Genomic DNA, 72,089 nt, shown 5'->3' with positions numbered 1-72,089 from the left:
ACCAGTTGAAGTCAGCGCTGTGTTGTCGTTCTCTTCCTGTGTCCTTGTTTTGAAGTGCGCTAGTTTGATTTTCAACATGAATTACCAACTAGCCCGTTCTTCCACCCTTGTAGGACAGAAGGTTCGCTCGAACGTCGTGACGGTGGTGCGCCCCGGAGTTCGGCGTAAAGACGATGTCACACCCCTAGAAGTCTTCCACACCCGAATGAGAACGGTCAATAACGAGAGGCAAGGGGTGCTCAAACGTGAAGGATTCCCCTGCGGCATAAATACACCTAAAACCAAAGAGTAATCTAAGATGCGGAAAAGCCATATCTTCACTTTGAAGTCGAATCTAAGCGGATTGCTTTCGCGTAACTCCAGGCTTAACCGCAAGCTAAGCAACAGCTAATTTTGTGGGACCTGATTAGCTTACGGTAGTCCACTCAAAACCCTAAACTTCCGTCTTCTTAACGATAAAAACAGGTGAAGCCCAGGGGCTCGTCGATGGTTGAATGACACCGTCATTTAACATCTCGTCTACCTTAATAGCAATGATTTCGCGTCCTCGCGGTGACTCTCGGTACGGGCAATGTCGGACTCATCGGGTACCGTCGTCGGTTATTATGCGGTGCTTGGTCAGAGGCGTCTGTGGAGGCGGACGAGACCCAGTCTTGAAAGTGGAGAATAGCCCAACGAGACTGTTCTTTTCTGCCGGCAATAGAGCGGGATTTAGATCACGGTTTAATTTGGACGTTTGCGTGGCAGATGTCTCGGTCTGCAGAGCAAAGCAGTCGTGAGTAGGCTACCGCGGTGCCTTTAGCAATGCGTTGACGTTCGTTTCCGAAGTTTGAAATTAGTGCACTATACCTTTGCTGAGATGGACTATAACCGCGTGCAACGTAGACGCCATGATGTAACAGAAGCTCTGTGTTCTATTCGGCAACGCCAGCAGCACAGTACTGGTCGACGCACCTGACTGACGAGAGCAGACGAACGTGGCGGCATGAATACGTCCGCGTCAACGATGCATAAAGGTGCGTGTCGTCATTCGGAGCCCGCGATCGTCGTTGCAGACGTCAGAAACGTAACCGTACGGCGGGAAATATTCATAATGACACTATGCTCGAGTAAAAAGTCCATGCCGAGTAGGAGATCTCAGAAGCAGTGCGGCAGGATAACAAATATGGCAACAAAGGCTGAATTGGCGATGGTTACTCGTGCAGTGCACCATTCGATTGGTGTAATAAGGTGGCCGTCAGCAGTACGAATTTGCGCCCAGCCATTCCGTCTTGAGCTTGGAGAGCTGACCCACGAAATTCTTGCTAACTATTGAGAAGTCTGCTCCTGTGTCTGCTAAAGTGGTCACTGCAGTGAACGCTTTATATGGGTGCCTGTGGACGAGAACGTGAAGGTCGCTGCTAACAACGTGATTGGCATGAGGTGAATTGTATTTCAGGGTTCATGCGGCGGTGGCATCGTAGTCACAGCATCGGGCTGAGTCGTCACAGGAGAGGGGTCATCGGGGCGTCGATTTCGTTCATCTGCCCCCCTGCGGTCACGGCCTTCAGTTTCCGCGTCGTGGGCTTGGCGAGCGGCGCCTCGGTGCATCAGTAAAATCACGGCGGCTGGATGACGAGTCGCGTGGTAAGCACGGAGCCTGGTGTTTTGGTCACCACATCACCCTGCTGCCAGGGTACAGGGCTGCAGCCGACGTCAGCCTAAGTGACGCATTTTCATTTCCTGGATTGGTCCCGAAGTTGCGTTATCTGATAACTTAATTGCCCTCTTCATTTCTGTGATGATAATGCTTCCTTTATGACAGTCAAGAACAGTTAGTGGAGTGTTTCTTGAAGGAATATGTGTGAAAATTAAAAAAAAATTATCTGTTTTTACATACAACCTCCCGATAACTTAATTGCACTGTTCATTGCTCCAACCACAAAACTTCCTTCATGACAGCCAAAAACTGTTAGTGGAGTGTTTCTTGAAGAAATATGTGTGAAAAATAAAAAAGTTGTCGGTAACTGTGCAGGGGCCTTCAAAGGTTCCCAGGCCACATGGTCTTCTTCTGAGCAGTATAGTTAGGCAGCTACGACAGCCCCAAGTCTCAAAATATTTGTGCAAGGTACAAAAAGCATCATTTTGAAACTCCGAGAGCATTGATTACTTTAATGAGATCTCAAGTGTCAGAATATGCCGACCAGAAGCAGAACCTGCGGCTTGGGAACTTTAGACTACCCCTGTACATGCATGTCTATCGAAAAGGTGAAATAGCTGAGCTGCGCTCAATTTTCGCATTAGGAAGTACGTAATCGTCGGCAATTTTTTTTTAGTCCGGACAGTCCGTTCCTAGAAAAATTGTCTTATGCTTGCGCCGTCGCACTGATTGGCTAAGCAGTCCCTTAGTACACAACAACGCGGCCTCGCGCGGGTAATTCAAACCTACTCTAGTATAAAGGCTCCAACGCGCTGGTGTCCCTGACGGGTCATTCAAGTTAGCCAACCAGGAGAGGGAGTGACGCAGCCTATCACTGGCTAATAATTGACCGCTCCCTTTTCTACTGTTTTCACACTAGCAAATCATAGAAGCGAATCCAATCCGGTCGGTTTCGAACCCGTATACACGAGTTAGGTATCCTGTCCCTGGAGTCGACGCAGCGACTGCTGTCGCTCGTGACACCTCCGCTATTAGACGCGGTGGCTCCCAGATGGCGCAACAAGTAGGGCTAAATAACTTTCGGAAATGCGGCTTTGTGCCTAAAATCAGAGGTACAATCGACATTAGAAAAACATCAGAGATCCGTTGGACGATTGTACTACGTGGCCACGGCAAAACCACAAATGAGGCGGTACAGGGAGATATGGGCTGCGCATCTTTCGAATTACGGGAAGCTCAGAGTAAAATATCATATGAGGAACGCCTGAGGAAATTGGACAGTAACAGATGGGCAGCTAAAGTATTTAAATACCTTTAATTAAAAAGCGTTGACTCACAATGGAGGAAGAGAACTAGGAAACTAACTAGTAAGTCTGCTAGTCACAAGGACGGAGAAATAAAGAGCATTAAGCAACAGGAGAAAAACACAGAAGGTAAAAATTGGATAACTTCGATGAAAAAGAAAGAGTGTGGAATTATACCGAAAGTGGAAAATGCAGATCAGGAAGGAAGATTTCTTTGATAACTCAAGAAGCAGTGCCCTACATTTTGAAGCTAGATCAGGGTGCCTTAGAACACGCAGCTACAAAAGGAAATTTAACAATAGAGAGGACGCATGTGCTGCATGTGGTAACTCCAGTAAAACAATTGACCATATTATACTCGAATGTAATGGTATCCATCCGGAAGTTGATGCAGGCGCAGTCACTGTTCCTGAAGCTCTGTGGTTTAGAGATACCAGTGGCAGGGTGAATAAACCGGCGGTGGAAAGTAGCAAAACACGACTAGAAGATTGATGGCTTAAAAGCAGAGAAGTGACACAATGTTAGTAATGTAGAAACAAAAATTTAATATATAGAATGATGGTTTAGTTAATGTATTTCTTGGGTTGTGCCGAAGGTAGCCGCGTGCCTGCGTTCCTGTGCCAAAGACAGGCGCGCGTGCCTGCGCTCCTGTGCTAAGGGCCGCCGCATGACTGCGTTCCTGTCGCTCACGCTTCTCTCACTCTTCAGTAACCCTCTCAGCACGAGAGGTTTAAAATCTCGGCTCTGGGCAATAAGCGTTGTTTTTCACTGCCGACCAGCGCTCGTGTTGCAGCACGTGTTCGCGCTGGCTTTAGTACAGTTAACTAATCTAAATCAATAATTAAGTTATAGTTAAAGAATGAGCATGATAGTTACTGCTACCACCCCGTTTCAAAGGAAACGCTCCTATATTCCATCCATCCAATACGTAGTCTCCGTGATGAAGCACGTCGTTTCGCCGTAGCTGATAGTAGAGGGCACGGTTAAACCTCCGCCTATTTATGCGGTGTAACTAACAGACGGCACCACGTGTACAGCTGAAATTATGTGCACCAGGTCCGTTGCCACAGGAAGTTTGTGCAATCCCGCTTTCACATTAATTTAGAATTGTAGCCAAGTTATCTGTAGATTTAATCTGTTCTAATAACTACCCACATTGAGGAATTACAGCAATGTGCCTGTGTTCCTCATGCGCTAGAAAAAAAGCCTGTGGAAAAGGGTTTGAACCCATTAACGGTGGTACTGGATTTATTGGAGGATAGCGAAAAAGTAAACCTACTTTTTGAGATATATGGGAAGTAATAGAACGGTGATAAGTAAGGTGTCCAGATTGCAATAGAAAGATATACGTAGATAATGAGATAGTGTAATATTATGAAGGAAGTGATGGAAGAATTATATATTGTCATGACTTGGGACGACATATAGGCAAGGCCCTGTCAAAATGGGACGATGTTTTGGGGACTTAACATGGCCACATCCAAATCTTGCCTAAATCATCCGAAATTTGACCTTGTCTGGGACTTGGCTGTAGTTTAAAGGCAGCGGTGGTTCAACGCTACTTAAAGTTGAAGACAAGGGGGTTTGCAATGACCAAAAACGATGTTTGCAGCAGATTTTGCTGCTGTATAAATAACCTGAATGAGACATTACGAAGATTCTTAGTGTCTTGTGTTCGGCGTCAAAGCACATGGCAAGCATTTTTGCAACAGTTCTGTTCAGAAGCTCTATGTGTCCGTTCGTCGGCAAATGGTAGACAGGTGTCCTCCGATGGCCTTTCTGATTGTAGCTTGAAATGACTAACGTGAACACTGCCGTAAAGGCCGTTTTCCTGTCCGTGATAAGCACTTCCGCCATTTCTGTTTCAGTGCCACTAGACAGGAATTTTACTTCGGCGTAGCAGGCCGTATAGTCAGTTAGCTGCCCCTATCATCCACTTGTTCCTCTTCTAGCAAATTTGAAGGGGGCGAGGAGGATAATACCAACAATTTAAAAGGGCCTAGGCGAGGATGGTGCACGGACCAGCAGCCCAGCTTGTGTTATCGGGGGCGTCACTAACACTCCTGGCATGTTTTCATGTGATGTGCAACGTCGGTGTCTAATCGCGGCCATCCAGGTTTATATTGGATTCGTCATAAGGTACGTGCAAACACGATATGCTATGCTGTTGGCTGATCTTTGTAACACACAGATTTTCCATTAAAAAATTTTGGGGCACAGCAAGATATCTGGCCTTCTTGTTTGCGAAGATCGTCTTCACAAGGATGCCGTTCTGTAAGGCGAGAACCAAAAACTCATGCTTGAGCAACGACAGGGACGGTCGGCCTTCAGCCTTCCAGGAAATTGACTTGAGATTCCTACTCACGTCCGAGCGCTGCTGTTGTGCGAAGCCGCTGGCGCTTACCAGTTGCTGTAGTCGTCACAGAAATTAGAACATACCTACTCTGGTGGATTGGCCAATGTATAGCGGCGTACACAAAACATTTCCTTAGGCGATTAATAGAAATAGGTGCCCAGGAGGGTGTCGTCTACGTCATCCTTTGGTAGTTCGTCGACAAACACTCGTGATAAGCAGTCTCCGTCTGTGTCGAAAGTCTATGCATAAGACCGTGAAATCTGAAGACCAGCGTCTCAAAAGATGTCAAATTCTTGAAGCCAGCTTCATCAAGAAAGGCAGCTGGACTAAACTTTCAATCTAGTGAGCTAGCAAAGCAAGGACTGATCACTTACCACCTTCATTGTTCGTACCGTATAAGAATAGACGAAAGTTTGGAGTGGCTCAAATAAAAGCAGGTAAATTCTTATCCGAAGTCGATTAATTGGATTTAATTGTGAGCCAAACATATGAGCAAGCGCGGTAACTTTCCTCGTTCCGGCACTTTTCTGAATTAGCACGGCATTTAGGCCCACATTGCTTAGGTCAGTATGAATTTCAGTCATAGTGTTATCAGTGTCTCGGAACAAGGTGCTAAGTGACGCTTCAATTATTAACTATCGTTATCTCGCAGCGCATAAATGAAAAGGCACATCCACCTTTGTAAGCTTCTTCAGAAGTTTGCCGATGGGTGAAAGGTTACTGATGCATTGTTGGTAACCCACTCACTGTCGAAAAAAATGGGATTTCCACAATTTGGTGAAAAGAAATTGGTGCGATCGGACCTACTTTCTGCGCGTCTGGGTGAAGGCCATCTTCAGGACATGACCCAGGTACAATAGCCCCCTCTTAGGCATTGTGCTATTTTCCTGGTTTCAGCGTTAGCTATAATGACTAGATTGCGTATACGACGTCTGCGAATACTTTTCAGGCGGCCTTCGAAGTTTGAAGAGGAGGTAATCAATTCATTTATGTAACGAGAGAATTCAGCCACTTCAAGTCACCTACTACATTTTAAATTACCCGCTCGAATCTCTATGATGCAGAGCAGAGGCCAAATGGAGTGAGCTTTAGCTGGACGAGGCCGTCCGGTGTGGTGAACACGGTCATCCCGCGGCACCTTTCATCGACCTCATCCTACCCGCTGCAGACATCCTTGGAGGAGAAGTACTTAGTGTAGCAGAGCCGGTCCAGTATGTCGTCGATACGAGATGGCATGATGTAGTCCTCTCCTGTTGTTACGTTTTCACCCTACTGTAAACGACACAGAAGCAAGTGTGCCTTCTTCCTTTTTGCGAGAATGACTTCTGCACCGCAGCAGATTCTGGACGGCTGCACTGGCTGTATGACATCAACGCAAAGAGATTACTCCCCTTAATTGCTGATGGCCTGGCGTTTTCGCTGCGATACGCGGTAGGAGATTCGGAGCAGAGTTCGGATTTCTTTTTCGAAACAACGCGGTGCTTCACAAAGATAGTTTTTCGCACTCTCAATATTGGAAAGAAGCATTTGCTCTAGCTGCAAGAAGAGTGGGCATCTGGTCTTCTTTGCTCCGGGTGGTGCTCGATTGATGTCAAAGGCGGGCTGCTAGCTTTATTGAAATGCATCTTGTGCGAGTTAATAGTGCAAATAAAATATGTCATGCTTGTTAGTTAGCTCGTCGAGGAAGAAAATCATTGGGCCTCTATTGAAATGCGAGTATTCTTCAGTGCAGTTTGTCACTGCCACCTGAGCTTATCCATTATGAAAATGGCTGCTGACTTTTGCGATGCCGTTTCCTCGGTCAAGGAGCCCTGAATGTTTCTCTCGAGGGAGTGCTTGGAGATTTAGACGTCTCTGCTTACGCTGGCGATACCTCACGATCATAGATATGCACTCAATTCATCGCCCAGGATGTTTAGAGCAAAGGCTGTGGCAACAGGTATGGTTCTATTCGCTGAATGTTTGATGAGCTCTGATTAAAGGGCGATGATTGCCCGATGTTCATTCACAAAGCCCGTACTCAAAATCACGCCGCTCGAGCATTGCTGCAGAAGCTCCTAGGAAATATAAGCTGGGGTATAAGAAAGAACTGGTAGGTTAAGTACGTTCATTTGCTGTTATTCTTGCGGTACATTGGCCCGATGGTGTAAAGAGATTAACGCCATCGGTGCGGATCAGTGACCCCTCCCACGTGTGTCATTAATTCCTTGAGCTTGAAAAAACGGCCCACTGATGACTGAGTAGTCAGCCCTGGTGTCCACAAAGTCACTAAAAATGAAACTGTCGACGAGCACTTCAATCTCACTCGTTCCTATCCTTGCATTGGCCGCTGTCCTCGGTGTTCGATCTATGCTTCGTCGCACACTGACGTGGCGGCTTGGATACGCGGCTACGATTTCGCTGTGTTAAAGTGCCAGTATGAAGACTGTAGAGTTGTCGTTGATTGTGCCTTCGTATGGAGCGCGTTCCTTTGGTTGCAGTGTCGTCGTTTGTCATCAGTGGTCGAATATCATTTTCTCGTGAAGCAGCCTCACCTTCAGTGTTTCTGTGTCCAGTTTTCTTTACTACGGCTTGGGAACTGACCTTCCCTGCACAACGGCAGCGTAGGGCAGCCCGGCAACGCAAAGCGTGCACTTAACAGTAATAACAGCGGGATAAATGGCTTGACGACGTGTGCTCTCCTCTGCGCGGCTATACGTCGATAGTCGCCGATTTCTTGTAGATGGCTAGGATTGATTGGGTGGGGGGGGGGGGGGGTTTAAAGTTATTCTCAGAGGCCGATTCTTTCTTGGGACCAGTCTAAGTATGTGGGTGCCCTCCTCACAGTTTAATCCTAGCGGGAGGTTGTAAATCGTTAAAGCGTTGTATTTCCTGGGGCTGGGGCCTCAATGGTAAGCTGGGTTGGGTTGGCAGGAAGATAAATACGGAACTAATGAGAGCTTGGTGTCTCATGTCGAGTGTCCAAGTCACGTAACGCACCGGCTCAGCTAATGAATTTTGCTTGCGCCGCAGTCGTCCGAGTGTCAGCGCCTGCTGGACTTCTTTCTGGACTGTATCCATGAGCGTTGCTACGTGCAGCTGCTAGGACGACGTTAACTGTCTTAACTATTTCGAACGGCCTATTGGATAAGGTCCCACCTGCTATCCTTGCTGCCGATGGTGGATTTAGGAGGATACATACAGCAGTCGACAATACTGATGCATCCTGGTTTCTATGGTCTTTTAAATGATGGAGCAACAGCGCAAGGGACGGGACACAGAGACACGAGACACGAAGAAGCACACACACAAAACCTTGACCATCAACTCAGGTTTAATTCGGAAAGCATAGATTATATAGCGAAGAGAACAGGGTTGGCACATCGATAGCGATAATGCTCTATCATCGGCCGTCGGAAGATAGTCACGCCAGTGAGTTAGAACATCTGCTAATGATTTAAGTTGCGGTTGTTTTTCGGATAATTTTCACCGACGGATTTTTTTCACCGCAACTTCAATCATTAGCAGATGTTTTAATTCACTGACGTGACTATCTTACGACGACCGGTGACAGAGCATTATCGCTATCGATGTTCCACCACTGTTCTCTTCGCTATATAGTCTATGCTATTGGAAACAAACCTCAGTTGATAGTCAGCGCCTTGTGTTTGTGTTTCCTCGTGTCCCTGTGTCCCGTTCCTGGCGCTATTACTTCACCATGCAAAACTAACCAGCCCGCCAACTCGCTCTTATTATTTTCGCCTTTTAAATGACGGACCTTTCTTTGCCGATTTCGGCCGCAGGATTTTGGCGGGTACCTTGTGGGTGGGAGAAGTAACTATATGGCGCCTCACATTAAAATTTCTTCTTTTCTTCTTGGCATATGTCAGAGTTTGCGCGACGAAAGAAGTGCGCCATTTACTGATAATAATTAAGCACAAACTCGATTTGGTGCTGGCTATTAGACTGGAGGAGCAATCCGGCTGTTTCCTCAAAATACTTGTGAACGGCCTTTGTACGACCTATTTAAATTCCTCCCATATTGTTTGGTAAGAATCGTGCCTTTCACACCAGTCACGAGCTGGCCCCTCAAATGCGAAGAAGTCATTTTGTAATTTTGAAGAATTTCCCATTGCTGAAGGCTGCTACTCGTCCACGCCGATTCAGCTGGTGCATCTTTGCCTCGAGCACAGCTGAAATTTGGTGCCAGTCGCAACTGCTAATGCTGTTGGCCGGCTCAACGTGTATGGTGACACTTCTTTCCGGGGTTTTGTAGAGGCGGGTGGTAACTCATGCTCAAGAGGTAGTCCTTGATGTCAGCAACTTGCACGGTGGGCATAGGGTTTTCGATGGGGTCTGTTATGAGCTACATGGTACCTTGTGGAAAGTGTCTGAAACACGAGCAGCAGTACCTCTACCAGATATCTCGTGGCAGTTACAACGCCGTAGGCACCAAACAAGAATATTTGTTTAGAACTCAGCACTTCAGCATCTCCCCCAGATATCTAATTTTGGTTACGCCCTGAGCACCAAACAAGAAGACTGGTTTAGAACTGAAATGAACTCTTCAGTGGGCTGACTTGCGCTCGAAAAGTAACTCGGTGTTGGCAATACCAGCAGAATAAAACCACACAAGGCAATTAAAACAATCTTGAGCAATATCGTATGTGGCTGCCATCTCTCGAGAGAAATTGGGGTGCATCTTGGCCTACAAAGAATGTGATAAAAATGCGTGTATTTGAGACTGAGCGTGAACAAGTAGCACAAAATCTTCTTGACGGTATGTGGATCCTTCTACGTGTCCCAAGCAATGTAATGAGGCTGCGTGCCGGCCGCTGTTGGTAGCAAGAAACTAAAGGCTAGAATTGTTCGCGGTGCCATATAAGCCATGTATTTCATCGAATCTGTTGGGAAACTCCGCTTCAAACAAATTCATTTCCCATTTAAATTCTACTCTAGCTTCATTTCTGTCATAATGTCATACCTTTTCCTTACTGCTAGCTTCCTCCACCTTCTCTGCTGTATGCTTTGTCTGCCTGCTCTCAGCAGTGCCAAATGACAATTTATTCTGGGATGGGCAGCACATTACATTGGACAAAATTAATGTGCTACATGAAACTGCATTACTGCAAGAAAGCCCATAGCATTAGCACTTCAAAATTATATATCATAGGCAAGGGCGCTCAGTGGAAGCGTTTCAGCGTCCTTGACACAGGGCACTGGGTTGTAGCATCATGCACAGTTCGGTCCCTATGCGCCACTACATACAGCAGAGACTCCTTCAAAGGAGCTGTTTTATTGTGGCTTTATTTTGGTTTTATTGCGGCTTTATTGTGCCGTTTTTCCTGACAAGCTTAGTTCACTTTTGTTTTCAATCGATTAAGCGAATTCGACCGATATATCCGGCACATCCGAGTAGCTTGGCTCCGGAGTTGGCGGCGTGGTAGAGACTGGAAACCTACAATAACTACTGCCGTTCTTTCTTGTTCGGCAAATACCTGGAATAATATTGGTGGAGAAACGTCAGTGTATTACGTAAACATCCAAGGGCTTACATAGGAGAAAAGAATTTATAATAATGGAATACATATCACAAAAGCACTTTTGAATAATGTCAGGCAGCGCTGAGGAAAGAACAAGGAAGTGCGGAAAAGATGCTGAGAGAAAGAAGCGCGAGGAAGAGGAAGCTCACCAACGTTCAGTGAACGCATCACCTAAAGTGAACTCATCTCTAAATAAACTAACAATACATTAATTTAAGTATGCCATCTTTCCAACTTCTAGCCACTAACAGAAGTGCATCCTTTATTGAGTACATAGTTGCACCAGGCGTCGATGCAACCAGCATGAATGTATTTTCGTTCGTTATCACATGTTGCTACTGAGCACACGCGTGACTAAAAATAACTTTTCTCGCAATCTGTGCTTTGTTTAGGCCCACAGAACATGGGTTAGTGCACATACATTCCTGCAGTGGAATAATTTAGCGTTGCTCAGATCAACCGTCAATTTTTATTCTTTTCTCACATCCAATAGTAGGTTAGGGCGCAAGTGCCACCCACAATTTAAATCATGACTGTTTTTGTCAGTGAAATAGAAATTACAGCAATGTTGAAGCAACAGAAGGTAATTTTATTCCGCTAATCGATGCGAGATACACGACTAAACGCGTTTGCTGCAGCTAAATGCATAGTGTTACACGTTCATTGAATTTTGTTGTCACCTACGATTTACTGAAATAAATAATCATTCTGGGTCTACTAGGCCTCGCTGCTTTCGAATGAACAACACTTTCCCTCCAGTTAAGTATGGTCATGATGTAAAGTAAGTGATAACGCCTACAAAATGTTCTGTCGCAAGATTACCTTTGCACGGTTTGTCATAAGGCGGCCAGTATATTAAACTTTCAAAGTACTTAACTTTTAATATGATTGGGCAGTACTATGTCTCGCCCCAAGTTTCCTACTAGCTTCTTCCACGCTTCACCCTCGCTTGCGTGCCACCTAAATCTTCTAAATGTTGCACACTTTTGTTCATAATTCTCTTGCATGATTCACAATTCTATTTTTCTTCTATATTTTCTACCTGGTCGTCGAGGCCTACCCAGTGCTCTTTTGGGGCCCTGGGGAGTTTATCACGCTGCCTTTTTCCCACGAGTTGTGCAATGTGTTAATATTTTGCGGAATGTACGCTCATTAGGTCAAATATATGGTTTTTTTTCCCCGCGTTAGGCAAAAAGTCGTTTCCCGAGAAACCACTGTAATCCCCATATATTCTTAGGTAGTTGATTTGTTTTGCCTGCGAGCTCTACATCTCTGCATTCTTCGCATTCCTCTATTGCTTAAAGAAACACCAAAACAGAAATGATATTTTTTCCATCATTCGCAAACAACAGCACAGATAGCCATTCACAGTGGGCATTTTCGAGCGATAGCTTTGCTCCTAGAGTGTGACAAAGTCTCGTCATTCCGCAAATAATAAACAAACGGCGGTCGCCATGGCAACGGCACGCCAGCTGCCATGGAAAGCAGAAGTGGAGAGTTTATGTCAAGGGAACCTCCATATGAACGCCGTTCTTAGGGTGGTGTAAAGGATAGGTGCTGTGCATGTCACACTTCTGGGTGGACTCCTGAAACGTGCTATCAGAGAAGGGAGCAAAAAGGGAGTGAAAGAAAAAAAAATTAAAACCTGCCACAGCGGAGGCCTCTGGAATAATTTCCACCACCTGGGGATTTTTAACCTGTACACTAACATAAAATCATCAGCATCCGCGTTCGCGCTAAGGACGGGTGCCAAGTAAGGTGGGATTGGCACGAATGGGCGTGATATTTGGTGGGCCAGACACATTGTGCATACAATTTACCGAAACCACCATTCACCGAAACCTTACACTATGGCAGCGCTCTCTCTTTTATTTCAATCCCCCCTTCCTCCCTTCCTTTATGACATGGTTCAGGCGTCCACCCTTAAGTGTGATAAATACCGAGCCTTTCCTTGCTTCTATTACAATTTACTGTTTTACAGATGAACATACAAACCACGAGTTTACTGCAGTGCTCTCAAGCCTATGTTCGTAAACGTTACAGCGTGGAAGACAACAATAAAATAAAAAAATGGAACCAGCCTTTTTCCTTAACTATCAGTGCAGCAATCACCTCGCATTCGGAACATCATGCCTTTTCATGCTATGCCTCAGCTTCAGAATGGTCTTAAAATAGTCGGAATATGCTAGCTGAGCAGTCATCCCAGCTGAAAACAACCCATGGCAATGTCTGGAAGTGCATCGCAGTGCGCCGGACAGCGACATAGTCATTGCGGCTACATACAATACCATTACGTCTTGGGGAACATGTTTTGCATTCTCACCAACAATTTGTCAGTTTCCTGTCTCAGTGCAAATTTTGCACCTTCAGGCTACTTTATATACACACTTACAGACTTCAATGAGTCCCTGAGGAGCACAGGCCTGACTGGAAAAGAACAGTTGCTGACCACATCATCCACTTGTTATTTTGTGTCACGGTTGACGCTCGTTCTTAGCTGTGTTGGTACAAGAGGATCCCCAATGTGTAGAACCCCTACAACGCTTGGCCAAACATTATTAAACAGGTGTTTGGTTTTGGTTTTGTGGGGTTTAACGTCTCAAATCGACTCAGGCTATGAGAGACGCCGTAGTGTAGGACTCCAGAAATTTAGACCACTTGGGGTTCTTTAAAGTGCACTAACATCTCGAAGCACACAGGCGCCTTGCTTTTCGCCTCCAACGAAAAGCGGCCGCCGCGGCCGGGATTCGATCCCACATTCTTGAGAACAGTAGTCGAGCGCCGTAACTACTGCGCCACCCATTTGAGATTTAAGCAGATGTAGTGGCCATCGACAGAGCTATGTAGAGTTATCCACAGGACACGCTGTTATCATTGTCGCTTGGGCACTGGTCGCACGCTGTGTTAGCTTACGGGCCAATTCTACTGATCCAGATTAAAGACCGAAGTGGAAGAGCTTGCTTCATCGTGCCAAACTTGACAAATGTTAACAGTCTACCTCAAGCACAATTCTTTCCATTTTCTTCATTGTTGCAGTTTCTAACAGGCACCAACCAAGTTGTATGTTCAATTTAGTCCTTTAGTACTTACGTCTCCACCAGCTGGGCTCTCTTCTATTAATGACATTGACCACATCCGATGCCTCCCGAAGAGACTGCTCACTACAAATGAATGTGGTATACTTTTAAACAGTACAAAGCACCTACTGCTTTTCCCTCCACAAGTGTCAAACAAGTTATTGGGTATCTGCATTCTTCTTATTAACTCGTCGCTTCTGCCTGCTGCGTCTAGGACTGATAGCTGCTTTTGAATCTGCCAAGATTTTTACGTTTGAAGCACCTTCATAATGGCAGACACAAAAAGCAGAAGTTGTCTATCGCCGACCGCCTGCTTCCCCGCATTGAGTCCCGCGCACCAGCAGAGAATCAAAAAGCAGTCATCCATCATGCTGTTAATATTTTGTGTTGTTTGTGTGCCGCGCACATTTCATGCTAGCTGTGTTTGCGAAGTGTCATCTTGACTGCAGTAAATGGCCTTCTTACGCACTATGACTCCCCATGTTACCTCGCCCTAAATTCATCCTCGCTGCATACCCTCCAGAATCACGCCGTACTGTTGTATTTTGCGGATCAGTCGACGACACATCATACTCCACTTGCTGAAAAATGTGAACCCCAGCTTTTTTTCAGCAGAGGTTTTATGCACGATATAAATAGGAAAGTAACGCCTTTCCACACGGCGGCATATCTTGCCACGAACACAGAGGGCGCTACATGCTGCGCCGATTACGATAGAGATTACGATACAAATGTGATGTCAGCCGTCCTCGCTGTAGCCATTTGACTCTTATCCTGCAATTTTGTGTGAACAGAGCATCTAGAGCTATAACTACCTCTCCTCGGTTTGTCCTTGAGGCAATGCTGAATCGTAGTTCTGCAGTGTAGTCTAATCCAAATGTCCCCTTGTTTACCTTCTCATTCAGCGGATGTCAGAAGTTATGATCAGGTCAATACCTGACATATGCAGAGAGATGCGTTTATAGCTGTCTAAATGTAAATGCTAACGTTTGAACAGCCCACCACAAACGGGTCAAAATGAGGTAATGCAGAGTAGGGCATAACCCGGGGTAGACACGCTTGGACAGCGTCACGACGCATTAGACTGTCGTTTGCCGGCATCTCAGTAAAGGTATCCATACATAATTCATAAAGGATATGACGTCACAAAGCCGGAAGGAGAGCCGAAAAAGGGCATGGGAAGAGGTGCGCAATTTGAAAGTACCAAAGACTAAAATGGGTAAACAAGAAGTGAATTAAGCGACCGCATACAGCCAACAGCAGCATCCGTGCTTTCGCATTGCTCCAATGCAGATTTTGTAGTTACTTTTATTTTCTTTCTACGTAGTTTTGCTGACGAGAGAACCGACCACAGTTACTGCGTGCTATTCGACGTCGTCGTCGTCGTCTGCGTTATCTGCTGCCCCCTTGACTGAAACCCTGGACAGCATTTAAGTCAGCAGAAGCTGTTCTCCTGTAACATAGCGCATGGAAATGTCATAGTGTAGCAGACGCAAAAAAAGAAAATTCGCTGGAGTTTTGGCAGCATGTCACCGATCGCCTTCTACGAGATAGATATCAACGGACGACCGTCTGTCTCAACGACATTCCGCCTGTATTGTATAAGTCGCGCATTCGCTCTGGCCGTTATCATGCAGCCGCTTGTAGGCTATATATACCAGCAAGCAATCTCGAATAAACGCTCTTCTTGTTGCTTCCACGCTGCGTGTTCGTTGTTGGACGCCGGAACATAATGTCAGATATGGGATGGCGTTCACGTATGCAGTAACGCGCTGATCGAAGCGGTGTCACTGTGCACTGCACGATGGATTTAGTGAAGCCACCGCAGCCGCTGGTGCTCTTCGGTAGCACTGCGAAGAACTGGAGCCTTTTCAGGCAACGGCTCCAGCTGTTCCTGCAGGCCACGGAGTCGACGAAAGAACCACGGACGGAAGGAGCGAAAACCGCGCTGCTGCTCACCGTAGCCGGGGAAGACGCCATAGAGGTAAACAACTTTTTGTTTTCGGAGAGCGAAAGCAAGGAAGATCATCAAACTGTTAAAAAGAAGTTCAAGAAATAGTGCAAAGAGCAGCAAAACGAAGTGTACGAGCGGTATGTATTTCGTTCAAGAACGCAATTAAGCTGAGGGCGAACCCTTCGAACGCTTTTAACGGGACTTAAATAGACTTGCAAAAAGTTGCAATTTTCGAACCTTGAGTGACTGCATGGTCAGGGACCAGGTTGTCTTTGGCACAAATAAACCGAAACTGCGCGAAAAGATGCTGAAAGTTAAGGACCTTACTTCACGGACCTTACTGTTCAAACTTTAGCGGAGGAAATTTGCAAGGCTGAAGAGATCTGCGCCGAACAAAACAATACAAGGCCTCAAGGGGAGAAGCAAGTAGCACGAATTGAAGCGCGCCAGCAAGGCAACTTTTCAGCCTGTGAACAGTGTGCGGAATGTTCAGAGTAAGACGAGGCTCAACGAGAACAGGAAGTTGCTCGGATAAAAACACGCCGGCAGTTCAAATGCTTTCCGTGCAACTGCTTCCACGAACGCGGCAGATGCCCAGCATTCGGCAAAAGATGCTTCCGGTGCCGTGGCGCTAGCAACTTTTCGGCCTGTTGCAGAAACGTGTCTCACGCAAGCGAAGTACGCGGCGAGCAGGAAGGTTTTGAAATGCTCGACCTCAGCTTAGGCAACAGAGCTGTTTGGGTCATTCACGCAAGAGTGGCTTCCCAAGTAGTGTCTCCGAAAGTAGACATAGGCTCGCAAGCGAATGTATTGCCTTACTCCGTTTTTCAAAGGCTCAAAGCGAAGTCTCGTTTAAGAGCAAGCCCCTCCGTCCTCCGCTCATACACCAGTGACGTTATAAAGCACATCGGCGTGGCTACGCTTCAAGTGGTTGTGAACGACCAAAGAGTGGGTACTTCGACTTCTTCATTGTACAAATGGGCAACCAGTCGATATTGGGACTGTCTGCAAGTCAAGCGTTAGGTCGGTTGTCGGGTTCTGTGGTGGTGGTGGTGATAGAAACATTTTAATGAGATTGTTTAGGAGGTTGTAGCGGCGGTTGGAGTCTTCAGTCCGGACTCCATTGGCGTAGGCTGCAGGCTGCTGTCCGCGCTCTTCCGATGATTTCTTTTTGACCCCTTGCGTCCGAGCTGGTCAGAACTGCCTCCCACCCCTCCTGCGTTGGCTGGTTATTAATAGCGACAGTCTGATTTCGCTGGCATGCACTCACTATATGGTACAGGTCCGCCTTCTTGCCGCAGAATTCGCATTGTGAGTCAAATGACTCTGGATGTATTGCGTGTAGTTTTGTGGGTTGTTAATGTGTTGGTCTGTAGCTTGCGGAGGTGTACCTTCTCCCATTTGTCTAGTGGCTTTGCTGGTGGAGGGTAGACCCAGTGTTATAGTCTTAAATGCTGAACTATTTCAGTGTAGGTTAGCAATGGGGTAGGAGGTTCCACGAGATCCAAACTGGGTGTCCGGGGGAGAAATGCTCGGGATGAGGCGTGTGCACTCTCGTTCCCTGGGATGCCCTGGTGGCCTGGTACGCATACCAAGTGTTTATGCATGGCTTGGTAGACACGGGTGTAACTATCTTGCAAGATTTTAGCTGCTAGCGGTGCAATCCTGCGCATGAGGTAATTGCAATATGCTATCTGTGAATCTGTAAGAATGTATGCTGAGGTACTGTGTGTTGCAGCTAGGGCAATCGCCACTTCGTCCGCAGTCAGTGTGTCTTGGCTGGGCAATATTAGTCCATCCAATGTTTGATTTTGGTGCACTGCCGCAACGGCTGCCATTCCCTGTTCAGGACCCGCAGCATCGACATAGAACACGCCCTCGCGCCCGCCGTAGTGCCTTTATTCCGCTCGTGCTTGTCGTCTTGGCTGGGGAAAATCGGGGTGCATATTCCTCGGCAGTGGAGTTCCCTTGAATTTTCCTCTTCATGAGGCTGGCATGTCGCTTTTAGGGTCTAGCTGTCGGAGGCAATTGATGTTCAAGACTTGTCGGCCAACCAGAATCGAGGAGAGTCGTACCACCTGCGCCGTGAGGTGTGCCTCTATCAGCTCGTCTACCGTGTTGTGGATGCCCAGTCGTAAAAGCCGGTCCGTAGATCTCGTAAGAGGGAGGCCCAGGGCCTTCTTGTGGGCTGTTCTGGTTATGACGTCGAGGTTCTTGATGTCAAATATCTTGAGATGGAGGTAGGATGCTGCATAGACGATGCGGCTCACGAGGGAGGCATGCACCAGTCGGAGAGTATCTTCTTCGCGCATCCCTGATTTCCGCGTCGTTATTCTGGCGATCATCTTGGCGACTTGATCGCTCACGAGGCGGAGTTTCTGAATGGCGAGGTGATTGTTGCCCACTTTATTGATGCACAGACCCAGTATCTTGACGGTCTGAGCTTTCTTTATGAGTGAGTTGTCAACGTGGATGTCAATCGTGGCCTGATTTTTATGCTGGCGGAAGACTAGGAGTTCACAGCTTTCGGGAAAGCAGGTTAGTCCACATGCTCGTGCATAATTTTGAACTGTTTTTGCCGCTGTTTGTAGTGTACTGTGATAGTCAGCACTTCAGCCATCGACATGCACCAGTGCGTTGTGCGACGAAGACAAAGAAGAAGTACGCTGGGCTCGCCGTTGCAAGGTCCTCTCCTCACAGCTCTCCATCTGAGCGTCAATAAACGCCCTATTACAATTGGTGGAGGTGCCGGAAACGCTCCCATCGAAACTGGAACTGCGAAGCCGTACACTGCCCTCTACGACCGCCATGCAAGACGAGTCCACTTCGACGCTGCCGGCCGTTCCACCCACGATCATGTGTTCTGGCGTCGTGCGCCAGCGTGACCCTTGCCTCTTCAGTGGCACGGCCGATCAAGATGTCGACGACTGGCTGTCATCGTATGAAAGAGTAAGCAGCTACAACAAGTGGGATGACTCATACAAGCTCAGTAACGTCATATTCTATCTGACGGACGTGGCGAACCTCTGGTTTCGCAACCATGAGGCTGACCTGTCATCTTGGTCGGAATTTAAAAAGAATTTCGCGGAAGTGTTCGGCCGCCCGGCAGTGCGTAAGCTTCGTGCCGGACAACGTTTACACGATCGTGTTCAGCGCGCTGATGAGACCTTTACCAGCTACATAGAAGACATCGTTGATCTCTGCAAACGAGTCGACCCGGCCATGCCGGAAGCGAACAAAATCCGCTACATCCTCAGCGTTAGTGAAATCGTGAAGCTTTGCCAGAGCTACGACGAGCTCCGCAAGCGGCTCGCTTCTAAGTGCCGCTCCAGTGTGTGCGACGAAGGCGTATCCGCATTAACCCTGGGTGGTTCGCCAACTTCTGAAGGGAGCCCGCTGAATCAACAGTTTAAAAATTTTAGTCGTGAAGAGGTCGCACGTCAGCTCTCACTCCTTCCCCATTTTCAAGACTCGGGCCGCCTTGTTCCTGAACTGGCTCCATCTTTGGCCCCTACTATACGCCGTGTCGTGCAAGAACATGTCGCAGATGTCTTGCCGTCCAACCCCGTGCTGCCGCCTGTGACGGCAGCTCTCACGTATGCCCAAGTAACGGCTAGGCCACCACCTTCGCCCACGTCTGGCTCCTATGTGCAGGTCCCTGCGTACCGTTCACCGCCGCATGCTGAGCCTTCGTTCCAAGCCCCACCCTCAAGGTTCCGCCCAGATCCTATGAAACCTTGGCGTAGTACGAACAACCTTCCGATTTGCTATGCCTGCGGTCGGCCGGGCAATGTTGCACGCCTTTGTTGCCAGCACCTCCAACCTTCACAGCCTGACATTCGACTTTACGCGTACGATACCGACTCACGCTCGCAAATGATTCCGCCTGGTTCTCAATTTGTCTCACAAGATCGCCAAACCTATGCCACTCGTCGACCACATTCTCCTCGGCGCCGATCGCTTTCTCCAATGCTGCGACGTCCTACCAGCACCGTTGAGGGAAACTAACAGTCGCAGTTCCGGGGGCAAGAACTGCGCTTGTTTCGAATTCCTCAAGTCCTCTGTGTCGTCCCGCTAATGTTATCAAAGTTTCTGTAAAAGGCGCCACAGTTCTCGCTCTCGTCGATACCGGTGCAGCAATCTCCGTCCTCAGTTAAGCGCTCTGCCGTCGAATTCGCGAATTGACCACTCCGATTTCCGACTTTTCGCTCCGCACCGCCTCATCACAGAACATTCACCCCTCCGCATCTTGCACAGCTCGTGTGCTCATTCAAGACGTCTTGTACCCCATCGAGTTTATTGTTCTGCCGAACTGCTCGCATGATATCATCCTCGGATACGATTTTCTATTGACTCATCAGGCCGTTATTGGCTGTGCTCGTGCGCAAATTGCCTTCGCCCCCCTCTGTGATACCCCTCCCCGCACTGCAAAACTTCTCGTCGCCCATGACACCGACATTCCTCCGTTTTCTGCTGCCCTCGTACCACTGTCTTGTGAGTGAGTAACTCCTTTGACTGCGATTTTTGCACCTTCCGACGCCGCCTCCCGTCATCCCTGCCTCCTTTTTCCGTTCGCAGTTCTCGAAATTCAAGACGGCGAGAGTGCACTTTACGCCTCGAACCCATTTTCTTGCCCAGCAGTCCTGCTCCGTGGACGTTTTGAAGAGCTTGATCCCGGTCATATCACCACTCTTGCATAGTCAACCCCCTTTTTCGACGTTAGTCTGTGCTCTTGCGATGTTGCGACCGCATCGACGCCCTCCGACATTTTCCAACATGCTATTGATGCTGATCTTCCACTTGCGCAACGTGATCAACTTGTCGCCCTCTTGCAGAACTTCGCTTCTTCATTCGACCTTCCTCAAACTGACTTGGGCCGCACATCTGTCGTAGAGCACACCATCGACACCGGTAAAACCGGACCTTTGCGCCAGCACCCCTATCGCGTGTCGGCTTCGGAGCGCCAAGTAATTGCTGATCATGTGGACGACATGCTCCGTCGTGGTGTCATTCGGCCATCCCACAGTCCCTGGGCGTCTCCAGTTGTGTTGGTACCTAAGAAAGATGGCTCCTTCCCGTTTTGTGTCGACTACGGCCGGCTCAACAAGATCACGCGCAAGGACGTCTATCCTCTGCCACGAATCGATGACGCACTGGACTGCTTGCAGGGCGCCGAGTTTTTCCCCTCGTTGGATTTACGATCTGGCTACTGGCAGGTGCCAATGGATGACGCTGACCGCTCTAAAACTGCCTTCATCACACCTGATGGATTATATGAATTCAACGTCATGCCCTTTGGGCTTTGCAACGCCCCGGGCACATTTGAATGCCTCATGGACACTGTGCTTTGTGGATTCAAGTGGCGAACCTGTCTTTGCTATCTCGATGATAATGTAGTCTTTTCTACCGATTTTCAATCCCACCTGCTCCGACTGAAGGACGTTCTCACTTGTCTCGCTACCGCCGGCCTCCAACTGAATCTGAAGAAGTGCCGCTTTGCTTCTCGCCGACTAACTATTATAGGTCATGTCGTTTCTAAGGATGGAATTCTTCCCGATCCCACCAAATTTCGTGCAGTTGCCGAATTCCCACGCCCAAAATCACGGAAGCAGCTACGAAGTTTCATCGGCCTGTGCTCCTACTTTCGCCGCTGGAATGTACCGCTTTGTCTGCCATTTTGTCCACTCTCGCCAGTCTTGCCAACGCCGAAAAACTCCTCTCAAGTCTCCTGCTTCGTTGCAGCCGTTGCCCTGTCCTGCCCGTCCGTTTGATCGTGTCGGCATAGATCTATACGGTCCCCTTCCTACAACTTCAGCTGGCAACCGCTGGATTATCGTGGCAGTGAATCCTATGACCCGCTACACTGATACATCATCATTGCCATCTGCTTCCGCACGCGACGTGGCTGCCTTTATTCTGAAAAACCTGGTTCTTCGCCATGGTGCCCCTCGCGAACTGCTCAGTGACCGCGGACGCGTTTTCTTATCAGACGCTCTTGAGGCTCTCCTGTAATAATGCCGCATCATACACCGCACCGCTACCTCGTACCACCCTCAGACGAATGGACTGACAGAACGTTTCAACCGCACTCTCGGTGACATGCTGGCTATGTACGTGAACACCGACCATTCCAATTGGGACCAAGTTCTACCGTTTGTTACTTACGCATATAACACCGCGACACAGACCACAACTGGATTCTCTCCATTCTTTCTCCTTTATGGGCGCGAGCCACCCTGTACTATGGACACACTTTTTCCCTACCGCCCTGACGTTTCCGAATCTTCACCGCTATCCGATGCCGTCACGTACGCAGAAGAATGCCGTCAGCTCGCCCGCTCTCTCACAATAAAAAATCAGTGGCAACAAAAATACCTCCGTGATACCGGCGAAGCTTCGTCATATCTCCCGAACTCTCTGGTGTGGCTCTTTGCCCTCCACAATCCCTGGCCTTTCAAAGAAGTTTCTTGCTCGCTACCACGGGCCATATAGGGTCCTCCAGCAAACATCTGCAGTCAACTACGTAGTTGCGCCCGTCACGCCCTCTGCGGACTTGCGCCGCCGTGGTCGTAAAACAGTTCACGTGAACCGATTGAAGCCATTTTATGACCCCGCTGTGCTTTCCGCGCCATAAGTCGCCAGGATGGCTCCTTTTTTTAGCCGGGGGAAAATGTACTGTGATAGTCAGCACTTCAGCCATCGACATGCACCAGTGTGTTGTGCGACGAAGACAAAGAAGAAGTACGCTGGGCTCGTTGTTGCAAGGTCCTCTCCTCACAGCTCTCCATCTGAGCGTCAATAAACGCCCTATTACAGTAGTTTTCCTTCAGTCGTTCCCATACTACCCGTGGTTGTCCAGATGGTTATATCATCAGCGTACAGGACATGTCGTATGCCCTGTATCTGATTTAAAAGAGGTGGAACATTTTAGTGTGCAATATTGAACAGTAGTGGGGATAATACTGCCCCTTTCGGAGTGTCTCCCGTGCCCATCTTCACCTTGCTTTGTTTGTTTAGCGCCCATGCTGATGTTGACCGTTCTGTCTTTAAGGAAATCATAGATGTATGAGTAGACTAGCTGGCCATAGTTCATGGTCTGGAGGTTCTGGAGGATTGTGGAGTGTTTGACATTGTCAAACGCTCCTTTGAGGTCGAGGAATAGAAGTGCTCGGTCATTGTTTCTGCGTGTTGGGTCAATGACTTCACGTTTGAGTTGCAGAAATACATCATGGGTGCACACGATGTCCTCTGAATCCAAACATCGTGCGTGGCAGTAGCTCGTTGTTCTCTAGATAGTTGGAGAGACGTGCGTGAACTACCTTTTCCATAAGTTTGCCTGCGCATGACGTGAGGGATATGGGGCGTAGATTTTCAATGCTGATTTTCTTGCCGGGTTCGGGGATAAAGTGTACATTGGCTGTTTTTCATGCCTGTGGAATGATGCCGATGCGTCAGCGTTCGTTAACGTTGCTGCATCTGTAAGTTGCTGCATCTCCTCCGTACCGGGGTTGGTTAGAAGTCCGACCGTAATTTTGTCTTCTCCCGGGGCTGTACCTCGGCGCATATATGCTAGTGCTGCTATGATTTCTTCTATAGTGAAGTCTTTATCTAGGTCTTCGTTTGGTTCCCCCCGGTATTCTGGTTTTGAGGGTTTTGCGTCTCTCGAAGTGCAGATATAGCGACGCGTGAGTTCATCCACGAGTTCGTCATCCGTGCCTAGCATGCCCTTACCACATGGTTCTGCTCGAGGATGCAACACCGGTAGTCCAGCCGGTGCGACGGGTGCCCTTGGCGTGCAGGGCACATCGGCTGCCTAGCACGCCCTTACGACATGGTTCTGCGCAAGGATGCAACATCGGTAGTCCAGCCGGTGCGACGGGTGCCATTGGCGTTGCTCGAGCCCCTGCGAGAAGAGCTGGATCGGATGGAGCGGGCTGGCATCATGGCCAAAGTCAGCGAACCCATTGATTCGCTGAGTCTGTTTGTTGCAGCAAGAAAAAAGGATGGGAAACTGTGCATATGTATTGACCGCAGGCGAATTTATGAGTGCCTAAAGCGAGAACATTATTAAATGCCTAAACGAGATGACATGCAAGCTGAGCTTCCCAAGGCCACCTTTTTCTCTCGCATCGACGCACATTCGGGATTCGACCAAATCGCCTTAGATGAAGCTACATCAAAGGTATGCACAATATGAACACCTTTTGGGTGCTACCGTTTCTTGCGACATCCCTTCGGCATTGTTTCGGAGCCTGACGTTTTCCAGAGAACTATGAATGAAATATTCGACTAGGCTCCAGGGGTCCGAATCTATGTCGATGACATATTGATATGGGGGAGCGCAAGAGAAGAGTGCGATATTCGCCTCCGCACAGCCTTGCAACTAGCCGAAAAAGCTGGCCTGACACTCAATGCGGCGAAATGCAAATTCGGTGTCATAGAAATTGACGTTATGGATGACGTCATAAAAAAAAAGACTGAATAAGACCTAACCCCGCACTGACCGCACCATTAGGCGAAATGCATCAGCCAAAGGACAAAGCCGGCGTTCAAACAATTCTCGGGGTAGTGAACTAGTTCGGAAAATATATGCCGCATCTAGCGAAAAGGACGACGCTTCTATGAAGCCGCATTAAACGGACGCCTTTTTTGATAGATCTGCAAATCACTGTAATGAATGGCAAGCAGTCTGTGACGCACTGAGCGGTCCGCCTTTGCTAGCCGTTTTCGATCCTGCTAAAGAGACCAAGGTCGTTGCTGATGCTTCGAAAAATGTGACTGGTTCTGCCCTTCTTCAGAAGTACAGTGGTAGTTGGCGGCCGGTCGCCTATGCATCAGGCACAATGACGGCGGCAGAACAAAGGTACGCGCAAATCGATAAAGAAGCAATGGCCATTACTTTGGCTGTGAAAAATATTGCCACACCACGTGCCTAGCGCCGCGCGACAGCCGTGCTTCGTGCCCACGACGACGAAGCGGTTGTTGGCACGACGGCGCGCTGGTGCTGGACTCTGTGATCGGAACTACAAGCCGACCTTATTCTTGGGTCCTCGGCTACGTGTACCTTCACGGCTCCCTGTGACTTGAGTCGTGTCACTGGTGGAGGTGCCATCGATGATCCCTTCTCCTGCGGACGACCCTACGCGACCGCCTCTCGTGACCACTCCTGTTCATCGTACCAGCCGACGGCTCCGAGGCTTGCCCCCCGAGGCCTTCCCTCTTGACGAAAAGACCCTAGCTGTGGAAACGACACCGCCCGCCCGTATCATGACTGTCCCTTCCACCCCTTCGTCCTGTCTCATCCTTCAAACCCCACGTACCCCTAAACCATTTCACGGTGAGCAGTTTGAAGACGCCGAGGACTGGCTAGCTCACTACGAAAGGGTTGCGACGTTTAACGGCTGGGACGACGCTGCGAAAATGCGGAACGTCTACTTCCTTGAAGACGCTGCTAGGACATGGTTCGAGAACCGAGAGGCCACATTCTCTACGTGGCCGGCCTTCCGAAGCCAGCTCCTCGGTACATACGCCAACAGTGACTGCCGAGAGAACGCCGAGCGTGCCCTGACCTCTCGAGTTCAGCGTCAGAACGAAGGGGTCGCAATGTACGTCGAAGACGTCCTGCGCCTTTGACATCACGCCGACCCGTCCATGAGTGAGGAGAAGAAGGTGCGGCACCTGAGGCACGGCGTCAAAGACCAGCTTTTTTCCGCCCTCGTCCCGAACCCGCCCACCACCGTCACAGCGTTTCTGGCTGAAGCTGTGATCATGGAGAAACTGCTACAGCAGCGATGCAGCCAGTACGCTCGGCCGCTGAATTCCATCTCCGCACTACCGCCGTCTGGCCGAACCGACTACAATCCCGGGGCAGATATGAGCTCCCTTCGCGACCTCATTCGCACCGTGGTTCGCGAGGAGCTCCAGCAACTTCATGAATCATTTACTCCTGGCGCGGCTTCCCTGGCCAGCATCATCCTTGAGGAGGTCCAGAACGCACTCACACCACCGACAAGTACAGTCGTTCCACCACCACCCCCGGGCCTCACCCAGCGGATGACTTATGCTGATGTCACACGCCGCCCAGCCCTGCTACCTACCCTTCGCCTTACACGCCACCTCAGGTCGCTATGCACGCTGCGGATCAGCTGCCCCTTTGGGCAGATCGGCGCCAGGCGCCCCGGAAGACTGATCTCTGGCGCGCTCCAGATAACCGCCCTCCCTGCGACCACTATGGCGAGGCAGGTCACCTCTACCGGAAGTGCCCTTATCGTCAGATGGGCCTTAGACGATATTCCCCCGACAGCCCTCGTCCACCGCCTGGTCAGCGGCCTCAGGACATCGCCGAATACGTCACCCGCCAGCGTAGTCTGCCACATCCTCCTCGTCGCGAGTCGCGCTCGCCTTCGCCTCGTCGCTCTTCGCCCTCTGGGCCACGGTATACCGCTGGACGCCATGGTTCCTCGAGCCTTCATCGGGAAAACTAGCTCGGGCGACCTTTGGGGGCGACGCCGCCGCACACCGATTCGCCGAAAGCTTCCACCGCCGCACCGCTCGATTCGCCCCGACGTCGAACGCCGAAGTCCTGTCCAGTTTTCGCCGCACAGACCAGATCGCCCCGACGTCGTCCGCATCGCCGACCAGTTATTACCGCCACGTCGCTTAAATCGCCCCGAAGCAGACCGCACAACTGCCGGCCAGCTTCCGCCGCCGCACCGCTTGCTTCACTCCGACCTGCCGTCGACATTGAATTGTCCCGACGCCGACCACCCAACTGCCGTCCAGCTTCCGCCGCCACACCGCTCACTTCACTCCGAACCGACGTCGACAGGCCCTGGTCTTAGCCGGGTCTCCCTGGCCATCCCTGTCAAGGTCGACACGAAGGAGGTCAGCGCTTTAGTTGATACGGCAGCCGATTATTCTATCCATAGCGGGCGGCTTACAAGGACACTGAAAAGGGTGATGACGCCATGGAACTGACCCGACATACGGACGGCAGGCGGACATGTGGTTGCACCAGTGGGCATGTGTACAGCCCGGGTTACGGTACGAGGCTACACATTCGTTGCGACTTTTCTTGTTCTACGCGAATGCTCTCGTGATGTTATTCTTGGCATCGACTTCCTTCGTGAGCACGGTGCCACTATAGATCTACCGAACCGCTTGGTGACATTTCACGCCAAACTGGCCACTGAAAAGCATGAGTACCGTGGATCCCACTCCACGCTGCGAGTCGCCGATGATAGCGTCACAGTGCCACCACGCGCAAGCATCCTCGCCAGAGTTACCTGTGACGAGCCACATCACGGCCTCCAGGTTGTTGAGCCTAATGTCTCCCTCTCACTCGCCTTGGGAGTTTCTGTGGCAAGAGGTCTTTATTTCCTTCGTGGAAGAGAGACGGAGGTGCTTGTCATCAATTTCTCCAATGAACATCGGCATCTGTTCCGTGGCACTGTCATTGCTTACGTCGACCATCTGCACGAAGTCGCCGAATGTTTTGCTTCAGAGGAAGCTATGCCTAGCACTGAACCGGATGATGCCGTACACGCTGTCGACATCAACCTTCAAGCAGCCCATGGTCGTCGCCTGTAGTCCTCGTTAAAAAGAAAGACGGAGCACTTCGTTTCTGTGTTGACTATCGGAAACTTAACAGTATCACAAAGAAGGACGTCTATCCGCTGCCACGGATTGACGACTCTCTCGACCGACTTCGCCGAGCCAAGTACTTCTCCTCCATTGACCTCAGGAGTGGTTATTGGCAAATTGAAGTTGATGAGAGGGACCGTGAAAAAACTGCCTTCGTAACACCAGATGGGCTCTACGAATTCCGCGTCCTCCCATTCGGGCTCTGCTGTGCTCCTGCTACCTTCCAGCGGATGATGGACACTGTCCGACGGAGTGCGGAACGAGATGCTAACACCCATGCTTTATTCTAGTCTGCTGATCGTCGATAGCCTGCTGATCGTCGATGAAGGAATGATCCCTGCAGCTGCCTGGTGACCCTACTAGGAAAACCCGCACAAAAGCTACCGGCGTGCATCACCTCAAGCAAGACAGACGGCATCATTTATCTTATCGTCACGTGGTACCGCCGTTATCAAGGAGGGCGGTGACGAACTAAGGCTACTTAAGCGGCCTCGGATGTTCGACGGATCGCAGTCCGACGGAGTGCGGAACGAGATGCTAACACCCATGCTTTATTCTAGGTAAGCAATTTGTTTAATTTTGCAGTTACCAAACTGATTGAATTCTGTTCACTTCGTCGGACTGCGATCAGCGTACTCTTTGCGTGTTCTGTTCGCGTGTGTCTGGTACAAGTGCTTTTTCTGCCATGTCTTCTAATACTATCGGTTTTTGTTGTGTTTGTTCAAAACTAGTGCCCGATGACAATGGCCTGAAGTGCAGTGACTGTAACAGTTCTTATCACTCTGGCAAGTGTTCTGGGGTTGCAAAGAAATCCCTAAAAACTCTGAAAAAATCTGGTTGGGTGTGCCAGACATGTATGTCGTCGAAGTCTGTACATCAGCGCGACACAGAAAATTCGGATACAGATAGTGAAGATGAAGGAAAGCAACCAACGCTGAATCAGCTCATGAAAGCTATCCGTTCATTAGATGAGAAGATTTCGAAAATCAGTTCCAGAGTTGATAAGCTAGACAAAGTTATACAGTCTCAGAGTCAGAAGAGCGATTCAGTGCTTGAACACATTGAGAAACAAGGACAGGTGATTACTGGAATTGAGGCTTCCATTGAACTTCTCGCTTCAAAGTATGAAGAAATGAAGGTGTTTGTGGCTTCGTATTCTGCTGAGGTGTCTGCATTAAAAGAGAGGTCAGGAGAGTTGGCGGGTTCTCTTGCGGAGCAGGCTAATACGCTGAGTTATCTTAGCACAGCTTTGAATAACCTGGAAGCCTACTCAAGGCGTAACAACATAGAAATCCATGGTCTCAAACCAGAGCAAAATGAGGACCTTGAGGTTACATTGAGGTCACTGGCTTGTAGGTTGGAAATTCCAGAGACCACACTTAAATCCGTAGAGGTTCCGCACCGACTACCTGCACAAAAGGACAGGATACCGGCTGTGCTAGTGAAATTTACTTCACATACTGCTCGTGAACTGTGGATAAATAAGCGCTACGCACTGAAGGATGAAGATGTGTACATTAATGAGAACCTACCTGCTCAGACAAAGAAGTTGCTGTGGCAAATTAAACAAGAAGCAAAGAAAAAAATCATACAAATTTGTATGGCTGAAAAATGGGAAAATTTTTTGAGGAAAGTTGAGGGCTCTGGAGCGATAAGAATTGAAAACCTATGTGATATTGATAAGCTCAAATAGCCATGACTGACGACTTCGATTCTTTTGCCGACTGGAACACACATAGAAGTAGTTTGCTTAACTCCCAAGCCAACGCTGCAGTAGATCTTGTCCATATCAACATAAGGAGCATCAAGAAGCATTGGAATTTATTAAATGTCTACCTGTCTGATTTGGCTAGGTACCTTGACATTGTGATTCTGACTGAAACTAATGTTCACCACTATGAGTCTGACACGTTTATTTTTCCGGGTTTCCAATCTTTCTCTTATTGTCGTGACTCTGGTAGGGGTGGTGGTGTATTAGTATTTGTTAAAGAATGTTGGCACGTTGAAAGAGTATCCTGTGCTTTTACTGCGGCGGAGGTGGTGGCCCTTTCACTCACTTCCAAAGACGAGACATTTTTTGTGCTGGCAATATATCGCCCTCCTAACTCAATACTCGACGTATGTTTTTCTGAACTTACAGAATTATTAAATCGACACAATCAAATTAATCTGATAATAGCAGGATACCTTAATATTGACATTTCAGAAACAAGGAAGCCTGGTGTTGAGTGCTATTTAGACTTACTTGCCTCATACGGAATAGAGAATATGATTCGTAGTTATACTAGAGAAGAGGTAATGGGCACTAGACTTACTCAGTCGTGTATCGACCATATAGCAGTTAGACTCCCGAATTATGACGTTAACGCTGCAGTAATACGAAGGAAAGTGGCGGATCATTATTTCACTGTGCTTTGTGTGCTCAAGCACGATAGGGAAACGTCAAGTCAGACTGTTAGAACGATAAAAATTATCGATAACAATTGTTTGGACAACCTCGTTCAAACTTTTAACTGGAAGATACTGTTAACTCAAAGTCACGTTGATGCTTATAACTCTTTAGTAGCTAAGTTTGATGAGCTGTATGCCATTTCCACAAAGGAGGTTAAAATCAGGTTAAGGAATCCTGAGAAGAAATGGATAACGAATGATATACTGAAATTATCTCATCAAAAAGACAAACATTGGAGTGCGTATAAACAGGATGTCGGGAATCTAGCCTTGAAAGAGCAATACAGGGCACATCGTAATAAACTTACTGCTGCACTGAGGCTAGCAAAGAAGCAATATTTTTCTGCTGAATTTTCTAGGTGTAGCAAGAATAAAAGGAAAACCTGGAATCTATTAAATGGGTTATTAGGTAGACATAAAAAACCTAATTTGGATGAGAATTTGCGTTGTACTTTCGGAGAAGTGGATTCTGCGATCGTTGCGAATTCTTTTAATGACGCGTTTCTATCATCATTAGGGAGCTGAAAACGCGAACTAATGATTCTACCATCCCCTACCAAGGCAAGAAAACAATCAATTCGGCCGCGTTTCCACCTGTTGATGACGAAGAGTTGTGGAACCTTATTCAGACGCTACCAGATAGCAAACCACCAGGATACGATAGGATTAGGTTGCGTGATTTGCGGAGCAATTACTCCATACTTAAAGAAGTACTTTTACATATACTGAATGGTTGTTTTAATACAGGAGACATACCGCCAGGTCTTAAGATCTCAGTTTTAAGACCAATTTACAAGTCGGGAAAAAAGTCGGGTCGAACCAACTACAGACCGATTGCCATACTGCCTGTCATTAGCATCCTGATGGAAAAATTGTCCACCAATATATGACATCTTTTTGTGAAAAGTATTCATGTTTGAGTACTACACAGTATGGTTTTCGTCCTAATATTGGTACGGTTGAGCTTCTCGAAGATTGCTGCGATTTTATCAATGGTAATTTGGATGAAAATTTATGTGTTTTTGGGTTATTTATGGATTTATCGAAAGCATTCGATACCGTAGAACACTCTGTTTTGTTAAAATAATTGGAAAGTGTTGGATTCTGTGGTCCATATCAAAAATATTTTGCAAGCTATCTGTCTAATCGTAAACAAGTAGTAAAATTTAATGAATCATTTAGTACATTTTCTGATATTCAGTACGGCGTACCACAAAGTTCAGTTTTGGGGCCCGTCTTGTTTAATATTTATGTAAACGATATTGTTGACTTAAAATTAAATGCAAGGTTATTTCAGTATGCTGATGATACGGCATTAGTAATATCCCATGAATTAAGCCCACAGGCACTAAAACTACTTCAGTACGATGTCAAAAAAATAGTAGATTGGTTTTCTGGAAATCAAATATACATAAACAAAAAGAAAACTGCGTTGATATGTTTCTGAAATCCGCACAAGAATGTTGATCTTTCCGCGTCGATTCTTTTGCATGGTAGTGACTGTGCCAATTGTGACTGTTCGCTGCTGCCCTACTCGAACAGTGTTAAATATCTCGGCCTGTATCTTGATTCTAATATGTGTTGGTCGTCTCAAATTGACCACTTATTAAAGCGAATGCGTTCCCTTTCTGTGCAGCTGTATCGTATAAAATACACTGCACCTGTAAAGTTGCGTTAGACTGTGTGTAAATCTTTGGGAGAATCTATGCTTAGATACGGCATTTCTGTCTATGGATCGTGTGCGCCCTGTAAGATTAGGAAGGTTGATAAGTTGTTGTGCAGAATCTCCACTAATTTGCTGTATGGAACTGCTTATGAGAAGGCTGACTACAACACCAGGATGGCGGAAGCAGGTGTTAGTCCCCTGCATGACTTGTACGTGCAAGTGGTAATTCTAAGAAATTACTTGTCAAACCAGTTCAAACAACCAGATAAAAAACCAGAGTCCCTTAGGCACATAGCACGTTACAAGGTACCAAGGGTTTATACCAATTATGGCAAAAAGACACGACAGTTTTATATTCCTTAGTATTTCAACAAACTACCAGCACATGTGTTGGGTTGCGATTCTATGAACGCTACTAAATCTGCACTGAAAGCGTGGATTGCAGGTCGCGAAGAAAGCTATTAAGCTTCTTTGTAATTTATGTTCGTTTTTCTTTTTTTTTTGCCGATTTCATTACGTTTATTGACTACAGGTTTCAGTGTCTTTTAGCTATTGATTGTAATGAGAAAACTATATATGCATTGTACCAGTTTCTTGAAGACATAGCGCAAAAAAGACGGGGACAACACAGAAGTAGACAGGACAGGCGCTGTCCTGTCTACTTCTGTGTTGTCCCCGTCTTTTTTGCGCTATGTCTTCAAGAAACTGCTACCAACTAGCCCAAACCAAACATCCATTGTACCAGTTTTTGTTTGTTTTTCTTTTTTGACTGACTGTGTACTATCAGCGTTTTTATATTGAATGCATACCGCTGTGACTGCCGTTGCCCGCCCACAAGCGCTTGCGCTTCTGCGGGCACCCGCTATTTTTTGCATGTATATTTCTCGCAATAAAGTTCATGTATGTATGTATGTATGTATGTATGTATGTATGTATGTATGTATGTATGTATGTATGTATGTATGTATGTATGTATGTATGTATGTATGTATGTATGTATGTATGTATGTATGTATGTATGTATGTATGTATGTATGTATGTATGTATGTATGTATGTATGTATGTATGTATGTATGTATGTATGTATGTGTTCACAGGTCTTCAGTGGCAGACATGCCTTGTTTATCTCGACGACGTGATAATTTTTTCATCGACGTTCACGGAACACCTGCGCGGCCTGAGAACTGTTCTCGAAGCTGTGCGGTCTGCCAACCTTTCTCTCAAGCCTCAGAAGTGCCACTTCGGGTTCACCGAATTGAAGTTTCTTGGGCACATCGTGAGTGCTGATGGCATCCGAACTGACCCTGAGAAACTTGCTGCCGTTGCTGCCTTTCGCGTCCCCGCCTACAAAAAAGCAGTCCGACGGTTTTTGGGGCTGTGCTACTATTATCGTCGCTTTATCAAAAACTTTGCACAGATGGCCAGCCCTCTGACTCTCCTGACTCGAGATGACGCATCATTTTCCTGGGGCGCCGAGCAGCAGATGGCTTTCGACGAGTTACGACGCCGGCTCCAGTCACCCCCGATCCTGGCACATTTCGACGATGATGCCGACACAGAGTTACACACGGATGCGAGCAACGTCGGCCTTGGTGCCGTTCTAGTTCAGCACCAAGACGGGGTCGAGAAAGTAATTGCCTACGCCAGCCGTGCACTTTCCCGTGCTTAGTGTAACTATTCCACCACTGAACAATAATGTTTGGCGGTAGTATGGGCCGCTGCAAAGTTCCGCCCGTACCTTTATGGCCGACCGTTTCATGTCATCACTGACCATCACTCGTTGTGTTGGCTGAAAAACTTAAAGGATCCTTGTGGCCGCTTAGCACGTTGGGCATTGCGCCTGCAGGAGTTCGATTTCCATGTTATTTATAAGTCTGGCCGGAAGCACACCGATGCTGATAGCCTGTCCCGCGCGCCTGCCGTCCCTCCTTCGTCAGATGCCACAGACGACGATAGCTTCCTCGGAGCAGTCACTACGTCCGATCTCGTTTCCAAACAGCTTGCCGACGACGAGCTGCGACTGATTATTGGCCATCTTGAAGGTGGGCATCCTACAATACCCCGGTATCTTGCTCGGTGGTTGTCATCGTGGTGCCTCCTCAATGGGGTGCTTTATAAGAAGAATTCTACGTCGAGTGCGAAAACATACCTGCTAGTCAAACCGGCTGATCTAAGGCACCAAATCCTCCTGGCCTGCCACGACGAACCAACTTCAGGGCATCTTGGCTTTACACGCACCCTAAACCGAGTCCGGCAGAACTATTACTGGCCACATCTTTCTCCGAGCTTTAGACGTTACGTACAGATTTGTCTACAATGCCAGCGGCGAAAACATCCCACGCTCAAGCCATCCGGTATGTTACAATCTATTGAACCACCCCTCACACCCTTCGAGCGAGTGGGCATGGACTTTTTAGGCCCATTTCCTTTATCCTCAAACGGACACAAGTGGATCGTAGTCGCCACAGACTACTTAACACACTACGCTGAAACGAAGGCCCTTTCCCGAGGTACTGCCGGCGAAGTTGCTCGATTCTTTATGAACGACATTGTGCTCAGACACGGTGCGCCGTCGACCATCATTACTGACCGAGGAAAGACGTTTACAGCTCGGCTACTGCGGGACACCTTAACTCTCAGCCATACCGAGCATCGCACAACAACAGTGTATCACCCTCAGAGAAATGGATTAATGGAACGACTAAACAAAACTTTGGCGGACATGATCTCAATGTACATCGACATTGAACAAAATTCGTGGGACGAGATCCTGCCGTATGTCACCTTCGCCTACAGTACGATGCAGCAGGAAACCACGAAGTTTACGCCTTTCCGTCGCGTATATGGCAGAGAGGCCCGCACGATGTTGGACGCGATGCTCCTGTGCGGGGAAGAAGCGGTCGAACCCGATGCCGCCCATTTCGCAGAACAGGCCGAGCAAGCCCGTCAGCTGGCCCGCTTGCACATCAAGGAGCAGCATGCTACCGACGCTCGACACTATAACCTTCGGCACAGGGAAGTCCACTACGAACCAGGGGACTAAGAGTGGGTGTGGACCCCCGTGCGCCACAAAGGCTTGAGCGAGAAACTACTCAACTGCTTTTTCGGACCCTATAAAGTGCTGCGTCGCTTAAACAGCGTTAATTACGAAGTCATTCCAGATGGAACTGTTACCGTCAGTATTCGACGACAGCGGCCTGAAATTGTGCATGTGGTGAGCTTAAAGGCGTACTTTTGGCGTGACTGAGCGTTTCCTGCAAGTGAAACCTTGCGTTATTGTACAGTTCACCTCACGCCTAATTTTGTTTCTCCTCGCACCTTGTCATCGGGACGATGTTTTCTTTCACGGGGGGGGGGGGTAGGGATAATACCACGTGCCTAGCGCCGTGCAACAGCTGTGCTTGGTGCCGACGACGACGAAGCGGTTGTTGGCACGAGCGGCGCGCTGGTGCTGGACTCTGTGATCGGAACTACAAGCCGAACTTATTCTCGGGTCCTCGGCTGCGTGTACCTTCACGGCTCCCTGTGACTTGAGTCGTGACAATGTTTTCATTTCGTTTACGGCCGCAAGTTCGCCATCGAAACAGACCACAGACCATTGATAGCAATTGCTTCGAAAGCCATTGGTGACATGCCACCAAGACTGCAACGAGTTTTCCTGCGCTTGCTAAGATATATATACGATTACGTTCTTCACTTTGTTCCAGTCAAACAACTGTTCCTGGCCGATATGCTTTCAAGATCGTCGCCAGCCGTTCCAGGCGAACGTGATGACTTCACTGATGACGTCGACGTTCATGCAGTAAGCGTAATTTCAGATCTGGTAAGCAAGAAAATGATTGATCGACTGGCAGAAGCGACAGTCTGACCCAGACTTGCAGACAGTTTTGCGGCAACTAAGGAATGGAGAAGAAATTTGAGGCTGGATGAAACCTTTTGGTTCTGAGGTATCAGAAGTTAAGGATATTATTATGAAGGGGACAAAGGTCGTCATTTTGAAGAATATGAGAGCTGAAAGACTGGGTCGCATTCATGAAGGTCACTTAGGCATAAATAAGTGCAAAGCGAGAACCCGTCGCTTGGTATTCTAGCCAAGACTGAATACGGAAATTGAAACTATGGTGAAGACCTGTTCTGTTTGTCGAAAATACGCATACAAACAAGAAATGAAACCAGTGGTGCTTAGGCCGATCTCAGACCATGCCTGGTACAGGGTGGGTGTGGACATCTTTATGTACTGCGGAACCTCCTACCTGTGCGTGCTCGATGCGTTTTGAAACTTCCCTGAAGTGGAAAAGCTTACCGACACAGCGACATGCACTGTCATTGCTAAGCGTAGCTCAATTTTGGCTCGGTATAGAACTGTGTTGGAAGTCTGCACCGACAACGGTCCTACGTTTGTAGCACATGAATTTGCTTTGTTCGCCTCTAGATACGACTTCAATCTTGCGATGTTAAGTGCGCGATTCCCACGGTCCAATGGTCTCGCTGTGAAGGGAGTCCAAATTGTAAAAAGAAAAATGAAGACTGCCGAACTCAACGTGGACTTTTCGTTGGGCCTTCTAAGTTATCACTCGACGCAACTAGCCGAAGGCCTGTCCCCTGAAGGGCTTCTTCAAGGCAGAAAGTTACGCACTCGGCTACCAGACTTCGCGTCTTGCTCCAGTCAACAGACGTACCGGCGCCAACCACGCCAGCAAAGACCCTCCAAAGGAAAACATCTGCCCCGACTAAAAAAAGATGCAGTTGTAAGAGTACGAGGGAATGCATGGGACTGCAAGGCTCGAGTCATAGGCCTGGTGGCACCAAGGTCCTATCGCGTCCTTACAGAGGACAACGAGGTGCTTCTACGCAACCTACAACATCTTGTCGCCACACGTGAGCCATTCCGAAGCGACTTAACGGAAGGTGACTTTAGCAGCGAAGACATTTACCAGGAAAACGTGAATGTATTGTATCAGTCGAGCATGGGCTCTGGCCGTTATCATGAAGCCGCTTGTAGGCAATATATACCAGCAAGCAATCTCTAATAAACTCTCTTCTTGTTGTTGCTTCCACGCTGCGTGTTCCTTGTTGGACGCCGGAACACCCCCTGTACACGAAATGGTTGAATTTTTCGCAGCTGGAAATGATAGCCATTGCTTCCTTTTCAATTTAAGAATAGCGTTGCTGTTTCTCTAGGCATTCTGGAGGCGTAAGCAACCGGCTTCTATGCACCGCTGTGATATTCAAGCAAAACAGCACCGATTTTATTTTGTAGTGCATCGCAAGATACCCTTATTTCATTTTCAGGATCAAACACTGATTTTAAGGGTTTTTTTAAAAGGTTGTCGCACAGCGCTTTCCACTTTTTTTCGTTATTGGACACAATTCGAACACAGCGTCTTTTTTTAGCAAGCTTCTGAGAAGCATTGTACTTTCCGCCAGTGCTGGCAAAAACTTTTCGAAATTGTTCACGACACCCAGGCACGCGTTGAACGGCTAGTTTATAACTAGATGTTGCCATCTCCAGCATGCACTCGACAACAGATGAATTTGGACGGATTCCTTCTTTGTTTATCACGTCACCAAGGAACTGAATTTGTTGAACGCCAAATCTTGCTGGATTGAGCCTTAGGCCCGCAAGTTCTGCCGCTTGTAGCACTGATCTGAGATGTTGGTCATGCTCTTGTCGAGGTTTACCCCACACGAGTATGTCATGACGTACTCTCACGCCAGGACGCGCGTCAAAAATTCGCTTAGTGAGTGTGAAATATTTCGGACCCTGATGACATTCCAAAAGGCAGTCGAAAAAGTCGATATCGGCCGAAGAGTGTTGCAAAGTGCATATCCTAGACGTTTCTTCATCTAAGAGAACTTGGTGAAACCCTGCGTTTGTGTCTAGGCGATTGAATATGTTCGCGCCCGCCAGCTCGGCCTCTATGTTCTCCCACATCGGCATCGCGTAGTGCTCGCGCTTATTTTCCTTGGGCCCATGCAAACTCGCAGTTTCCCGTCTTTCTTACGTTGGATAACAAGAGTACTCACCTAGTCTGTTAGCTCAGTGATATTTGCTATAATGTCGGCTTCCTCTATGCGTATCAACTCGTCCCGAAGTGGCTCTACTAAGGCCAGTGGTACCTGGCGGGGTCTCTGAACCACTGGCGTGGCGTCCTTGCTAACTACCAGGTGGCAGACTCATTTGGGGCAGCCGGTACCTGTGAAATTGAGACGAAAGCTGGCAACCCCTTCTTCAGAACTTTTTTGCGACGCGCTGTTCACGCGTGAAATCAGTCCCAGATATTCATTCACCTCAGATGGCTTAGCACCGGCTTCATGCCTCGAAAAAGCTTAGCATGGCAACGTGACCATTTAAAGACACATACGCATGATTACATCTTGGCAGTAGGAGCTTAAAATCGCACTGCTAGGGTACAGGGGCAGCTGTGGGTTCATTTTGGTATATATTCCATAAGGCAAAAAGTTTGCCTGGAATCCAGTGCCAACGTTTAACTGAACTGCCATGTTCTTGATTTGGACTTCCACCGTCCAGTCATGCTTGCTTGACACGATCCTTGCGGATACGTCGGGTATTTCGGAATCTTCGTGGCCACCTTGTAAGTCTCCAACAACTGCCGTCGCTTTACAATCTCTGACAAAGTGGTTTTTCCGCTGACATCTCAAGCACGTTCTTCCAAAAGCAGGGCACCTTCTTGGGGCGTGTTTTCTGCTGCAGTTTCGGCGCTCATAACGTGTCGGTTGTTCTAGGCTTTTGCGGCTCGCGCTAGCCCTGCTGATGAGATGCACTTGGTGTTCTTGGTTAAATTTTTTTTTCTTATGATTTGCTGATGCTACAGCTGTTTTACAGGCTTGTTCTGCTTTCTGCAGGGTCCCTGAGGAGCCTTCCATAGACCGTGTCGTCATTTAACCCGAATAAATTTGGTCACTCACCATAGATTCCTTCAAAGCACCAAAGTTGCTAGCACGTGCTTGATTCTTAAGGTCCTGTAAGAAATGCTACTCTGGTTCGCCAGCTGCTTGGTATCTTCTCCTGAACATGTACCGCTCGTGAACCTCATTAGTCTACTGCAATACTTATCAAATTGTTTCACCACTGTAGCATAGCCGTAGTTTTCCTCGCCTTCCGAAAACGTCGAGCTTTTAAACACTTCAATGGCCATTGCGCCCGCGAGGCTTAAATGCTGCGCTGGTATCTTAGACTCAGGTCGAGGCTTTTCTGAAACCTCTGATGCCATCAGGAGAATATCAAACCTTTGTTTGAAGAGCGGCCAGTTCTTGCGCAGGTCGCCTGTAGTAAGAAGCGTCGTCTGTGGCTTGAGGAACTCCATTTCCCTCCACAGGGTAGGTGTTCACGCATCGTGCAGGAAGGGCATTGCCATGCTAACCATTTGACACCGTATGTCGTGCGGATCAATCGACGACTCATCGTGTGTCACTTGTTGGAAGAAGGCGCACAACAACGTTTATTCAGCACTGGTTTCATACACGATATAAATAGGAGGGTAACGCCCTTTCCACACGGGGGAATATCTTCCCATGAATACAGAGCGCTCTACATGCGGCGCCGATTACAACAGAGATTACGATACAACTGCGATATCATGCTTACCTCGCTGCAGCCATTTTGCTGTCATCTTGCAATGTTGTGTATACCAGAGAGTCCAAAACTCTAATTACCTCTCCTCGGTTTGTCCTCGAGGCGATGCTGAATCCTTGTTCTGCGCTGTAGTCTGGTCCAAGTGTCCCCTTGTGCACCTTTTCATTCAGCGGATACCAGAAGTGATGATTAGATCAATAGCTGAGAGATGCAGAGAGATGCATTCACAGTTGTCTAAATGCAAATGCTAAACTTTTATGCAAGTACGTTTACCGTCTGCATTTTTCTATGCACTAAAATTTCCTTTGACTGTCTACCCATTTTCTCCCCATGGAAGGTGTATACAATCTTGCACACTTTAGCTTGTCTGTTCTGTGGTTAGGGCAATGTTTCTGGTTATTTAATGTACACGTGCTTGTAGACTAGCAATCTTGTGTATTAGTTTTCAAGCTATTCGTATAGACCATTTTATCGAGAGCAAGCAGGAGCGGGAGAAAGTACTCTGTAAGCAAATTCATTGTGCCGGCCCATTGTTACCAGTGCCGAGTGGGCTGTGCACGCATGCTTCATGCATTGCAGAGTGGCCGGTACCTCGGTATATTGTCATTTGAGAGATCTGAATGCATTTATTGGCTCCCGTTTTCATGGTAATGTTATCGAGACAGCAATGCGTGCCGCATAGTGCACAAATACTCAAAAAATCGCATGATGATTGCTGACAGCGTATGCGGGAAGCATGCAACGATGGTCCGAGTGCGGCTGTGATATGTTTCTCCTTCACCGTTTTCCAGTCCATCCTGATTTATTTCGCTTATGAACGTTTTGTGTAAGCCAGGCAGACTTAGTACTAATGACGGACTCACGAATATGATACCCATTTTACTTCATCCGCCGTAGTAAACACGATCGCCGGGCAGGCCGTGCCTCCCGCAAGCCCTCCGCGCCAACGATACGGTGTATCTCTTCCCCCAGCGCCATAAGAGCGTGCTAATATCTTTTCTTCACTTAAACAATAAGCCGATAGCAAAAAAAAATTTAGCTGGGGTTTGGCTTGTGGTTAAACCTACAGTTACACGAGAGCAATTTGCATGTCTTCGCTTAGATTCGGCTTGAAAGTAAATACATGGCTTTTGCACATTGTGGTTTACTCTATGGTTTCAGCTTTATTTATGCCACAGGGAGCACGTTTGGCCACTAAAGTGTGGTGAGGCGAAAGCCTCCATCGCGTAGTGTTCCGAAGCCCTCCACTACGGGCCCTTTTTTCTCTCTGTTTCCACTGCCACCTTCACGATGATGCGATAGCGTAATCTACTGGCCAACATATAAAGCTCTGCTTTAACCCAGCCGTATGAAAGTGCCTACGTGGCCTAGGAATGACGTGCATACAAGGGTTTTCGTAGGCTGATGGTCACACCATTTTTCAATATGAAAGGAGAGGCCCGAGTTGGCAGCTACTGCCATAAGTAATGTCAGAAAGGCCTACGTCCTGTTAGTGCTTGGCCATGTCAGGAAAGGCCTACGTCCAGTTAGGGCTCTGCCATGTCAGATGCCAGCTACAGCCACCCACGGCCTGTTCTTCTCATTCTTTTTTTCTTCGCTCTTCGGGCAGGCACGGACAGGCATTGAAATGTTGAGACTGCGGCCAATGAATCTTTCGCTACAAAATCTTTCTTGCGGATTTCTGTCAATACCGTGTTGTTGATAACTGCAATACAAATAAGCTTCTCAACACAATCAGTTGCCGCTGGTGCAGCACGCCGCTCATCATCTGCACGCTGGCTCCGCTGCTAAGGCGTCACCGAAATTTACATCTTTCTTTAACTGATACAATTGGATCAGCAGTACGGCAGATTCACAAGAGACCATTTACTCTAGCGCTGGGCAATTACAAGGCGCCGTTGGATGTGCCTTCGATGCGAAACAATTTAGGCCTCTAGCGACGACTAGGGAGTAGCGCACAGCGAGAATGCCGTCGTCCACCGCATCAGTGGTCGGCGCCGTTTTCGTAAGCGCTGCTGTATGTGAAGCGGATTTGTCTTATTTGTTCATGGTGCAGCTGAGAGCGCATGTTTTTCGACGTTTTGCTCAAGAATACGTCGTGCAAACGATGCTGCTACGACGGGACGGGAATGTTGCTGCGTCGCAGGACGTGCACCAAGGATGCATAAAAACGTCGACGGATGGTACGTTAGACACTACTTCTTTTACGGGCTGTTCTTGAACCGTGGTGTAACTTCAAAGTATACACTGTTGAAACACAGCTCGATCGCATACTTTTCGCACTAGTCGCCAGCGCATCACAGACACGCATACATTCGCCAAGCTCAGTACACGCGATAACAGCGGTTAGCGGCCTAATCGCGGTTAACGCTGGCCGTGTTTTTAATGCGAAATGAAAGCAGCACGACATCGAATATAAATATTCACTTTCGAGAGGAAAGACACGACAGAAATGGGTCGCACTTTAAGGTAAACCAATGCGGTGATGAGTGGAAAGTATCTTTTGTAGTATCTGTATTACGCGTTCGGTAGCTGCCCGTACAGTTCACTCGCTGTGTGTCTGTGTGTACAGTCACCATTAAGATTATGAATATAACTAAACATACATGTATCGTGAAAGATAGAACAGATAGATGCTCACAGTTAAATCTCAGTACGGCCTGTGGAAGCGGACAGTAGCATTTCGCAGTCGCCCCGGCCGATAGTGGTGTTTCCAACAGCTGCCGGTTTGCTGGCGCGCTCAAACAAAACACAAAATAGCACCAAAATGTCGTATAGCTTTTACGAGCACCGCCAAACAGCAAGAACACGCACAACACAGTACAAGATGGCATCAAGAGGATCCGGAGCGGAGTTTCTCAAATTGGCTCTTACAGGACGCCACTATTAAACTAAGATGGCTGCGCCCAGGCATTGAAACTAAAATAGCCAAGTACATAAACACCTGTACTTGATAATACATCTCTTTCGCCATCATGATTAAATGTCTTACCAGAACTCCAACACCAAGTTGACACAATATGTGAAATGCTGGCTCACCAAAGTTTAGCTATGCATCATCAATATGAACACTTCTGATCACAAAAAATTGTTCACAATGAAGAGAGGCTTTATTGACTTGATGCGACGCTAACTTTGGCAGTACTTCAGATTAAGTAGAGCAGAATAACTAGCCGCCGGCCACAGCTTCCACGCGAGAGAGAAGGGCGCCGGAGACCAGCGATGACAATCGAGATGTCATGGCGCTGAATGGTCTTCGTCTTCCTTGCAATAATTAATATTTTGTTGTTTATTCAATATATATTATCACGGATTCCATAACCAGGTCACTGGGCATAATAATAATTTATTATTATTGCTACGCCTAGAGATCTGGTTATGGAACGCATCATAACATATATTGGGTTAGAGATATGATTGCTGCTTAACTATTCGCTCCTCATATCTCATTCGGCTAAAACCTGCTGAGTATGTCTCTACTTATCAAGAACTGCCGAAAAAGTTTTCTAACAGCTGATTAGCTGAATATGGTTACTAACAAGGGCCGTCGATTAAGCAACTTTGTACGCTGACGCATGCAAGCACAAAATAAATGGGGCAGCATTTACCCATTCGCATTTACCATCGCATTTCTTTCATAGCCTGCACTGAATAGTTGTTGTGGCTGTAGGAAGAAGGAAAAGAAAATGCACTGGTCTGCTACTGGCTCTAAAGTTGAGCCACTTCCACGTTTCAGATAATTCTTTTCATCTTTTAAACCATCCGCATACATCTACCCGTCCACGAGGTGGGCCTTATTTACCTGATTTGACTTGGTGGTTAGGCCCTGGTAGCCCTCGTTGGGCTGTTGAACCAGATATCTGGGGTAGTGATCACAGTCCTATCTTTATCTCTCTCACTCCTTCGCGCATACGTAAAATACGCCGTAGCGTACAAATAACATCATAGGACTCTGTACGTGCAGACAATCGCTTATCTGATTTCACCCGATGATCAGCATTTTCTACTCCCTCTGCTGTTCTTGCGTCCCACTCAATTACCACCACTGTAAATGAATACGAGCCAAACCCGGACATCCACCTCCTGAAACTTTGGGCTCTGCGTCGCCAGGCGGATCATTATGCTGCTCGTAACCCCGCTCTTTACCGGGCTACCGCACGTGCGAGGCGGTATGAAAAGCCTCTAGGAAGGCAACATTGGGCTTCATGGTGTGAGCTCCTGTCCTCCAAGCAGGGTAATCGACAACTTTGGCAAGTGTTTCACGCCATGGAGCGCTCTTCTCAAGTTTCTGATTACACAGAGAGCATTCGCCTTGCGATGAATGTGGATGAGGACACATTTGCAAAACAGGCGGCCAGAAAGTTTTTCCATACTATGATTCAACCTCGACTTCTCCACCTTGCTTACCGGTTACCGAACCCCCCGATGAAATTACTTGTGACCTAACCATAGCAGAGCTGCTGGCCTCCATTGAACGCCTGAAATCTAACTCTGCTCCCGGGCACGACTGCATACCTTACGCCTTATTCCGCAACTTTGAAGGGACTGCTTTGCAGATCCTGCTTGATGCATTCAATGACGTGTGGTATTCTGGTGCCATGCCGGACGAGTGGAAGCATTCTATTGTTGTTCCAATACCGAAGTCAGGTCATCCTCCAGTATCTCTCTCGGCCCTTCGTCCAATTTCCCTGACGCCAACAATCTGCAAGCTTTACGAAAGTATTCTCGCCACTCGCTTATCGTGGTGGTTGGAATCCCATGATTGTTATCCAGAATCCTAAATTGGCTTCCGCCCGCAAAGAGGAACGGAGGACGGTCTTGCTACTTTGGCTGCTGACGTGCTTCACCACTCTCCGCACAGTCATCTTGTTAGAACTGTGATCGCTACAGATATAACAAAGGCATGTGATAACATCCTTCACTCAGCTATTCTTGCCTCCCTACAAACTCTTGGTCTCCCTCACAGGTTTATCCTCTCCATTCACGCCTTTCTAACAAATAGAACGTTCAGTGTGCGTGTCCATGGAAAGCGCTTTGGTCACTTCCCCTCAAACAGAGGAGTGCCCCAGGGCTCCGTTCTCGCCCCTACATTATTATGTGGCTTTGATTCCACTTGTTCGAGCCCTACAGGCCATCCCTTCTATACGCGTGCTTGCGTATGCCGATGATATAAACTTATGGTGCTGTCACCCAGGTACGTCTGTCCATCAGGCGGCCCTCCAGCATGCGCTGGATGTATTGACATTTCGCCTCCCTCCTTTGGGACTAACTCTTTCGCATACAAAATCCTGTTTCATTCACATTGGAAATAAAGCTGGCTTACGTAAAGCTCCCACTATTAATTTTATGATAGATAATACCCCGATTCCTCAGGCACAAACCGTTCGCATTCTTGGTCTTCTTCAATCCTCTGGGATTGGCACCCCGTGGCTGACAGCCATCCGTAAGTCAGCTCCCGCTACTCTAGGTCTGATTCGTCGCATAGCTATGTGCTCTGGCGGCGCGCGTGCTCACACGGCCCGCCAGCTTGTTCGCTCTGTCCTCCGGCCGCGTATAATCTACGAGAAACAGTTTCAACGTCTCACCCGCAGACAGTGGGACTCCCTTGAGGCCATCAATCGTGAGGCGGTGCGTGCAATAACATGTCTTCCCCGCCTAACACCAGGCGTACGCCCAGCTAAATAAGCTCAGTGAACTCATTGATCAGCGGATGGCAAACAGAGCTCGCAAACAGTCTTTACAACTCTATCGTCTAAAGACACTACCTCCATGGTCGTACTGCCACCTCACGGACAATCGCTCCACTGCTTCCTCGTCGTTATCATCCGCACATCGGCCTGAAGGGTGCATATTATATACCGATGCATCACATACTGCAGAGCGAGGAGTTACTTCTGGGTATAGTCTCTCTCATCCGCATCTCAACACTCACGTGACATATACCGCGGATACGTGCACCCCTCTGGCACTGGAACTTTAAGCCATTTACAATGCCATATATTCCCTTCCGCCAGTTCCTACATTCAATGCAGTTCATCTTCACACAGACTCTCTCACTGCCCTTAAACATCTAAAGGCCGTTCGACGCACATCCCAAATAACACAGTCCATTCATTTGCTCTGTTTAAAGTACCCATGTCCTGTGCTCATACACTGGATTCGCGACCATGCTCGCGATCCGCATAATATTCAAGCGGATGCTATGATGCACATAAACACATCAGGCGATCCACCACCTTCCCCACTTCCCCCAGATCCGTTCCTGTCTCACGTTTCCGATTCTTAAGTTCTGCGCCAGCGAACACGCGCTCTCATTCCTCCGTGTTCGCACCCTCTCCCCCGTAGTCTTACTCGGCAGGAGGAGGTGACAGTGCGCCGGATTCGGGCAGGGGCGGCTCTGACCCCATCTGTACGACATCGATGGCGGGATAAAAATCTGTCAGTGACTGACAGGTGCCCTCACTGTGACACTGCACCTGACGTTTGCGATGTGCGTCACTTGTTGTGGACGTGTCCATCAACGACTAAAATTAGACAACGGAAAGTCATGAAGGTGGGTCTGCGGTGGAATCGCGATTGTGATTATGAGAAGTGGACAATGGACAATCGCTACACTGCCAACCTCTGCGAATACATAAGCGCAACTGGACTTCACTCCTTCTTTTAACTTTCTATCTCCTGCATCCCATTCCCCCTTTCTCAACTTATGCATTGTGACAATCTTTTCGAAAAAGAAGGGAAAATACAGAAGAAAGGAAAAAGAAGAGGGAGAGAAATGCGCTCGCCGCAACAACAGCCGTCGTCCACCACCGAAGCAGTTGCGGGAGCCATTGCGGCATAAAATTTAATGGCAGGCTAGCCCCAGCGGCAAACGGCAGTGACCTACCAGTGCCAGCCTCGTAGGTCCAGGAGCAGCCACCCTCCCCTTCCCAAACTGAACTCGGTAGGTTGGTTTGCGGGGTTTAACGTCCCAAAGCGACTCAGGCTGTGAGAGACGCTGCAGTGAAGGACTCCAGCGCTCTGCAGCTACCGATAGACGCAGTGCGAACACAAGACGCCATCCGAATCAACCCCAGGCACAATTCATTCACTATCAGCACACCAGCTGAAGCCCATGCCCGCAGATATGTACAACTAGAATCTATAAAGATAATCGACCACGTCTACCCAATGAAAACGTATATCACTCCTCCGGACAACGCCATTTGAGGCATCATTTATAATGCTATCTACGACCAGGCATCTGAAGAAATTTTTACAGAGCTAAAAACGTTCAACCAAAGCCCCTCCTATCTCATCACCGATGTACGCCGACTCGGCCACACCAAATCAATTCTGGTCACCTGCATAAATATCAAATCAGTACCTAAACAGCTGCGCTTCTATGGAGCGGTCTACCACTGCCATCCATTCATCGCCAAAGCAGAAGCCTGCTTCAACTGCCGTCGTCCGGGACATCGCAGCGACGTGTGCACGGCACCCAAAAAGGACTTATGCCAAAGATGTGGGGTGACCCATGTACCGACCGACCCTCCAACGTGTCCGCCCCCATTTTACGGCCTCCCGCGATTGCTCGGAGCGATTCAACAGACCGGGCAACAAGAGATTGACACCCTCGACAGCTGGGGCAGACGCCGAGCAAGCAACCCGGCAATCCCGAAGCAAGCACCGGACGAGTTCCACTAACCGCGTCCGCTACAGGTCCGCCGCGTCCGCCGCTTCGACCAACGCCAGGAACCGCTCGCCATCTTTCCCGACCCTGACCGACCAGCCTCCGCCGGAAAATAAGGTGAGCTGGGGTCCACGATCTTCCTCCCTTGTCCGAGAAAATAGGCAACTTAAAGAAAAGCTAGAAACTCAGGGCAAGCAAATTCAGCAACAGAATAATCAAATAAAAAACTCAATTATCATATTACAAAGCTCACTCAGCAAATGCAAACGCTAATTCACATGCTCTCCCCCGCAGAGGGAATGGAAAGTTATTCCACTCCCCTCCCAGGTCGTTCTACCCCTCTTCCGCCTCCTCCTCCCACATGCAACAACACAGCATGTACTACTAAAACTCACTCATACACCCGCCAAACGGAAGGCACCTCACCAAGACATCCTATACAGTGGTCGACTCCCAAAAGCCTGATCTGGTCGCCTCCATAGCTTTACTCGAAGAGAAGCTTGCGGAAAAATTTGAATCTATGACCACCAGCGCGAACGCATGGGCAGCTGGAGTAGACGCGCGGATAGCGATGCTCGAGCAGCAGATGCAGCAGCAACAGATCCAGATTCAAACTGCTCTAGAAAAGCTACTCTCTACCACAGTATCTCAAATGATCCCACCCGAATCTCAGCCCCAAGATGGCAGGACGTCGACAGGACATTAAGGTGTGGCAGTGGAACTGCAGAGGCTTTCGTTCCAATCTGCAGCTCTACATTCAATCCCTTCCGGCCGATGAAACACCAGCGGTAATCGCACTGCAGGAAACAAACTCCCCTGTAAAACTGCTCAATTACACTCCTCATACACCAACAAACTGTCCTCAGTACAGAATGGCGACGCTGGTTCACCGCAACTACACAGCAACTGATCACAACATGGACGTTGCAGATATCGACTTCCATTTGATAGAGCTGCTTCCCAAAGAGCGGAAAGAAACGAGTCTATTCATTCTGATTATCTCCAGCCCCCCGAAAGGGAAAACTGCTCCTCTAATGGCGGCCATGAAAAAAGCCCTTCAAATCAGCGCTAACCAACCATTGATAGTTGCAGGCGACTTTAATTCCCGCCATATCACATGGGGATACAAAACGACTCGCAGTAAAGGCGCCAGACTCTGGACACTTCTCCAAAATGAGGGCATAACCCTTGTCAATGATACACAACAGTACACGCGCATCGGCAACAGTGTACAGAACAACACCACCCCCGATCTTACACTCACGAAAAACATAACACAATGCTATTGGACAAACACGCAAACCTCTCTTGGTAGCGACCACTATATAATTGAGACCTCTTTCTCACTGTCCTCCATAACCCCCCGTGTAAAGAGGAAACTCATAATCACCAACTGGGATCGCTTTCACGATCTTCGTACCGCGGCCCCGAAGCAGATAGACCACCTTACAAATTGGCTGGCTAACCTCAACAAGGACGTGAACATAGAAACATCGGAAATGCCGTGCCCACAAACCTCGGAGGTGATTGACAGCCGATTACTCCACATGTGGGAAGCTCACTCGAGCCTACAGAAGCGATGGCTTAAAAACAAACACAATCGGGCCCTGAAGCTACGCATCTCCGCTCTCATAAGGGAAATGGAGACGCACGCGGCACAGCTCAGTCACCAGCAATGGGGTCAAGTATGCGACTGCCTTGCTGGAAACCTAGGACTTAAGGACACGTGGTGGTTGCTACGATGCCTTCTTGAACCCGATCACGCCAAGAATGTACAGCAGAAAAATGTGACGCGTCTTATCCATGGCATAGACATGGACAACGACAACATTATTCAATCCTTAAAAGATACATACCTCACAACCACACCGAAGACACCCTTACCACAGTACCTCGGAACCCAAAACCATGAGCTAGACGAAGACATCACAAAGTGTGAAGTCTGAGCAGCCATGCGCCAACTCCGCACTACGTCGGCTCCAGGAGCCGGTCAGGTCACGAACAAAACTCTTAGAAACCTCGATGAAAACTCCATCCAGGCCATAACGGAACTCTTTAACACTGGCAAGAGGGAACGCTTCCCTCCGAGTGGACGCACACTCAGGTTACCTTTATACCTAAACCCAGGAAACCGCTCACTCTTTCAAACCTTAGGCCCATTTCGCTAACTTCATGTCTCAGTAAACTTTTTGAACACGTTGTCTTGAATCGGCTACATACGCACATTCAAACCCGCGACCTTTTTCCTCACGCAATGCTGGGTTTCCGCAGCCACCTATGCACCCAAGATGACATGCTACAAATATCAGAAGAAATTCTCCATCCCCGACACTGCAAACGCACAAGAGCATTGCTGGCTCTAGACTTGCAAAAGGCATTTGACAGTGTCTATCGCTCCTCCATATTGGATGCACTATCCACTCTGAATGTGGGAAACCGAACACATGCTTACATTTCAGAATTTCTCCGGGATCGCACAGCAGAAATTGGGTTCCGTCCCCTAAAATCCCCAACTTTTACCCTCGGTAATAGAGGCACCCCGCAGGGATCAGTCCTTTCCCCTTTTTTATTTAACATCACACTCATCCCAATGGCTAAAAAGCTGTCACAGATCCCAAACCTCTCCCATTCTCTATATGCAGATGATATCACCTTGTGGAACACCACTGGGAATGTAGGTAGCATGGAAGAAACTCTTCAGGAGGGGGCAGACATGGTGTCAAGATGCGCAGCTTCAATAGGCCTTGCATGTTCCTCCACCAAATCCGAGCTCCTGATACTCCACCCAAGCCCGCGGAAACACCCCCAACCCCCTATGCTCATCACCGTAGATGGTCAGCCAGTACCACAAGTTCACAAACTTCGAATACTAGGTATGTTCATACAAGACAACGGCCTTAACACGGATACACTCTCCAGACTGACTAACACAACACATCAGATCACCCGCCTAATCAAACGTATAGCCAACAAGCACTGTGGAATGCGCGAGCATTATCTCAGACGCTTAGTACAGGCATTTATTATAAGCCGCATTCTTTACTCGATTCCGTATTTATATCTAACAAAAACAGAGACAGACAAGGTGGATGCTCTCATCAGACAGGCTTATAAGGCAGCTCTCGGCTTACCTGAGCGCACCCTAACCTATCGACACTTAGGCATGGGAGTTCATAACACCCTCAGCGAACTGGTGGAAGCCCACCGCATCGCCCAACTAGGACGGCTCTCCACTACACCAACTGGTCGCCACATTCTTTCCTTTCTCCAACTTAGACCGTTAGGTGCCCCTTCAGTAGATACTCATGCAATTCCAAAGACAGTCCACGATCACCTCACTGTTCACCCACTTCCGAAAAACATGCATCCCCTTCATAACCAGGCCAGAAGGAAAGCGAGAGCACGTGCCCTACACAGAGCACATGCGAACGAACTCGACAAGGTCTACGTGGACGCCGCAGAATATCCACACCGCTCAGCTTATGCGATATGCGCGGTATCCAGCCGCTTCGAACACATCACATCAGCCTCTATCATTACCCGAACGTCCGTAGAAGCGGAATAATCCGCTATAGCCATCGCGATAATCTCTTCCACTGCCACCCTTATCCTCAGCGATTCTAAAACTGCCATACAAAATTTCGCCCGAGGCCAGCTACATGCTGTTGTTGTTGTTGTTGTTGTCCAAATAACTTATGGCACATACCCACAGAGGGGGATCGGCCAAGAATTGGGTAGCAAAGAATTTTTTTTTAATATACTTGCATAAAAAAAAATGATTTGAGGGGTAGAGCAAAGGAAACAAAACGGGAAATAAGTGAAATATAAAATGAAAAGTGGTAACACTCACGGGAGATTGACACTACAATTTTAGAACAAGTGATGTTTAAATATTTAGCAAGGCAAACGATTTGAGTCCAGTAAAAAATTTTGCATGGCGGTAAACACAGACCTGTGACTGTGCCCAAGGATTGTGGCGCCAAATGATAACAATGTCGGGCTGCTTAAACTAAGGCCAAGCTGTTGCAATGGCCTTTCCATCAACTGCTTTCTCAGCGTAGTAAAGCGGCGGCAAAACAATAAAAAGTGATCTAATGTTTCTTGTTCACCGCAAAATGCGCAGACGGGAGACAGTGCCAAACCAGACCTGTAAAGATAGAAATTTAAAGGTGGGATACGGCATCGCAGCCTTGTTAGTGAAATCTCAAGTTGCCGTGAATGACATACTTTTCTATTCCAAGAATAATTTAGATGCACGTAGTCATCAGATCTTAAAAGATGTCCATTTTTCATATTTAATAGGACGTTTCTTCGAAACCTCGCTGCGGTGATGTACGCGGTCGCCGGAAGGATAGATAATACGGGGCCATTAAGGGACTCTTTTGCCAAATTGTCAGCATATTCATTTAAAGTCACATTGCTGTGGCCTGGAACCCATACCATATGTACAATTTTCAAATGTCTAGGGATCAGGGAGACAAAGGTTTTTACTATTGCAGAATCCACCGACGAAGAGAGAGATGAACACAAGGATAGAGAGTCGGAAATTACTGCCACTTTAGAAAAAGAGCAGTCTAATTTTCGTAAAGCGAGTACCACCGCCAGAAACTCTGCCTCAAAAATTGGAGTGAAGTCCGGAAGCCGGACAGAAAAAGACCAGTCTAAATGTGGACAATATATACCCACACCCGCCTTTTCATTACTTTGAGATGCGTCAGTAGCTACAACTAAACTAGCAGAAAGACTTCTTAAATGGTCTTCTAATAATCCGTTTAGAATAACGGATGATAAGTTTTTAGCATTATTCGGGAATATGTCGTCAAAGACAATTTTAATAGATGAACCGATGGTTTGTATGGGTAGAATACTAGGAAGGGAAACATTTAAAGGGTCCAGCAAATTTTTGACCATAACAACTTGCGGGGTGTGAAATTTAGACCAATTGACACCGAAAAAGGAGGTCGGTTGACAGCAAAAAATAGACATATATCGGTGAAACTCTGATTCATATATCCTTAAGTACGTCTGAACGGTTAGAATTTGTAATCTATATATCAAGGGTGGAATCCGGGCTTCAAGGTAGAGCACATTGTTGGCAACAAATTTTGGAAGTCCCAGACACAACCTAAGTGCTTCTCGCTCCAACAGAACTAGCGGTCGAATTTTATAAGTTGCTGATCCAGAAAACAAGACTGAACCAAACTCTAAAATTGGACGCACATACATAATATAAATCATTAAAAGGACATCTCTCCGCATTCCAGACCTGGGACGACTAATTCGGCGCAACATGCCCACGGCCCGAGCCCCTTTCGTAGCAATATGGTTAATGTGGGGCTGCCATGAAAGATTATCATCATAAGTGACCCCTAAATACTTTAATGATTTAACCTGTGGTATTATTTGCTGCTGATACATTACAGACAGACTTACAGAATCTTTTATGTTAAATACGAGGACTGCGCTTTTGTTGACATTTAATGTGAGACGCAAGCCACACAACCAATTCTCAATAGAGTTTAGGTACGTTTGCAAGTGGAGATAAAGGGATTGAATATCCGATGCAGTTGCAAAAAACGCAATATCATCCGCATATACGTAAGTGCGAACGTCATAATTAACTGGTATTGAGCTGAGTAGTACGTTGAAAAGGACTGGTGAAAGGACTGCTCCTTGCGGCACTCCCCTGGCTTGCTTATATCTGCCAGAATGGACGCCATTTAGTGCACAGTAAAACTCTCGGTTTTGGAGGAATTCAGATATCCAGGCTACTAAATAATGTGGAAACTGAAGAGATTTCAATTTTTGCAATAGAATGCTATGCTCAACGCTATCATAGGCCTTGGCTATGTCTAGCGTTATCAAGGCAGCGTACATTTTTTGGCGTCGCGCTAAAAGAACTCGACTTTCGAGATCAGCATGCGCATTCCAGATGGAACACTTTTGACGGAAACCAATTTGGCAAGGGCTGAGAATATTTTCTTTATTCATGAATTCCGAAACACGTATAAGTATGACTCTTTCAATTAATTTTACAATGTTCGATGTTAATGCAATTGGTCTAATATTATCAATAGACAAGGCACCGCCTTTATTCTTAAGTAAAGGAATTATTTTGGCAATTTTCCATTCTGGGTGTATCCAAGCATGTTTAATGGAATAATTTACTAGCTCTAATAACGTCTGAGGTGACTCGTCAAAAGGAATTTTTAACATTTTTGAAGTTACTTTATCAGGACCGGGAGCAGCGGCTGGTAATCTCATAACTATAGGAGAAACCTCAGAAACGGAAATTTGGGGATCATAATTAACTGGTTCCATTGGCATTACAGGTATCGAGCCCGGAGGAAGTGCAGACGAGAAACGCTTCTCCAGTCCTTTGGCAATTGTTTCAATTGTGTCTATTGCTTCATGTGGAGTCAAAATAAAGGAATGTAGATTTTGTGCTTGCGGAATCTTTTTCCGCGAGCGTAAAAAACCAAAAAGAGCAGTTCGATTGCCAGATTTAGAGAGGAAATCAAAATGCTTAGTATCATACTCGTCCTTCGCTTTTGCAACTGTACGTTTAAAAGTAGCTGCAATGAACCTGTAATCCTGCCAATTTTTCGGGCACTGGTTGTGGAGAAGCTTTTTCCATGCCGCCTTTCTACGTCTGTAATCTCGGGAACAATCAGCATTCCACCAAACAGCTGAAGTATTCCTCTTTGAGCTCCGTACCAAGATCTCAGACTTCTTACGGCAATCCTCAATCACCGAGCATAAGCGTTTTGATTTTTCTTCTTTATCCGTGTTAGTCAATGACTCAAGATTAGAGCGTAACGTTGACTGAAAGTTATTATAGTTGATAAATGACTTCAACTGAGAAGTCGCTGGAGTTACAGGGTGATTAACCTCAAACGCAATCGGTATGTGGTCACTAGAGGTGCCACAATCAAGTGTCGACCAATTATTAACGAAGAGACTGGGAGAGGTAAAAGTTAAATATAACACAGATTGACTGTGTTTTCTTATAAATGTGGCCGAACCCGAATTTCTACAGGAAAAGTTATTATTTGTTATCCAATCCCAAAGACGCTTGCCAAAACTATCCGTCTTGTAGCCCCATGACACATGATGCGAATTAAAATCACCAACCAGAAGAACTGAGTTTCGACAATTAACTAATAGCAGATCTAGAGGTTTCGTATCTTGTACACCGCTAGGGAAATAAGCATTCACTAAGGAAAACGGACAGTGCCCTGGAATTTCGAAGTCTAGGGCCAATAACTCACAATCTATAGAAGATAACTGAAAAGAAATCTTAGCCCTGTGACAGAATTTTGTACAGACAAATATAATTAAACCTCCTCCTTTTGATTGGTGATCTTGTCGGAATGAATGATAATTTTGTAAATAGAAATGCTTTTCGGGCTGTTAGCCAAGTTTCTTGCAAAATAATTATGTGTGGATTATATTGAGAAGAAATGTAAACTAAATCTGTTGAAGCTGTTAGAATTGAACGACATTTCCACTGGATAACTCTTAGTGCCCCTATGATTGTGAAATCTTGGCAGCCGCAACTGCCTGCCCCAAAATATTATCCTTTGGCTTTAATGTATGCTGATGTTTCTTTGATTTTGGTTGGGACCGCGGAGAAGAATGATTGGACATGGGAGACCCACACCGTTTTAGAATTCTCACATCTGATTCTACCATCTCTGCGTCATCAATGTTTTCATCGTCATCTGGGAGAGCAGCCCTGTTAGGCGAAGCAACAGTAGTGCTTTCAAGCAGTTGAGAGATTTCAGAGGGCATATTTGCTATGAAAGGGGCTGTTCCTGATTGCAGGGCTTGCGTTAGCTGGCCTGCCAGAACGTTAGAAAAACACTCTGTGACAGTAGCAACTATTCGGTCGACCATTTTATTCATTGATGCTTCCACTGCAGTCATTATCGCCTTTGAGATTGATGCATCCAGAGGCACACCTGATCGGGCTGACACACCTGCATTACCGTGTAATCGGTCCTTAACTTCTATTACAGCGTCACGACGCGAACAGCGTTTTCTATCTATTACCTCTAGAATTTGCAGCTCCTGTTTTCGAGATGGACACTCCAAGGAGTTTGCAGCGTGGGCTCCACCGCAAAGGCAGCATTTGTCGTGTTGTTGTGAACATGATGACGAATGATGACCATCGCCACATTTGGAACACCGCACGGAGGACTTACAACCACGAGCACTGTGACCATATCGCCAGCAATTAGTGCACTGCAGTGGCTTAGAATCAAGAGGATCCACACGGAAGATCAATGGCCATGCTTTTATCTCTGACGGGCATGAAGTTCCCGCAAATGTGGCAATCACCGACTCTGTTGGTACCCGCGTATTATTAACCTCCCGGCTGCAACGGTACACCGCTACCACACCAGCCGCCGAAAGAAGGTCGAGGGTCTCAGCTGGAGTTAAAGAAGAGTCTACTCCTCGGACTAATCCCTTTGTGCATGCAAGATGAGTAGGGATAAAGCTGCTCACCTGAAGTGATCCAAATGAATTGCATTTAAGCAGATCCTTCACGCAATTGAGGTCTGGAGATCGACACAGTATCCCGCCACGCCCAAACTGCCTCACTTCTGTGATCGAGTCATACAGGGTAGAGGCTGCCTGGAGAGCAGCTCGAACAGTCCCAGGGTTATTCATTTTAATAAATCCGCCATCCTTGGGCACCAGCGCCACAGGAATGTTTGGAACGCCAGATCGTTGGAACGTTTCCAGAGGTAGATCGTGAGGAGTAATGAAAGCCGACCAGGGGGAGCGCCCCTGGCCGGGAGACTGCGTAGACATCACTTTACAGTTACGATCTCTCTGCGAGCGTTATCAACACGGTGAAAAGCGCAAATGCGCAGGGGAAAACAGAAAAAAAGGACTAGCCGCCCAATACTTAGCCGATTCACGCCTTCTGCTCGTAGCGGTGCCCTAATACTAAGCCTCTTCGCATCGAATGTTCTTGAGTTCCGCTACATGCTGCCAGTAAAACGTCACAGGTTCTTCTTCTTCTTCTTCTTTAAATCGTCCGCACCTCTCCAAGCTAGGTGCTCCTCGATTCGGCGGGCGACGTGCAGTTCACACGCAAACACACTGAGACGAAGGCCGACGAACTTGTAGTAACAAAACGAACAATAACTTTATATAACAAGAACACGAAGCACAGAGTACAGAAAACTTATTTACACGAGACAGAGAGGCGACACACGTTACAAAAGAGACAAAGAATAACGAACGGCAAAACGAGCGCATCACTCTTTTTAATGACATCTCAGTCGGGGCCTGCCTGCTACGCTATCTCCATCAACGACTAGCCTCAGCACAAGCACCCAAACCGTCAGTAACTGTGCGGCGCGCTCTTAAATAGCCAGCGCCGAACCTTCTAGATGCGGAGGAGGAACGGAAAACAGCTAGCGCTGCCAAAGCTATGCCTTCCCCCCTTGGCCTTCTGGAGAGGCTTCGAACTTTCTCGAACGTGGTCAGCATGGGCGGCCCTCCCGCGAGAAAGCGAGCAGGAGGGCCGGCACCGTGCGGGGGGATCCACGCTTGACTCCGCGCATGGCGATGAGGGTGAGGAGGCGCAGCGCGGCGGCTGGGATGACGTAATCGGTCACGTCACTTTCTCGTAGCTTGGAGAACGTTCCATCGCCGTTTTCTGCGGCGCGCGCCGAAACATTAAACAAAGGGCCACCGCGGCCTTACACGCCCCACCATAAGAGGATTGCTGGGCTTTTTTGCCCAGCCAAACCGAACATATGCAAAAGGCCGCGACTTTCCTTCCGCTATAACACAGTCTACAGGCACATTTCCGTTTGCTCACAGTCTCAGGCTGGCACGAATGACATTCAAAGCTGGTCACAGTTCCTGGCGCACAAAGTTCACGAGCACGAAGTTCAAAAGCGCTTCTCTCGCGCGCGGTCACTGCACAGCATGCAAAACGTTTAGAGAAAGTCCCAGATCTTGCAGTTCCGCACACATCACGTATGGTCAAGTCCGGCAAGTGTTCTTCGCACGCTTCGCTTGCCACTCCATGCTCGCGTGCGCACACACTTTCGTGCACAGGCGAGCAGGACCGCTCACGCCCGCCGGTGCAACGCTGCTCAGGCTCGAGTGGAGAATTTGTTTCGTCTCGACACTCGTTAGAGCTAAGGAGGGGCGCGGCATCATGCGGCTCGTGCAGTTCTGCAACAATGAAGCATGCTATACACTCGCCTTCGAATGGGAGACACGTCGCTTTATTGAGCGTCTCGGGTTCACGAGTGCTAATGGCGGCCAATTCCGCGACTGTTGCGGTGCTGACTTTGATGTTCGCGACGGCTGCTGGGACTTCTACCCTACAAACAGCATCTGCAGCGGTCAACATAGGCAACCTGCAGTGGCCAGGCGGCGCTAGTGGAGCGCAGGGTTCAGCGCCGCCAACGGCGGCGCCGAGTAATCTGAGTAGGCCGGCGCGGTCGGGTTGCGTTCGCGTTGTACGGCTGGAAGCATCTCGGCTCTCATTTTCTGCGGTTTTAAGGCAATCGAATGTCTTCAGAGCTACTTCCGAAAACCAATACTGACGAAAGGACACCGCCTGTTCGAGAATGCTGATGTTTAAAACGTGAACGGTGTCGATGTCACCGTGCGTGCCGCTCGCGACGGAACACCCGCGCGCACAGCTTTGAATTTCGCGTGAGTAGACGGAGATTTTTTTTTTTTTTAACGAAGTTTATTCTCTCAGGGAGTCAGTCGGATATGTGATGATGAATTAAGAAATAATTAAATGAATGAAAAATGTTGTAAACGTAGCTTTTCATTTACCTATTGCGTTCACACCTCATACCCAAACATTGAAAGTGCAGAGAGAACCTGCAGAAGAGATTGATCGCCATTTCTTCTTTTTTTGTTCTTGCTGTTTTATTACAGCAGCATATTAATTTCCTCGCGGTTTTGCTTTACAGTTTAATACCATGACGAACACTTTTGTTCGTGGTGCACCTTTCGACAGTGCCGCGCGGAAGTTACAGGAGGCATGGTGCGGTACCCGCAACGGATGTGGCGATTGCAAGCACTGTGCGGTTGTAGCGTGCGTCATCAACGAAAACTGTGCGTGCCGGGGGCGGGGAGTAGGGGGCCTCCTACGCCGTTGGAAAAATAAAGCTGTTAACAACAACAACTGGCATGCATTTTGTACCTCCGTACCTCAATCTTGGGGAAAGCCGGCGGGTAATGCTGGCACTCAATGGCAAAGCTTTCGTAAAAGAGGTCGTTAAGAGTTAGAATTTTTACTGTTGCTACTAATGATGAAATAGTCTATCGTCTGGGACAAGAGAATCTTGAGTAGCTTGAGCAGTCGGTGAAAGAAATATTTGGCGCGGAATGATAGAACGAAGTTTCATTCTCAGCGTACACAGTATCATGGGCCTCTACACTCCGCCACTTCGACTTTTTCAGCACCTTAAGAACTAATTTACAGATAAATATGCTTATTGAAATCTGTAATTGGAAGTGTTGAAGATATTTTGGCTTTGTGGTTCCGAATAGACACCGCATTAGAAATCCGGTTCACAGATCCACGAACATTTTTTTTTATTTCGCCTCCGTTGAAATGCGGCTGGAATACGATGCTGCGGCTGCACGGCTTTGTTGCTTTTCTGGACGTATGCCACTCGATCTTCCGCAGCATATACCAGCACACGCCAAATTTTACAGCGCGGAGCGCGTACTGAGTAGTGTGCCCCAACCAGCGTGCGACTCCCCGAGCCAGAAGTTTATACGCCGTTTCTTCCGCTCACGGGCAATCGTCTTATTTTAGCTTCTTGGCGTCTGTACGCCAATGGCCCCATAACAAAATGAATTTCAGTTACATTACTCTCTCGCAGCCAATATCTCCTTCTTTCATCATTCTCCCCATGTTCTCCCAGCAAGCGGTACGCTTAGGTTTCCTTCGTGATTGTTGCATCTTTCTCGCCGCCCTTGCGCTTATTTTTATTCTTGTTCACATCCGTAGTAGTCGAAGCATCGCACGAGACCACTGAAGTCACTAAATGAGTAAATCACACTCACTGGGATAACAAAACGCGAACGCAGAAGGAACACAGCGGCCGCAACATATACGGCGTCAGCTTCTGCGCCGACTCAGTATTAGCCCCCGTCGGCCGCCAGGTGGCGCCACATGTCTCAGCAAACTCCATTGCAGGTTGCCTATAAGATCGCGGATCTCGCCGATCCCATCGCTCGCGCCCGCTGTCACTGAATCAACTGTGGCGCCCTGTTCTTGGCAAGCGCTCGCGCCTGTTGCTGTTTTATCCGCATTTGCTGCATTTAACGCGTCAGGATCAATTTGTAAACACGCGGCAGCTTTACGCTCTTCAATTACCTCGTCTACAGCGGGTTTGAGTTCGGTCTGCTGCTGCCGCGCGTGACGCCTTCGGTAATCTGATCGCACGCGGGCACTTGTATTGGGAAGACTACAGCCAATGTTTTTGCGTTGTTTACTTCGCTGGCCGGCAACGCACTGCGCACGCTTACAGCATCGCTCGCTCCGGCGAAGGTTGTCTCCGCCGGCGTAGTGCTCGCGGCAGTGTCGGCCGGCAAGGCCGCTTCGTCACCTGACACGCTCCCTACAAGTACTGTTCGGGCCGCTCTTTCGAAGGGTTCTTTTTATTTTCTTCTACTTTACTTGCTTCAATTTGGAAACCACGAGGCACTCGTCTTCTTTCCAATAATTGGACCTCTGCTCGTACTTTTCCAGCTTCTGCCTCCGCTATCACTCTGAGTTTCTAGTTCGTACATTCTCAATTCTGCCTCCATCTTTCTCAATTCTATCTCCATCTTTCTAATTTCTAATTCTGTCTCTGCTTTCGCCTCTGCCTCTCGATGCTTCGCTAGGTCCTTACTATTCGTCTTTGTTACGCAATTCTTCCGTCTCAGTGCAGATACGGAGACTCTAACGGACACACTGGTCCATCCGGAAAACACTGACTTTCTGGTATTCATGTTTTCTAATCGAACTAACTGCACGTCGACACCGCGCACCTCCCGCTCCTAATGCCTGAGCCACGCACACCAACGGACGCAAGAAATCCCGCCCACCTGAGCAACGGTTCCGCCTTTCTCGCCGCGTTGCTCCTCGCTGTGGGGCACTTCCGATCGTCGCTGCCTCTGACCGTCACCGCTGGGGGTCCCTGGGTCCTTGCACGCGTCGACGAAGCTCCTACCCCGAACGACCGGGAGATCTTGGCACCTCAGCAACGGTTGCTCCCTCCTTGCCGCGCCGCTCCTCGCTGGTGGGCACTCCTACTCGACGCTGCCTCTGACCGTCTCCTCTTGGGGTCCCTAGGTCCTTGCACGCGACGCTCTTCCACCTTGAACAGCCGACAGACTTCGGTGAGCGCCGATAACGTTGCGACGGCTCGAGTAACGGGCTGGGCTTGCGGAGTGCTGCATTTGCCGAATCGTACTGTCGACTGCGCCAGTAAAACGTCAGAAGGTTCTTCTTGTCTCTTCTTTAAATCTTCCGCACCTCTCCAAGCTAGGTGGTCCTCGATTCGGCGGGCGACGTGCAGTTCACACGCAAACAAACTGAGACGAAGGCCGACGAACTTGTAGTAACAAAACGAACAATTACTTTATATAACAAGAACACGAAGCACAGAGTACAGAAAATTTTTTTTACACGAGACAGAGAGGCGACACACTTTACAAAAGATACAAAGAATAACTAACGGCAAGACGAGCGCAGCACTCTTTTTAACGACATCCCAGTCGGGGCCTGCCTGCTACGCTATCTCCATCAACGACTAGCCTCAGCACAAGCACCCAAACCGTCAGTAACTGCGCGGTGAGCTCTTAAATAACCAGCGCCGAACCTTCTAGATGCGGACGAGGAACGGAAAACAGCTTAGCGCTGCCAAAGCTATGCCTTCCCCCCTTGGCCTTCTGGAGAGGCCTCGAACTTTCTCGAACATGGTCAACAAGGGCGGCCCTCCCGCGAGAAGCGAGGAGGAGGGCCGGGACCGTGCGGGGGGATGCACGCTTGACTCCGCTCATGACGATGAGGGTGAGGAGGCGCAGCGCGGCGGCTGGGAGGACGTAATCGGTCACGTCGCTTTTTCGTAGCTTGGAGAACGTTCCATCGCCGTTTTCTGCGGCGCGCGCGCCGAAACATTAAACAAAGGGCCACCGCGGCCTTACACTGCCTCTCACAAAATCTTAACTACCAACGTTCAAATACCCCGACCCATAGACCTTGTCTGGGTACCAGCCCATTCGGGCAACCCCGGTAACGAAGCGGCCAATTCTGCTGCTCGAGCATACGTCGACCGAGCAACAGATACCGAGGACCTAGGCAGTGCCAGAGATCGGCTGATCACCTACAACGACATTACACTACACTACCGGTCTGGAAGACTTCACCACCCTCCCCCACACCCCTGCTTAACTAAACCACAACAAATAACATGGAGACACTTTCAAGCCCGCACCTTTCCCTCCCCAGCACTGCTGGCACTCTTCTCCCCCTCTACTCATCAGTCTGAATGTTCCCTCTGCGAGGCCCCGAGAGCTACATTCGAACATATTATGTTCAGATGCCCGGAGTTTCAACCACCGGCCGAATGGCGCCTTACGGACAACGAGGCTTGGGAGATCGCGGTCTCCGGCTCAGAACCGGCTCCACAAAGGAGACTGGTCGACTGGGTGAAGCGGTCGCCGTCAGACACTGCCTGCTGGCCACGGTGTGCTGCTGGCCACCACCCGTGATCAGGAGCCGGCCCAGCCCTTGTAAATGAGTATATCGCGGCTCCAACAAATAAAGTTTTTCACCGCCACCACCAGAAATTTCAACATCTTGGGGCTCTTTAATGTGCACTGACATCGCACAGCACACGGGCACCTTGCTTTTCGCCTCCAGGGAAAAGCTGCCGCCGAGGCCAGGAAAAGTACGGTAAGGCAAAACCCATTAAGCGCGGTGGATCGAGCCCTCCACTACGGCACCTCTGTCTCCCTCTCTTTCACTCTAACATACCTCCCTTCCTTTCAGGCGTAGTACAAGTGTTCGCGGGCCCCGCCGGGTTGGTGCAGTGGCAAGACGCACGACTACTGTGCTGGAGTCCCGGGTTCGAGCCCGACCTCGGCGGCTGCGTTTCGATAGAGGCGAAACGAAGAGGCATCCGACTGCTGTGCGATGTCAGCGCTCGTTAAAGAGCCCCAGGTAGTCGAAATTACTCCGTCGCCCTCCACGACAGCTCCTCTTTCTCTCTTTCCACTTTCACTCCTACCTTCCTTCCCTTACGGCGCCGGTGAGGTGTCCACAGAAAACACCGCACTTTTCCTTTCCTATAACTCAGTCAAGGGTCCGCGGAGAATTGTGACAGATACGGCGCCTCTTCTATCCTGTAAAACAATTTGTCACGCCGCTGATGCCTGCTGTACTAACGACTCCTTAGCAACAATGTACCCGGATGACTTTAACGCCGCCTGCAGGTTCTGTGGCGAAACAGTCAGGTATGATCACATACTATGGCAATGCAAAGAACCTCAACCGGAAGATCTAGTACAAATTCCTTCTCTTGAGCGACTGGAGGCTGTTCTGGTCAGCTCGGACCCGGACATTCAAGCCTTGGACACCTCAGTGGGCCACTAAGGTCGCCGCCAGCCATGGACTGGAGGCCATCTAGAGCGGACCGTCTCTATCTGCATTTTGACGAAATAAACGTTTTCCAATCCAATAGGCATCTGGCTCTGCTTCTGTTTCCTGTGTGGTGTGGCATTCGAGAAGGGGGAAAATGAGAGGCCCCGCACGGAAGCTTGAATCGGACGCCACTTCGATTGAGGCGAAACGAATTGGCGTCCGTGTGCTGTGCGATGTCAGCGCACGTTAAAGATCCCCAGGTGGTCGAAATTACTCCGTAGCCCTCCACTACGACCCCCCTTTCTCTCTATCCACTTTCACTCCCACCTTCCACCCTTCCCTTACGGCGCGGTTCAGGTGTCCACAGAGCAAGTGTGACAGATACTGCGCCTTTCCCTTCCTATGAACCAACAAACCAACCAACGCCCGGTAGGGTCTGCTTCGTAGATGCATAGGGTGCCTCGTCGGCGCTGTTGTGGCTGTAGGAACAAGGAAAAGAAAATGCACGGGCCTGCTACTGGCTTTGTAGCGGAGCCACCTCCGCTGCCTTGTGCGGACAGAAGAGAAAATAGAGACGAAAAAAGGGAGAAAGAAGAGGGAGAGAAAGACGCGCGCCGCAACAACAGCCATCGTCCACTACCGAAGCAGGGACAGGTGCAATGACGGCCTAGAACATAAAATTCGGTGGCTGGCTAGCCCCCGCCGCAAGCGGCGTTGACCTACCGTACCAGCATGGCCTCCGAGATCACCTCCGCGCGCACGTTCCTCTCCGGCCGTTCCAATCGGCCGGAGAGCGGAAATTGGAAGAGGGGCGTGGCAGCGTCTTTCGCCGCACCGCGGCGCTCGCCACCTATGCATCAAGTGTTCCGCCGCAGCTTGGCGCAAACTATAAAACACGAGTTGCCTCAGCTTGCGCTTGCACCACAGTCGAGCTGCCAGCTTTCAAATACCACGGGAAAGACGGCAGCCAACAATTTCGCTATCGTTAAAGTACTAAAAATATAAGGCCCACATGCGCAAAGTTAGGCAGCAACTATCGGAAGCTGCATGCCTGCCGGAAGCAAGCTGGCGCTCTCTGCTGTGGTTCCGCGTCTTTTTTTTTGTCAGCGTGTATATACACGCCGTACATTTGCAAGTTCAATTACTCTCTAAATACAATATTTTCGACTGCGGCGACTTACATAAACATCTATCGCACGAATGCAATTCTCTAAATGTTTCCGTCACAGCCACATGATTACTTACTTAGATGCATGTCACGATAGCTATTTTTTTTCTCGCGCGGTTTTAAAGCAGCCTTAGAATATCGTAAGCACGCAAGTTCGATAGAGTCCTTAAGGAAAACAATTTACATGAATTTTTATAATATGCCTTATGGCAAGCTTGCGTAATAAAAAAACATTCGATAATGGTGAAGGGTAATCCGGGCACGATCAGGCACCTCTGCCGTCATATGAGTAGATGCGAGGATTTCGGAAATGATCCCGTTAAAAACGGATCGGCTTATACGATCGAAAGTGAGGAGAAGCTGTTACCTCGTTTGCAAACTACGCGGCCCGCCATAGCTTAAATTTGCGCAATTATCACGCGACTTTCAGCTTATTTCTTGTTTTCACTTGTTTGCACATGCTACAGACTGGGAGCAGTGCTTTTATTTTTAATTTTTACTCCTATGGCTATACACGCAGAGAGCCAAGCCGAGCAAATGTGTTAATTCAAACGAATTATTAGACTATAGAATGGCGCTATCATGCACGCCTGCCACACTAGTTAGCAATTTTTGATCAACTTTGAATTATATGCCAAACTTATCAGAACATTTTTGGCACTAAACATCCGCCGGTTGTAATGATACTAGCCACTTTCTGAACAAATTTACGAGGCAAACACTGAGAAATTCACTTCATGAGAAAAAACTCATGAGGTGGACTAAGAGAAAAACAATACGGGCAAGCACGATCAAGAAGTACAAACAATTCGTTATTTACAAAGTTTAATCACCACATGAGAACTTGCGTATTTTTTTATTCGCAGAGATAAAACTCGCCAGACTAAACACGCAGCTCCTATCTTGCTCAGCAGGTGTTTTTTTTTCCGGTAAGCTGCTTGATCAATTGCTATTTTTCCTGCTTTGATAAGCTGTGGCCTAAGCAACGTTTCTATGATTATCTTCGTTGTTTCAGTGGCGTGGTCCTTTCTTGCTGCACAAAGCTAGAAGAGAGCACCTCTCGAAATAAGCAACATAAGTTAGCGACATGTACGCTACACATGGAATAAAGCGATGAACACTCCACTGGAATTTGTTATATTTGCAAGCAAGCGCAGAAGCCTTAGGATTAAAAATGGGGAGGAAAACGAATGTCTCATCAGTTCACCAAACTGCAACAAGACCTTGAAGCTGAGAAACATGCATGCCTTTGGCCACTCGAGCATACGCTCGTAACCTTGGCTTCACGAGTGACAGTTAGCCTACCATCTACACGAGCACAATGCGTAAAGTCTAAGTAGAACGGGACGCGCATTATGTGAACGCAGCAAGAACACTCGGCTTCGGTAGTAAACACTTAAATTGTGAAACCGACCACGGCGGCTGCGTTTCGATGGAGGCGAAACGAAGTGGCGTCCGTGTGCTGTGTGATGTCAGCGCACGCTAAAGATCCCCAGGTGGTATAAATTACTCCGTAGCCCTCCTCTACGTCCTCTTTTTTCTTTCACTCCCACCTTCATCCCTTCCCTTACGGCGCGGTTCAGGTGTCCACATAGCAAGTGTGACAGATACTGCGCCTTTCTCTTCCTGTGAACCAATTATTTCGAACACACCTAGCGGTCAGTCTTTGCTGGAAAACCAACTAAAAAATGAAAGGCTATGTGACACGTAACAAATGTTTCGTCAATGTACACGCGCAAAAAAACCAGAGAACCGCCAGCGGAGATACGCCGCGAGAGGGCTGGACGACGCATCCACGCATAGGCAAGCACTGCCGCCTGGTGACGCCTGGAGGAACTGAAAATCTTACGTTTGGCTGGAGCACGCGCCGATTGGAACGGCCGGAGAGAAATACGCGTGCGAGGGTAATCTCGGAGGCCATGGTACCAGCCCCAATCCAAAGTCTCATTCCTGACAATGTTGGAAAGTAAATTCAAAAATAAAGCAGAATGAGAAAGAGCCTGTACCAGCAAAGCTATATCAGGCTTAAACCCATCAGAAATAAATGAAAAGGGCCCAGTCGGCCAAAGTGTTTGATTTAGTGGAAAAAGCCAATTGAAAACATAAAAAGTGGGCACGGTAACGCATCTGCATCCTAAGGGCTCAACGAGCACAGAGGGTGGGCTTACCTCGCAGAGCTGTTTTATTTGATTTTTTGTAGGATAATAAACAATAAATGTGCCCAGGGACACATACATACACATAGTAACATAACCCTAACAAGAAAACACACACACAAAAAAAAAAGCATAATAATATTTTAATATCACAAGGCAGAAGCGAATAGTTCGATGGTCGTCCAGGGGAAGAGGAGACGACGAAATCTGGAAGGCAAGAAAAGAGGGGAGCAAAAGAAAGGCAAGAAAAGAGCACAGAGAAAAGGCAACGGAATAAAGGGAACAGAATGTAAAGTAGAGGAAATTTAGGAGACTTTGCAAGAAATAAGCTAACATGAAAAAAAATAATAATAAAAATTGCAATGCAAAATTGCGATATTTACACTATGTACAATATGTACAGTATCTACACTATTTACAATTTATACAAGCCAAAAAAATAACATAATGAATATAAAAATAAAACAAACATGGAGTCAAATAAAAATAAAGAATTTACACCATCTGAAGATGGCATGAGGGCGAGCACATGTCGTGCCCACCTCGTTTGGCTCGACGAGCCCTCAGCCAAAGTCAGAATGATGTAAACAGATTGTATTGATTTAGTGTAGATTTTTTGAAATTTTATCGTGTGTAATTTGGAAGTGTTGAACTTATAAAGTTAACCAATCTAATTAACCACGCACAATTCTTGTTACTGTTTAGCCAAATTCTCCATATTATGGGATTGTGTTCTGGTGGTGCAGGTGGGATGAGGTGTTGTCTGTAATGTAATGTTAATGGACATGTGGTGAGATAATGAATGACAGTACCCTCTTGGGCACCGCAAGGACAGTGTGATGAAGTGATAGGCCGAAACGATGAAGATAATGGCGGAATCGGCCATGACCTGTGATGAGTTGTGTAATTGATTTCGCAGGTGGAAACGAGATGGGGAGAATATTCGCATCGGGAATGAAATTAAAGATTCCCGTGCCCTCGTTGTTATCTCTTCACCAATTGGCCCATCTCGCGGCAACAACTCGACGGAATTCTGCACGAACCACTGTTTTAGAAGCTAGAGCCAATCTGGTCCGGACCGATCTGTGTGCTCGCGACGCAACTATATCCGCGAGTTCATTGCCAAGCACTCCTGCCTGTGCAGGGACATGAAATAGTCTAATCGGCCTTCGTATGATAAGTGATTTAAGCAACTGTTTAATTTCGTGAATTTTGGTGTTTGAAGTTTTAGGTGCGGCTAAAGCTGCAAGGATCGACAGAGTCTGTGTATATGTGCACAGCCGTCGATCCCTGTAAACCCTGTACATAGCGGAGGGCTTCATCAAACGCAATTTGCTCTACGCCATATGCACCAGTTGCTCCTTCAACTCTGAAGCGGCCTACAGATGTTACTCGGCCCGCTGGTGACAATATGACGTAGGCCACTCCGGCTGAGACAGAGGTGTATGCGCCGTACGTGTAGAAATGGTAGACGGGTGACCGCGCCTCGGCCTCCGCGCCGTCCCTGTCCAGACGAACATGCGCAAACGAAATAACCTCTGCCGGGTGCACGAGCGAATCATCAAAAGGCGCCTCCACTTGCGATGCGAGATGAGGTCGTCTAAAATTGACGTCCAATCTCTGCATGAACAGCGCGAACTATGCATTGAACCTGTCAAGATCCAATGCGAGCGGCGGCGCATGCATTAGAATTTGGAGCGCCCTTGTGCTCGTTGTTGAATACGCTCCCGTTAATGCCAACAACGGGGCACGCTGCAGAGAAAGCAGCCAAGCACGCAAACCTGAATGGGGAGTTTCAGTCCACCAGACAGGGGACGCATATGCGAGTGACGGAAGAACGACCTGTCGGTATAATACTCTTCTATGCTGCGGTGCCGGTGTGCCGCTAAGACGCATGAAAACACTGAGGTGCGCAGCAAGCAGCTCGGATTTCTACTTGAGAAGGTCACCATGGGGTATGAAGGAGAGAGTCCGGTCGAAGACGACACCTAGTATCCTGACGGAGGGCCTGAACTGCAAGCGCACCCCGCCGAGGCGTACCACAGGTAATGTGCGCCCCATTCCACCCCTTGGGGGAGAAATAAGGATGCACACCGTCTTCTCCCTTGAAATGTTCACTCTCGCCTTCTCCGCCGTGTTGCCACTCTACCGAGTGCGGTCTCTGCCAATTCCGTCAGTGTTTTGCGGCCAGATGCAGGCACAAGAATGACGACGTCATCCGCATAAGCCTGCACCGACACACCCTCTGGCATCTGCAAATCGAGTAAACCGCGCACCACTATGTTCCAAAGCAGAGGCGACAACGGAGAGCCCTGCGGGCTGCCTAAGGTGGGACGCGCGACCGCGTCTCCCGCATGGGAGCGGAAAACCAACCCTCGGTCGGATAGAAATGACAGGAGCAGCGCGCAGAGATTTCTCGGGCACCCCCAGTCACCGAGAGAACTCAGGAACAAAGGGTGCCACACAATGTCGAACGTGCCTCGGAAATCGATGGAGATAAGCGGTGCGTGTAGGCCGCTATTCCGCATGTCTCTTAATTTCGTTACAAGCGCGTGTAGAGCCTGAACAGCTCCGCGCTGTCCGTAAAGCCGAATTGGTGAGGATGTAGCAAATTTGTTCGCGATAGAAAGTGATAGAGACGGCCGTATAATAAACGCTCGAGCACTTTGCCGAGTGCCCAATTCATTACAATTGGCCTATAAGAAGTGGTGATCTTCGGAGGCCGACCTGGCTTTGGCAAGAAGATAATGCGTCTCTTCGGCCACGCCATCGGAAAATGACCCAGTTTCAGAGACGCATTAAAACTAAATAGCTAGAAATTTGTATGACGCCCCCAGAGTTCGCGTACAACGCGTGGTGTTATGCCATCCAACCCAGACGCCGTTCCCAACCTGACTCGGGACACCGCCATTTCAACCTCGCCAGGTGTGAATGGGACGTCGTCCGGTCCACCTAGTGACGGGCAAGCAGCCTTGACACGCATCGCCCTGTGAGCGTTGCTATCATTTTGGAATAAATCTGACGCAACCTGACTATCTAACAGCGTCTGTGCTGTTTCCAGCACAGACGATGTCATTGAGCCGTCCGGTTTCTCGATAGAAGGTAAAACGATGGGTGCTGGTTGTTTTTTGAAAGCAATTTTATACGGTCTCCCCAATATGCCTGATTTGATTGATTGCCTAGCCAATTCTCTTAGGTACGAATTACGGGCTTCCGATACCTGGGAACGAAACTTTGCCAATTCGGTGTAATAAATTTCACCGTAAAAATTGCGAATTTGGATTTCCGATGATCTTTGATAGCGCCTTCTCATGGCGCGCCCCCTAGAACGCTCGATAGTCAGACCGGTCGTCCACCATTCATTCGAATTGTTAATCTGAAATCGGGAAGTCGGACGAGTTGTCGTTAAATTTGTTTTCCTAAAATGATCGAATAAGAATTGATATTTAGTAATTATTAAATCGAATGCCACCTGAGAATTCAAATTTGCTCGAACAACGGCATCCATGAAGTGGGATGTAGAAAGTGCATTTAGTAATCGTGTTGTCCCTCAATATGTTAATCTGCGTTGTTTAGCGTGTGTTGGTTGACCAAAGCGAATTTCAATGTGTTTGTGTTCAGGGAGTGTTCTGGAGTCTGTTACTGTCTACGTGTATCCTGCCCTGACAAGTGTGGGTGAAGCTAATCTTATGTCTAACAAGAAGTTGCAAGAAAGCAAACTGGTTATCTGAAGAGGCTTTGCAAATAGATGAGGAAAGGAGGATGGCAAAAGTTATGGGGGAAAGAGAAAGATACAAGGTTCTCAATGCGGATTTTCAGAAAATAGCAAGGAGAGATAAGAATGCCTTCCTGAACATACAGTGCCAAGCAGTTGAGGACAATAGCCAATCAAGGAACACAAGAGCTCTGTATAAGACAATCAAAGATATCAATGGAAGCTTCTGTGCTAAGCTGGGCGTGATAAAGGACAAACAAGGCAAGGACCTGACTGAAGCCTCAGAGATAAAGAAGAGGTGGCAGCAATACACAGAAGAACTGTACAAGAAGGACCCGAATGTGCAAAACATAAGACGGTTGTGATTACTGATCTCGAGCCGGGCATCCTGAAGAGTGAAGTTGAATGGGCCTTAGCCATCCTTGCTAAGAACAAAGCTAGCGGAATTGATGGCATTCCAGCTGAGTTGCTTCAAAACCTCAACCATGACGCTGTTAACATTCTGCATACATTATGTCAGAAGATTTGGACAACCCTGCAGTGGCCACAGGATTGGAGGAGGTTAGTTTACATCCCCATTCCAAAGAAAGGCAGTGCCAAAGATTGTTCCAACTACCACACGATCGCGCTTATTTTACATGCTAGCAAGGTGATGTTAAAAATCCTCCAAGGTAGGATGCAGCAGTATGTGGATCGGGAGCTTCCGGACGTGCAAGCTGGGTTTCGCAAGGGCAGAGGAACTAGTGACCAAATTGCTAACCTTCGCTGGATCATGGAAAAAGCAAGAGAGTTCCAGAAACCCATCTACTTCTGCTTTATTGATTATGCGAAAGCATTTGACTGCGTAGATCACAGCAGATTGTGGCAAGCTCTCCAAGAGATGGGAGTTCCAATTCACCTCATCTGTCTCCTCAGGAACTTGTATGAAGGGCAAGAGGCCAGAGTCAGAACTGGGCATGGTCTTACTGATTGGTTTCCGATCGAGAAAGGAGTGAGGCAAGGCGGCATACTGTCGCCCTGCCTATTTAACCTATATGCAGAGTGCATCATGAGGAAGGCCGGTCTGGACGAGTCTTCAGCTGGAGTGAAGATTGCTGGAAAACGTATCAACAACCTTAGATATGCGGATGATACCACTTTAATAGCAGAAAGTGAAGTGGAACTCAAGAGACTTCTGATGCGCGAACAAGAGAGTGAAAAGATTGGGCTTAAACTGAACATTAAAAAGACAAAGAGCATGGCGTCTTGCCCTATCAAGTCCTGAAGCATCAATGGATAAGAAGTGGAAGCTGTGACAGATTTTCTGTTCTTGGGCTCCAAGATTACCTCGGAAGGAGACTGCAGCCATGAAATTAGGAGACGCCTGCTTCTGGGAAAGAGAGCAATGGTTAGGCTTGACCGCCTAGTAAAGAGCAGAGACATTAGCCTGCCAACCAAGATCCGTATAATTCGTGCTATGGTCTTTCCACTTGTGATGTATGGATGCGAGAGTTGGACTGTGAAAAAGGCTTACCGCCGAAGAATTGACGCGTTTGAATTGTGGTGCTGGCGAAGACTCTTGAGAGTTCCTTGGACTACCAGAAGATCAAATCAGTCGATATTGTCGACCATAAACCCTGACTGCTCATTGGAGGGTCAAATTCTAAAGTTAAAGCTCAGCTACTTTGGTCATCTGATGAGAAGAGAGGAGTCGCCGGAGAAAGATTAGATGTTGGGAAAGGTTGAGGGTCGCCGGAGAAGGGGTAGGCAACGAACGCGATGGCTAGATGGCATCCACGAGGCACTGCAGATGAAGTTATGTGATGTTAGGAAGGTAGTGAGAGACCGGAAAGCGTGGCGTGACATGGTCCATAGGGTCACGAAGAGTCGGACACGAATGAACGACTGAACTGAACTGAACTGTCAGTATAACTTAATGAGTAAGTTGGAGGGGATTGAGGGTCGTTCAAAATGACCAGGCCGGAGATCATTGCGAAACCAAGGAACTCCCCTCCTCTGGCATCGCACAGCTCCGGACCCCAGGCGGTATGCTTGGCGTTGAAGTCACCTGCCAATACTGCCGGAATCCCCTCCATTGAGATGAGTGTGTGGCGTATAGTGTCGAGTGCAGGAGTCATAGGGTTGTGTGGTGGTGCATATGCTGATGTTAGTGTAAATGATGCCGTTGTTTGTGAGCATTTGATTGATGTAACATTAGATGAAGTGAACAATGGGAAGATGTCATAGCGTGTTGTCGTAACTATTATGGCTGTTCTTGGGTTGGGTGGCACCTTGAAAATTAACCAATCTAATGGAATCCCCGGTATGTCGCCTCCCCTCGTATACGGGTCTGAAATTAATGCAAAATCTATGTCGGCCTCTTTTAGCCTATCTATTAATACAGGTGTAGCGTTTTTGCAGTGGTCTAAATTGACCTGAATAGTTGAGACAGAAATTTGTGAATTCATTTAAAATTTTGAAGCCAAATAAGAATTTGAAAAGAGTGTTAATTATTGGTTGATGGAAAACGAGGGGAAACGACACAATCAGGATGA

This window comes from Amblyomma maculatum, chromosome 9, assembly GCF_055883805.1.
Source record: "Amblyomma maculatum isolate TAMU_Amacu chromosome 9, ASM5588380v1, whole genome shotgun sequence".
NCBI lineage: Eukaryota > Metazoa > Arthropoda > Arachnida > Ixodida > Ixodidae > Amblyomma > Amblyomma maculatum.
Note: the sequence above shows the minus strand (reverse complement) of the source record.